This window comes from Vulpes lagopus, chromosome 18 (assembly GCF_018345385.1).
Source record: "Vulpes lagopus strain Blue_001 chromosome 18, ASM1834538v1, whole genome shotgun sequence".
NCBI classification, from domain to species: Eukaryota; Metazoa; Chordata; class Mammalia; order Carnivora; family Canidae; genus Vulpes; species Vulpes lagopus.
In genome coordinates, this window is record NC_054841.1 from 32,523,727 (window position 1) to 32,595,815 (window position 72,089).

Consider the following 72,089-nt stretch of genomic DNA (forward strand, 5'->3'; position numbering starts at 1 on the left):
ACTACCTCAAAGCTTTGTTATAAGCATGGTATAGATAATACATTTAAATTGCATAGCACAGTGCTTGACATACAGTAAATACAACTGGAAGCTCTTGTCATTATCTTCTAATAAGTAAATATCTTTTTTTCCTCTTAGCTAAGTGCCTAATAACCACATCTTCAATAGGACATTAATGACTAATAGTAATTTATCATATTACCTTTCCACAAATATTTGCATTTTAATGAAATTATATTAAAGATGCGTTGAGAGAATTCAGTGACAAATTGTATTCTCTAAAGCTGACACCAACAATGTCTCTCATCCCAAAAGCATTTCTAGAACCATGCCACCCTGTATCAAGAGGTAGAGTCTATGTACCCTTGTATCAGGGCAGCTTTTGTGAGTGCCATGACCCATAGAGTATGGTGGAAATGATGCTATGTGATCTCCAAACAGGTCTGAAAAATGTTGTGCATTGAAAAATGCCAGTTCTCTTAGGATGCTCACTCTCAGAACCTAGGTTACATGCTGTGTTGAAATCCAAGTAGCTCATGGAAAGGTTCATGTAGAAAGGAACAAAGGTCCATGGCCCATATCTCCAGCTGATCTCCCTGCTGACAGCCAGTGCCAACATGCGAACTATATGAGTGTATCACCTTGAAAGTACATCTTCCAGCCTTAGTCAAGCCACTCAGATGAAACCACATGGAGAAGAGATGGCCTGACCCCATCACGCCTTATCTAATTACAAATTTGTAAGCAAAACAAAACAAAACAACAAAACAAAACAAAACATTACTGTTGGTTTAAGCCATTAAGCTTTGGGGTGATTTATTATATAGCCATAGATACTGTATTTTGATGGCAGAAAACTTCTGCTAGAGTAGGGACAGGAACAGAAACAAGACTCAAAAATGTGAGCATAGTTGAGAACTGTGGCTGGGAGAGAGCTTGTAGAGACATAAGGAACATTCAGTGAACTTGTTATGTGTTCATCTTTCCACAATGCAAAGAAACCAAAAAAGTACTATTTGTTCAATAGACTAGAAAATGGAACAAAGAGAAAATTGAAGACTGGACCTCAAATGTGGAGAGAGCCTTGCATAGGTTCTCAGAAAGATGGTGCCCACCATCAGAGTAAATATCCAAGTCAGTCCCTAGAGCTGGTCTGCTGTAGTAGATGAAGTTTGAGGTGTAGGGAGCCAATTAGTCATGCCTCTCTTTTTCTCTTGCCTCAAATCAACTGAGAACAGAGTCCACTGATGAGAATTCAATTCATTTTCAGAAGTTTTGACCTCCAAATAGAGGATTTCTGGTATTTTGAGTCTGAGAAAGACATGTCTTGGGCCTAACGTCAGAGAGGAGCTGTCCAGTCACTATCACACCTCCTCATCTAGAACTTTCCTACAGGAAGGCCTGGGTTCACGGAGCACATGCCATCTGGGCTCATTCATGGTGGTTGCTGCCTGTCTGGCTCATATCCCAGGGAGGAACCCCAAAATTTTTAGACCTGTCTCTAAAAGGCCATCCTCACCTGACCTGCACCAGATGTGCTTGCTATAAAGAAGCAAAACAAATTCAGGGGTAGCTGTGAGTAGGAAACTCAAAGAAACAGAGCCAAGAGCCCAGTCCACATGGAATACTGATTGCCCTGTCTCATCATCAGCTAAGTTGTTCCCAGCCCCCAATAGAGGAATTGGGGAGGATCCAGGAGAGAAAGACAGAAGCTTTCTTTCCAAACTTTCTCAAAAGGCAAAATAGTCTAGTTAGGGTCTGAGACAAGACCTTGAGAGAGGAGAGTAATTTTCTAATTAAAAGCAGGCATGTAGGGCACCTGGGTGGCTCAGGCAGTTAAGTGTCTGCCTTCAACTGAGGTCATGATCCCAGAGTCCTGGGATCAAGTCCTGCATTGGGCTCCGCACTGAGCAGGAGCGTCTGCTTCTCCCTCTTCCACTGCCCCTCTCCCTGCTCCTGTGCTTGCTTTCTCTCTCAAATAAATAAATAAAACCTTTTTATTTTCTTTAAAGAAAAGCAGGCCTGTGTCTAACAAATATAGTGGCTCTCAAATTTGATAGAATATCAGAATCACTTGGAGGACTTGTTAAAACAGATTCTTGGGCCCTACCACCTGAATTTCCAATTCAGTAGGTCTGGGATGAGGCCGAGAAATTGTATTTCTAACAAATGGCAGGTAATGGTGATATTGCTGGTCCAGAGGCCACATTTCACGAGCCCTGATGCAGTACATTTTTTAGCTCAGAAAACAACTGCACACAGCTAATCTCATTTCCATCATTCATCAGTGACACATGAGGGCACTAAGGCTGGCAGGGACTAAGGATCTTCTCAAAGCTTACACCACACTTAAGACCAAGCTTTCAAATCCAAGTCTTTTGATGCTAACTCAAGGAATCTTTTCACTGATCTATAGTTGTTTACAGGAGTAGAAGCAAAACAAAGAGAGAAATCAAGAAAATCAAGATGTCCTACAGGTATTTAAGAATTGGAGACTAGTATTTTTTATACTCATTGTTAAATATTTTTGTAATTTCTTTTATTTTATAGTTCCTTATGAAATATGTTGATGTGTCTTGCATATATTGAGGGGAAAAATACAGGAAAAAGTCATGTGTCTGTTTTATGTGCACCTAGGCCAGCAGAGGTATGAGAGTTGAATGCATCTAGAAACATGGTTGTGGTAACAACTGCCATCTGGCCTGGAGACCAGGTGAAATGGGGTGTCTTTAGAATAAGGAAGGAGATTGTGGGCAAGTTTTGCCTAGTAATTATTTTCAAAAGTGAACCATCTTTTTATAGATGAAAAGCCTTAACCAAAATGAATTAATTGACAATAATGCTATTTTAGACAATATTTGGAGAGGTACTTTAAGGAATGAGTACTTTACATCATCCTTCATATTGTTCCATTTGGCTTACAGACATGACTGCAAACTCTGTTAGTTCTCCCTCTCCCTCTCCCAACCCCCTTAATTAACTTTTTGAAAAGCCAAGGCCAAAGACCAAATGGCATGAGGAATTAATGAAGATCATGAGCTGATGGGTTCAGTTGGCCATGTCTCCTTTTTCATGTTGCTAAAAGGAAACTTTGAGGACATTTCCAAAGCTTCACACCAAGTTTTATGATACATGATTATTTAGTTATCATAGGTATCTTCACTTGTAAGTAGGTCTTGATGTCTTATCTAGCACACCTCACTCTAGTGTCACAATTATTTTGGCCTCCTTGACAGTGACTTAGACTGCTAGTCACCTGTTCTTGCCCCATGACCCCATTTTATGAACTGCAGTTGGCAGCATGCCTGGCCAACAATTTCTCAGTTCCTGTGATATGTGTGTGCATATTTGTGTGTATTATGTGTGTGTGTTTGTGAGGGTGGAGGATTGAGAATATAAAAGCTTTCCTACTTTTTGATACTCTTTTTAAAAAAGATTTTATTTATTTATTCATGAGAGAATGGGGGGGGGGGGGGAAGAGGCAGAGAGAGAGAAGCAGGCTCCATGCAGGGAGCCTGATGTGGGACTTGATCCTGGGACTCCAGGATGGAGTCAAAAGGCAGATGGCAGGGGCCATCTGGCCCAAAGGCAGATGCTTAACCACTGAGCCATCCAGGGATCCCTGATACTCTTTATTATTGAATAACATAGAGAAAAAATGCACAAATTATTAAGTGCAGATTTTGGTTTGTTTTTACAAGCTAATACACCTGAGTAACCAGATCAATAAACAGAACATTACCAGCCTTATGAAAGCTCCTATTCTATGTCCTCTCTTCCTGTTACTATGCTTACCAAGGGCAACTGCAATCCTAACTTCTAACACTATACATGAGTTTTAGGAATGTACATATAAATGGATCATGTGGAATATACTCTTTTGATCTAGATTCTTTGGCCTAATATGTTTATGAAATATCCATATTATATGTATAATGTTCACTCCCATTGCTGTACAGTAGTCTATGATGTAAATTTACCACATTGCATTTATCCACTCTACTATCGATGGATACTTAGATAGTTTTCTGTTTGGGGTTATTATGAATAGTGCTGCTGTGAAAATTTTAGTACATGTCCCTTGGTGTGCATACATACATGTTTCCATTGTGCATAAACCTGTAAATAGAATTGCTAGGTCACAGATTTGGGTTATTTATCTTTCAGTTCATACTCCCAGTTTAAAAATGATGGTTTCAATTATACTACTCTAAGCACAGCATTAGAGTTTGGCTTTCTCTCCATCCTTGCCAACACTAGGTATTATGAGTATTTTTCATTTCAGCCATTCTCGCAAGGGTCTGATGATAACCCATTTTGGCTTTAATTTGCAGATGTTGGATATTTGGATATCCTTCTTTATGAAGTGCCAATTTAAAGTCTGTTGCTCATATTTCTATAACTGGTTAACCTTACCTTTCCTGTCTTCTCTGTCTCCTTCACTGTGTCGTATTACTGCCATTAAAAAAAATGCAAGTGTCTGACAGCAGGTAAATGGGTAAATACACCATGGCATACTCATATACTGAAATATTACCTAGCAACAAAAATAAATCGTATCCTAATACCCATAATATCACTGAAACTCAAAAATATTATCGAAAGCAAAAGAAGTCAAATACAAAAGAATACATAGTATATGATTCTACTCATATGGCATTCTAGAAGTGACAAAACTAATTTATAGTGACAGAAAACAGATCAGTGGTTTCCTGGGGCTGGAAGACAGCATTGGCTAGAAAGGGGCATGAAGGAATGCTTTAGGGTGATGGAAATGCCCTGTCTTGATTTCAGTAGTGATTACATGGATGTATACGTTTATCGAGACTCTTTGAACTGTACACTAAAGATAGGTAATTTAATAGGTTAAATTATACTTCCATAAAATTGATTAAAATGAAAACTTTTACTGAGCTCTACCATGTATAACCCATAGTATATGGTCAAATTAGGGCTTTTCTTTGGCCACAATCATTAGTCAAAAAGGCCAAAGACCCACATGTACTCCACTGGAGAGTCATATCTCTCTAGAAGGAAATGTAGAGTCGCCAACATCTTTTGAAATAACTGTTTTGATGGAAGACATCACAAAAGCCTGGTTCTGGCTACTTGGCCACCTCGTACCCCACAAATGGTTTAGTTTCCGCTCACTTAGGGCTGTCTGCCAGTCACCCAGCAATCCAGCCAGCACACTTAACAAGCTGGCCCATCACCACGTTTAAAATATACAAGGAGAATGCAGGCATGTCCAGCCCTGGGCTGGAGAGTGAAACTTCCCCAGCTAGTTTTCCCAACACTTTACCTTGCAGGAGCCAAACTGCAGTAATTTTTTCCTTTGACTCTCAAGGGAAACCTGACAGGGCCCACGTTTCAGAAAGCTCCTCTTCCATAGAGCACCAGAGCTGTGGTATTTTAATAGCCTCTCTCAGCCCCTCCCCTGGGAACATATTATTATGTGATCACTAGTGATGGGCAAACCTCACTGGGTTTCCAGGTTTGAACCTATGCCAGAAGTTGAGAGTTCCTCCTTTCTGACAACTCCACATCTCCATTTCCCCCCTATTTATGTATATTTATTTTTGTCTTTACTCGATTTGTTCTTATTGACCTAAGCATGCTTTCCAACCCTTACCTACTTTTCACCACAGAAAGAGGAAAGGGAAGGAGATAGGGCAGAGGGCATGAGTTCTCTGCTGGTTTCTCACCTTGCAACATGCCACCTCTCTCTGTTGAAATGCCCTATACCAAATAGAATTGTAATCAGGCCCCAATTATTGGTGTAGCCAGAAAAGAATGAATGGAAAATCATTGTGTGCCCATGACCACACTGCTGGGGGTACCCAGTGAATTTGTGGGCAAAGAATGAGGTCTATCCTTAGAAGCCCAATAGATGTAGTTGACAGAGGCATGCCAATACATTCTAAAATAATACTCTTGGAACTAAGTGGTCAAGGCTATTAGAAGGCTGAAAAGGGAGCTATAAGAAGTTGTGAGACATATGTGCACATCCTTCATTTGAGGTAACAATTTCTGTTCCTGGAATATGAGAATAAATGCCTTAAATATATTATATCTAAACTCAAGCACTCCTCTCAAAGATTCCTGTCAACATTTTTCTCCTTCTTTAGAAAATAGGAGTGTTAACATTTATTTCATGAACTATTTTGTTGGTTAAGGAGCTGAATGGAGTACTGATTTATAATTAGGGATTATATTAATTCAGATCCATACAGCTTCTATCACAGAACTGGCGGTCAAAGCACCTGTGTTTGTAAACTGGGCCCACCAGCCAGGGAATCTTAGGGTCACAGGGGCAGTGGGGACATGAAATTTCAAGCCCTTCCCATCCTCCATTAGAAGAATCCCAGAATACAGCGTGTCCCGTGACCTTGTAGAAGGCTGGGAATGTCCAGGTCAGAGGCAGCAGCTGGCCTAGGAGGGCTGCCAGAATTTCCAGGACACTGATGCATTCAGAATAGGAGAAAAGGGAACATGGGAGGGGGTGCCTGATGGTGGGGGGAGAGGGGACAGAAAGCATAGAGAGCCCTGAACTGATGAATTCTGATTTGCGTATTTCAACTGAAAACAGAGATGAGTCATTTATGCTAATATGTATTTTCTTTTTAACACATTTTCCCAAATTCATCTGAAACTATAGAGTCTACTATGAGTAATTTCACACAGTCACAACATAAAATTTATTTTTCTGCCCAAAGTGCAGCCACTTGTTTTTGGACCAGAGTCCCCTCAGTGTGTAACTAAATCAGGGAAACCATTTCTGCCACAGTTGAGGCCCTTCCACTGCTTTCTGTGAAGCTGCAGTGAATGGACCTGTCTGTTCCTTAGGGAATTTTTCTAACACACCAAGGAGATCTGTGCCCTCTTAGTTTTCTTGGTCCACTTTAATCAGTAATTTTGATTCTCCCTGAGCCTTTGTTTATCGTGTTATATTACCATCTCTAGATAGTCTCGTGTCTAAAACAAATGGAATGTATACTCATATCATTATCTGTTTTCCAATTTTTCCTTTTATGATTGCATTGATTTTTAAACTGGTTTTACAAGCCAGAAATTGACAGAAAGAATATTCATGGAATAAATAATCAGAAAAGTAAGGTCAAACAAGCTAACTACTTATTATGTCAGGTGGCAACTTCGTCTATTAGCAGTGACTGCTGGCAATGCTGTACGAAGAAGGAACCTGAGGCCACTTCTAGGCTTGGCAAGAAAGAGGGCCAGGAGTTGATTAGTAATGTCTGCTATGGCCTTGCATCCTTTGGTTAGTGGGGGAGGGAATGGTCAGTGGAGCTTCAACACAGACATTATGAATTTGCCACTTCTGGTCTTGGCAATATGTTCATTCAAGCAACTAATACAAGTGGAGTTCTACAGAAATTGATTAAATTGAATAGAGACCTGGGCACTGTATTTTGAGTCTGTAGCTGGATCAAAATATATCTAGGGGCACTTCTAACTCAAAGATTCCTTGTCTGTGTAATCATATTTTTACTCAGACACAGAAATAAAGGACTCTTGAAGACTCTTCTAGCTTAAGGCATAAACAGTGGAAACATTTAAATTTGCTTCAGGAATTGCAAGCCACTTTAATGTACATATATTCAACATAGCCCCTACTCTCCTTTAGTCTTGTTTCTGGCTCCATGTCTCTTGTGTATCTCAAACAGAAGTTGTGTGGCTGATGTCAAGAGAAAGATAGACATTTAAATGGGAAATAATGGTGTCTTTCTTTTTAAACTTTGATTTGTTTCTCTTGTTTACCTAAAAACCAGATAGAGAATTGGGCAGAGATTTTTTTATCTTAGCCAGGACTGAGAAACCACATCTGACAAGTGAGTCAAAAGAGAAATAGTGGCTATCTTTTGCAGTGTATAATCCATGAGTATGTGACCTGTGGAAAAAGTCCTTGGACAAGTCTTAAATCTTTGAATTTGGGGGCTCCTGGGTGGCTCAGTCCATTAAGCATCTGACTCTTGATTTCAGTTCAGATCATGATCTCAGGGTTGTGAGATTGAGCCCTATATTGGGCTCTGCATTGGGCATGGAGCCTGCTTGGATTCTCTCTCTCCCTCTCCCCTCTGCCCCTTCCCACTGGTACTCTACCTCTCTCTCTCTCTCTCTTCCTAAAAAAAAAAAATCTTTAAACTTTATTGAATGTGGCTATTGATCGGAAGAAAATGAATTACAGTTTTTTAGTGTTAAATGGTAACTTTTTTTTCCTCACCAATGATATGATTTCCTGAGTTTTGTTAGCTAAAGATGATGTAGCTTACCATTTAGGCTAAATCAGGGATTATTTACTCATGGGCTCAAAAATAATAATAACGCTGTATTAAATGTTCGTAGTATGTGCTCAAAAGTGCAGATATATGCAATTGTGCTAAATAGCAAAATATTTGCTTTTCAGTACTGTATTATTAGTCAGCTCTTGACACAATAAAGCTATATAACAAACCACTATAAATCTCAGGGGCTTACAACACCATTTATGTTTCTTACTCATGGGTCTATAGGTCAATTGAAACTATTCTGCTTCAGGCTGGGGGTTGACTAAGCTTGGCTTGGGCCTTGGGTTGGGTGCAAATCTACTCCATGTGTCACCTTTTGGGGCTCAGGCTGATGAGGCAGTTGCTACCTGGGTAGTACTTTTTTTACTGTGATCATAGGAGTAGAAGGGGGTAAATGAGACAGCCTTTTCTGGGAACTGGCACACAGTCATTTCCACTCACATTTCATTGATTAAAGTTAGTCATACGGCCAACTTTACCAACAATGGATACAGAAATTGATTCCACCTCCAGGGAGATGAAATGCAAAGTTACATGGCAAAGTATATGAATATATAATTCTAAAACAGGAAGGGCATGGGAATTGAGAACAATGAACCAATTTACCAAAAATACTATTATGTCTAAAACATTGAATGGGGAAGTAGTATAATGAGGTTAAAAAAAATGTGTGTAGAGATATCAGGCTTTAGAGCCAGGGAGATCTGAGTTTGAATCTTGGCTCCATTCTTTTCTGACTATGTGACTTCAACAAAAGGCAGGTCTTACAAATGCTAGAACTGGAAAAGTGCTCTTCAGCAGAAGTTTGTGGGTATCTCTCCCTTGCCCTGCCATGAATGGGACCTCACTTGCCTATCTGTTTTCTGTATTGAGCAGTTCAAATTCCTGACATCTACTCGACTCAACTAAAAGTTATTGTGCCAGTTGGAGTATATCGTTTTGCAATGGGCCACATCTGGTCCAGTGCCAGTCTGCGATCAGGGCAAATACATAGCCTTGGTTCAATCAACCATGGCTGATGGAAAGTCATACATAACATAACTTCCTTTGGGAGGCATGGCTAGTTGTCCTCCAATGAGTCATGCTTTTAGAGCAGAGATGCTGTTAGGCTGGAAATTCTTTTCCTAGAGAGGTGCCACATTTCCAAGTCCTCCTTGAGAATAGGTAGAGCCATGTCACTAATTTTTCCCAGTGGAATATGAGCAGATCATGAGTATCACTTCCAAACAAAGAGGTTAAGATGCTGGTGGTTTTTCTACTGTCTCTTTTCCCATTTAGTTCCTAAGAGTGAAGACTGTCAGACCCCCCAAAAGGACAGAACTACAAAATGGAAAGAGCCTGGGTCACTGACTCATCTTGTAGATGGTTCCCTGTGAGTGAGAAACATTTAGGGGTTAACATTTTAGGGTTGTGTTTATATCGGTTAACAAAGACGGTCCATTCTGCCTGATTGGAAGAGAACAAGTGTTCCTTAAAGGGGCTGATGGCATGGTCCTCACTGGGATTAGGGTGTGGAATGAAGCAAAGCATAAAAGGCTAATCAACTGAGCAAAGGTTTCAGCTGGAGAGGCCCAGTGTGCCCCTGTGACATGGCTTTGCTGCTACTACATTCAGCTGAGAAGGTTGAGTTCAGTAAGAAGTCAAGTGTAACTGTCAGGGAACGTGGCCTTTGTGAAGGATGAGCTCCAAATCCAAACAGTTGTCCACATTTCAACTCACACTCATGAAAGAGAGCTTTCATTCAACACAGGAAAGTCAGGATTTCCTTTGTGGGCCCTTGCTCCCCTGGACATGGTTTCTGAAATATCTTTCTTAAGGGCTAAGCTTCCCTCTTTCCTTTAGGGGCTCTGCTCACTCAAATCAACCAGTTTTAACTAAACTTGAAAATCCATTGTCTCTCTGAGGAAGCCACACTGCCCTCTTGGCCTCCATTAGTAACCAGCACTGGCACCAATTATGCTTACTGAGGAAGAGGAGGAGGAGGAGGAGGAGGAGGAAGAGCAGGGAGCTATTCACTCATTACCAACCATACTTTCACCTTGATCATAGTCTCAAGCTTGGAATCTTGGTGGGGAAAGTTGCTGATGGGAGCCTGAGCCAGAAGATTCCACTAGAGGAAGTCTGCCTCTGACTGCGGGGTATTCTAAGGCCAGACAGGAGTGAGGAAGAAGCAAGTCCAATCTCTCGCAGTTCTCTTTCTCTCTCTCTCCTTCCGTCTCTCTTTGTCTTTCTCTCCCTCTTCTCTCTCTCTTTTTCCTGACTCACATCCAGTTATTCAATTGCTGCCCGCATCCAGCTGGCACACCACGCACCACAGTTGAATTCAGTCCATGCTCCAACACTTTGTCTGTGAGCTGCACTACAATTGCTTCTGCTTCTCTGGTTAAAGAAGGTTCCTGTCTCCCCTTGCCGGATCTTGCCTGCCTTTCATTGACAGAGTCTGACTTCAGCCTATGTGTTGCCTCCACTCCACTCAGCCAGTTCCCTTCTTTCCTTTGTCAGACACACATTAGTGCTGTGGGACTGATTTCCTTTGGGGCCCAAGAGTCTGCTAACTTGGTAGGTCCCAGAGACTCCCTTTTGGATTTCCATGGCACAGTCATAAGCAAGAACCCTGCAGTGTCAGTAGAGGAGTGGTATCCATTCAGCTGTTCAAAACAAAGGTTTTAATTCTGAATCTTCCTTCCCCAACTGATAACCAGTCTGTCACTGCAAGTGGGAAGGGTGGGGGTGGAAAGGCATGGAAGGAGGGAGGGGAGTGCAGAGCAGCAAGCTTATTAACCTTTCCAAGAGGCTTGTGATTCAAGCTTGTGGAGCTTAACATTTTTTTTCTCTCCCAATTATTTTAATGATGCTGCAGAAAGTTCTAACTTCTGTGCTCAGACTGTGTTGCTGCCACGGTCTGGGCTGATCACATGGTAACATTCCGACCCAGGCTGGGTCACCCTGTAAGGAAAATCAGCTTGGGAAAACCACTCCTCTCGCTGCGTGCAACTCGCTCTCTCGCTGTCTCGCTCTCTGGCTCTCTCTTGCTCTCTCTCTCTCTCAATCTTTCTCTTGGGGTGGGGTAGGGGGAGCCTCCTTTATAAGACCTTTGAAGCTTAAATCTCAGATGTGAGCTTTGCCTCAGAGTTTATTAGTTATTTTTTATCCCCATTCACCACTCCCCCCCCCCCCCCAGAAAAAGTTTATGTTCTTTCAGAATGGCAATTATTTGACTCTAATTCAAACCACTTTTGTGTCATTTAGATCCAGGCATATTGCTTGATCTCAATAATAAGGGAATGTACCAAATATTTTCGTTTCTAGAAGAACTGTAGTCATATAAGCCAGTTCATCAATCATGTTTTTTTCCCCTTTCACAGTCTTAATGTATTCCTCATTTCATTTTGAGCAAGAAAATTAAGCCTATAACATAAACTTAAAAGCCAACTACTGTAGTCTGTACTTTGAACCCAGATACAAAAGCAAACATTCCTTCCTATTAGGTTCAGATCAAGATGTATTGATTTAGGAGGTTAACTAATACATAGCAGGAGGCTGATTAGGGGAAATGTGGGAGAAAGAAGGCAGGAGGAGTTGAAGAGGAAGTGACTTTTCTTCTTGTATATGCATATTCACTTTATCTGGAGGCATTGCTAATTTTCAATAATCCGCTATGAACATCATCATGGTTGTGAGGATTGAAAAGACAGAGAACATCTTTCTGCAAGGCCACCCTCCCTTCCCATTTAACAAGAGCAACTAGATACTGCTGGGGATTAAAGAGATATCCATCCTAATCTGGATTGTCACATGCACATAAATAATTTTTAAACTTTTACTGACAGATCGTCTACATAGGAAGAAGTGCACTTACCGTAAGTGTACAGTTTGCTGAATTTTCACAAACTTAACACACCTGTGTAATAAGCATCCAGATTACAATATGAAACAATAGCACCTTAGAAGCCCCCCTACACACCCACCTATTCACTACCTCCCAAAGCATAACCTAAATTCTAATGTCAGAGACAGTTTAATCTTTTTTTGAAATTTCTATAAATGGAATCGTATGGAATGTGTTCTTTTACATCTGGCTTATTTCATTCAATATTATATTTGAGAGATTCATCCTTGTTTTTGTTTGTAGTTGTAGATTGTTTAATTTTTTGCTATTTTCTATTGTATGAGTACAGTAAAAATTATAAATCCATTCTATTGTTGAGGGGCACAGCCCAAATTCCTGTTGGGCTATTATGAATAGTACTATTATGAGGATTCTGGTACATATCTTTTGATGAACATATGTCCACATCTTTTCTGGGTTTATTCCTAGGAGAGAAATTGCTGTGTATAGACTGTGCACTTGATTAGTTTTAGTAGAACTGCCAAACAGTTTTCCAAAGTGTCTGTAACCAACTGATACTTCCCCTGGCAGTATGTGAAGGTTCTAGTTGCTCCTTGCCCTTGTCAGTATTTGGTATTTCCAGTGTTTATTTTAGTTCTTCTGGAGGGTATGTGGTGATAATCACATTGTCACCTTACTGAGTGTGTCCTACACTCATTAACTTTCATTTCTGTGCTTTAGTTAACTTCCTATCATCTCTTAAGCTCACAAGAACCAACTGGACCATCATCTTCCCCCTGCAAAGACTATTTTGTCAATACTCATATCTCCACATCACTTCCTCCACTCACCCATGTGGACTTTTACCTTTGTTGAGCTTTCGTGGAACTTATGTATGGAGCCACCCCATTTACACTCAGCCCCTGAGTAATATTATGCTCCAGGTATTTCTCCTGTGTTATGCTGTCTTCCCAACTGAAGGCTGGGTCCATGAAGGATAGAATCCAGCTCAGTAGGTCATGTGTACCCACACAAACCCACCAGGCTGAGTTCAGAGGGATGTGGGCTATGCCCCAATTGGACTGGACTTTTCACTTTTTTGCTCAATCATTACAATGCCCAGGAGCTTTAGCCTAGATGACTGATATTGATTTAAACCATTCAAGACTCAAGAAGTTAATTAGGGCAGGAAGATGAGTAATGTAGTAAAATAACTTAAATTTGAAGCCTCAGTTCCCACGTGTACAGGGGGAGAAGAATGGAGTTGCAGTGATATTTCAACAACAAAATTTAGCAAAGTATCCAGCATGTTGTAGGTGCTGGATATATCCATTTCTTTGGAGAGATCTCAATCTCTCAGTCTTTTTAAAAAATTTTTTTAAAAAGATTTACTTATTTATTTGAGAGAGAGAGGGAGCATGAGCAAGAGGGGCAGAGGGAGAGAGAATCTCAAGCAAACTCCAAGTTGAGGTGGAGCCAACGTGGGGCTCAATCTCACAACCCTGAGATCACGACCCGAGCTAAAATCAAGAGTCAGACACTTAACTGACTGCTGCCCTCTCCCCAATCTCACAGTCTTACAAGAGGAGGGAACTCAAACAGTTTTGTAGACCTTTGGTTTGGTCTACAATTGGCCAATCTCCCCCCCATCCCCCAGCCTCTCTGAAATAAAGCATTATTATGAATTAGATGGTGACTTTTAAAATACATTTAACAACTTTTTCAAAGAAATAACTTTTAAAAAAAAAATTAAGGACAATGTCTTTTCTAAAGTATAACTTGGTCCCTTGGCAGCAAAATCTTCTTTGAGCCAAGGCAACTTAACAACTCCCTATATAATGTCCATCTCTCTAACTGCTCAGCCCACTATATCTAAAGGGAGATGCTTTAAGTGCAGATGATGCAGGCAGCATCCATTTCTGCTTGTAAGTGTGTGGTTTAAAGTTCAGACATCTCTGCTTCTAGAAGGGCTCTTAGAAAATTGAATAAGGGAAAAGATTTGTCCTAGAGTTTTTTGCTGAAAAACCTGGAGATTTTCAGCAGCACTTTTCCAGGGGCAGGCAATTTCTGGAGTCACATACTGACTTTGCCCTGTATAGTGACTCAGGGCTTGGAATGGTGGCCTCTGTTTTTCTTCTTGAACACTACTGCTCTGTGCCAGGGTGGGTTGGTGTGGCCAAAACTAATTTGGCAGGTCATTCATTTGTTTCCTCTGATAGTGCTACACTGGAGGCAGGGTTACAAAACACTTTCCAGCTGGCTAGACTTCTGATAGGAGTATCTCAGAAAGGTTCCATGGCCTTTAGTTAGATTTAGTGGTCAAGGTTCTCATAGACCTCCCTTTCTCTTTCCTTTTTAATTTCCAGCCCACTTCAGTAGAACCATATTATAAGAGAGCTCAATATATTATATAGGATTTTTAATATCACAGGTCAAACTATGAAGTAGGGATCTTGGATGCTAATCCTATAACTAAATTTGTGTATAAAGTGATTCTCATATACATGCTTGCTCTTTATCTCTGCCTCTAGGAAAGAATGGGAATCTTAAAAGGAAAAATAGGGAAAAATGCATTTCATGACTTGTTCCAGAGCCCTGTCATTTAATCATGTACCAGGAGGAAGTAATATTATTTTCTCCATTTTACAGAGATGAGAAAACACGCACTCCAAGTAGTTTAATATCTTGTTCAAGGTCACATAGCCCTTTGAAGTTGGGATCAGAATCTGGGGTTTGTCCAGCTCCAAAGCCTGAACTCTTTTTTTTTTCTCTTTCTTCTCTCTTCTCTCACTTGTAATACATGTAACTTTGACACAAATCTTTCAATATTCAAGTTAAGCATGACCTATGAGGTCAACCCAGGTCCTATCAAGTGTAGGAATTCCCTCTACAAGGTCCACAACAGCTCATTGAGAATAGCAATTACCTCATTACTTCCCAGAGCAACTGGTGGCCATGTTAGATGGCTCTTCCCCTATTTAGAGGAAAGTTACTTCTTTGAGACTTCCACCCAGTGGTACACTGGAGCAGGTCCATACTTACTCATGCCAGCTCAAGAGCTGACTGTGTACATCTGTTCCCAACTCCACACTTAGTGACCTCAAGTTGGCACCTTGAAATCAGCCATGGTAGGTGTTCTTACACCATAGAGATTGCCAGACGGTACAAATCAAGCATTATCCTCCTATCTCCCACACTAAAAGTCCATTCTTAAACATTTATCAGCACACCAATCTTTCTGCCCTTTGTCCTTACATAGTAAAAGTCCAAATCCTCTTCCACAACAGCCCCTCAGAGACTTAGGGACAGCTCTTTTGTCCACTCTGTCTTTCTCTGACAGCTTTAGAGAGACCTGAATTTGAGTCTCAGATCAGTCCTTAGTTGCTATGAAACCATGAACAAATTAGTTAATCATTCTAAGTTTTTAAATTTTCTTATATGCAAAATAGGGATGATAAAAACAATGTCTTACTTCTAGGGTGAACATGAAGCTTAAATGAGACAATGAATATAAAATACACTGCCTGACCTACAGAAAGCTCTCAACTAACTTTATTATCAGAATGATCATTATTATTGATCATAATGCCACAAGCATTTAGAGAGTTATGTAGGGCTTCCAGCAAATGAAATTATACCTGTCAGGATCCTGACAGGAGCAGGTGGCCCATTCAAAGAGTTGGATTACAGAGAGTTTAATGTCCACCACGTACAGAAGAGTGAAGATAGATAGTTAAGGTAACTAATAAGGGATAATGAGTGGCCCAGGATTCACCAACAAGAAGAGATTGTTCCCACCCCAATTCTGAAGGCACAAGGGAAGGGAGCAATGCCAAGAGGGGCAGTTACATAGGAGCTGTAGCACCAGTACAGGAACATACTCCCAAACATGAGGCCCATCAGGAAGAGAGCAGGGTAATAAATACTGTGACTTCATCATTCTCCTGCCCTCCAATCTCCTGCCAGTACCCCCCAGAGAAGCCAAAAGCCAGAGGACACAAGGGGTGGGATGATTCTATCCATAGATATCCCCTCGTGCGGCATAAAGCAAAGAAGAATGTAGACTGGAGGGTAGGGTAAGGTGGATGTGGAAACAGATGGCGATTGACTAACCAGCGTTTGAATTTTCACTCTTATATTCAATTTGTTGGATCCACCTCTAACTTCTTTTTGCTGGAAAAGATCCAGACTAAAAAATTGTACAGAAATATAGCTGTCAAGACTGGGGGAAAGTGCTCAGTGTGAAGAAGTATGTTTGATTTAGGGGCTTAATTATGCTTTAAATTTCATGCGATGCATTGAAAAACTAGCTAAACCTGGGATTAGCAGAATGCCTATTATCTTGTGATTGTAGAGTCCCCCAAACCCTCCAGGGAGAAAAGTCCCATGTTACCCCATTAACTAATAGTGTCCCAATCATCGGTCTTATCCAGTGCTTGCCTTCATCTTCTTTCCCTTTGAAAATGTGTCTCTTGGTGGATGTCACTGCTGTAGTCTGTGCGTGTGTGTGTTTCATATTTTAGGGGTCTTTAATTGTTCCATCCTAATAGCATTTCCCTCCCCTTTGAACTACCTCTGTAGTCTATTAAAAAAAAATCTGCAGGACCTGAAATGTATTAAAGTCCTCATAGTTCCCCAGTACAATGTTTCCATCTGTTTTTAAAAAGAGACACTTTATAGCCCTGGGAGAGCCACTTAAAAACTTCGTTAACTGAGGCAACACATACCCTCACATGCTGAGAAGTCTTGACCGACAGGAATAGCTTCCCTTCTCATCTAGATCTCTCTAAACCTGTCAGATTTGAGGAAGTAGTTGACTCTTCCTTCAGCTCACTATTTACACAAAATCCTGCAGTCATTCACACAGTTCCTTAAGGGTAGTAACATTTAGCTTTAAAAGCTATTTCCAGAAATCATTTCTTAATGAAAATTCAAGGGGAAGTTTGATTGTTCAAATGAGTCCCAATGGTCTGAGCAGATAGGTTTTTGAACCACCTTCTAAGCTCATTTTTGTTTATTTCCACATGGGTCTCTGCACAAGAATGACAGTAGTAATGATGCTCTCCTAACTGATCCTGTTTGTACCACAGATTGACTACTGTCACACTCACTGTCAACTTGTAGCCTTCTATTATAAATGAGACTAATTCAGGCTCTCTAACTCAAGTGCCTACAGCAGCCACACAGGTAACACACATGAGCAAAGTAAAACGGGTGTAAAAAAACCCCGCTTCTTGGCATGCATAGATGCTTATGCCTATCTCTGCTTCCTATATTTGATAGAGATGTTTGCACAAGATGTATTTTACTTCTATCTTATTCTCTGTTAAGGAAAACAGTATTGTCAGTGTGATGATAAATGGCAAGAGAGACCAAGGAGACAAAAGGGAGTGATGGAATCTGTGGCAAACTGGGGAACATGTATCCCATCTAGAGGGATGCCTCACTGCTTTGGCCCAGCACACTAATGTTATGTGGGAATGAAAACTTGGTGTTGTTAAATCTTTGTCATTCAAAAAGCAAGAATTCCAAGCAAGTTTTTATGGGAAAATTTTCAAACTTCAGATATTAGTAACAAATATGAAAAAGTTAAAAAGTATTTCACAATCCAAATCTAATGTTTTTTAAGTTAGAAATCACCTACCAGCCACCAGAGAGCAGCTGCTGGACTTGATGAGTCCATGAATGGAAGGCTACCGGGCAGAGTTTTACATGGAGTAAGAAGGGGCAGAGTTGCTCCAATTCCCTTCTTTCCTTCTGTATTTAATAAAAGTATAGAAATTAGCATGTTCTAGAAGGCAGTAAGACGGTGCTCAACTGCCTTCAAGGCAATCCTGGCTCTTGATTACCTTCTCCCTGCCCACAGAGTCACCTCTTCCCCATCACCCCCATGTAGACACTCCACTCTTATTATACACACACATTTGCACATTCAGCATGGTTATCTAAGAATGACTTTTTTTGACATCTAGTCTGTGTTTGGATGATTCCCTTCTTATGCATTGTACTATTAGAGTGTGAAAATATCTCCATAACTATATTTTCAAGCTCTAATTTATCCTGGATTCAAAATCATCTAGACACTGCCATGGAAAACTTCTGACTCATATGATCTATAAACATTTCCAATGTGCCTCTTTACTCGCAGTGTAAGTTGATTTGTCAGCGTTCACCTAAATCTCAATGAGAACAACACAATGTGTACTAAACACTAAGGAAAATGTTAGGATTGTACAATTCAATGATCTAGCAAGAAAGCCCATCTAAAGTATAATTTATCATTGTGTGGATAAAGGCTTCTCAAACAAGGGATCAACATAGAGAATTGGCGATGCCAGAAGACATCCTTCAGGACTTTAAGACATTTTGGAGGAGTCCTGTGGCTCCTGCTCCTAAGTGGGGCATTTCACAACTTATGGTATCTGAGTGTCTCACAGAAATGGGGTAACTCTGAAGTTAGGCCAGGGTCAAGAGAAGAAGGAAATCTCTCCAGAGGCAGTCCTCCTCTGAGCTTAGCTCTCTCCTGGCCCAGCCCACTGCCAGCCCGTGAGCCAATCTGATGCCTCTGTCTCCTCCTCTATTTCTACACTGTCTGCTTAGGGTTTTTATGGTTCTGACATTGGCTTTCTGGCTGGCTTCACATCCTCTGACTTTCTGAGATGGTCTGTGTTCTGTTTGCTGCATCTGCTTTCCTTGGGTTCTGCTGTCAGTGTTTCCAAACAAAGTGCATCAACTTTGAACCCTTGACTCCTTTGCTAAGAGGATGCTGTCCTTGGCAGCATGGGGCCAATTTCCTACCCCCTACAAGAGCATCTACCTCATGGAAGGATACACAAGTTCCTTCCCTTGACAACAACCCCCCTTGCCAGATGCCATACCTTGGAAACTCTGCCTTATTTAAACCTGAACATTGCCCATTGTTTGCACTGAGTTTTGTTGGCTAACTACTTGTGCACAGGACATACCAGAGTCACAGCATTGGAATTATTATTTTACGTCTTTCCCCCTAGTTTAGAAAAGAGATTTAAAAAACTGGTTCCATAATGAACAGAAAGCATGACGTTATTGACTGAAAATAAAGAGGCAAATGCTTATTAAGGCGTGTTGGTCACTATGTGTTAGAGGACAGGAATTCCTGGTGATGCAATCTGCCTCATCCAGAAACTGAGCACAGAAAACCTTTTCATATGTGCTAAGTCTGCAGCTGCAATAAAGCCTTCGTGCAAACAGTCAGCTGTGACTGCAAATCCTAGCTTCTCTACTAAGGTTCACATCCCTGGGGGTGCAGTGGCATTTCCTGATGGAGCCCAGCACCCAAATCCTATATCCAGATCCCCAACCTGATGCCATGCAAGCAAATAAATAAAATGCTTTATGGGAAAGGATTCCTACTAGCTGTGGTGGTCCTGAGATCAATAAAAATATTACCTGAGGAAGAGAATCATCAATATTTAAAGATTATTTGTTAAATCATTGTCATGGGAGTAGCTTTCCTAATGGGTGATGAGTTTTTATGCACCACATGCTGTGCATGAGTTTGACATACTGCATATGTGGTATGACAAAACAAAATATGTAGTGAAGAGCCCACAGGGAGGTGAATTGAAGAGAATATGATTGCATCTGAGTAGATACTTCATTTTGAGTAACTCAACTTTCATGTCCTCTAAATGAGCAATTAGGGTTATTCCCACATATATCACAAGCACAGCTCAGTTAGCTCAGGAAAAGAAAAATTAGCATGAGTGCCACAACATCCTTACCAGAGATAACTAGTGCAGCTTGTCTACAAAACTGTAGGTCAGTAAAACACCCCTACTCCTGTATAGTTTAGATCACAAACAAAAACATTGCATATGGGTATCTATGAGGGTCCAGTCAGGAAAACTGGGGTCACTCCAGGTGTTTCAAACAGAAGGGATTTAATAGAGGGCCTTGATGACAGAGATGAAGAGTGGGTAAGGAGCTCTACAGGGGATGGTGAGACAATCCAGAGATTAGTATCAGTAATAAAGAGGTACCACCCCTAAGGTTAGCAGAAGGAATGTGGTTACCAAGTCCAGAATATGGGTGCATCTGCTGGAAACTACAACCAGGTTGAGGCCTTCCCAGTGAATGCTGAAATCATAGAGAAGATGATATAGTCTGAAGTAGAGAGAGTAGAGGAGAAATATCCTGGTTTTTCCCATCTTCCATTCCCTACTCTCCCATCAAAGCCTCCCTTTGGCTGAATCCGCCAGGAAATCAGGGTGCATGAGAGCCTGGGAAATGTAGTTTCCATAGTGAGACATGGGAAGTATCTCAGAATGGCAAATGACTAGCACATTTGGCATCTCTGAAGGCAAGTATATTTGTATATTTGCATTAGCTAATTGACCTATATCTTAACTGGACTTTAACAAGCAACATTTAGCTCCTTTTCTCATTTGTTTTCATCTGAAAAAGTGAGTGAAGGGAAATCAGGCTATGATGCATTTGCCAGTAATTTACCCTGTGAGATATGTAGTTAAGTCTCTCTGTACCAATATATCTTCATTTTTCCTTAAATGTTCTTTGCCGTCTCCCCTGCTTCTTTTTTTATTTTAGCTTTGGGATTATCCAGTAAACAGGAATGATGATTTCATTCATTTTTATAACCTAATCCCTCACAGGGTGAGGCAAGCTGTGGAGTGGGGGAGTACAAGGCTGGTAACTATTTTAGACTTGTAAATTTTATAAGTTTAAATATCTTACTCAGTGCTAGAACATGAGTAGGAAAATGCCTGGTTCAATGATGTAAACATAGCAAACATCAGCCTCGAGTGAAAGAAGGGAAATAGAAGCAAAAGAGGTTTTTCAGGAGCATCTCTGCTTTTTAGACATTAGCAATTTTTTGATCTGAATTGCTCAAGTACATCAGAGCTTTAACAAACCTCTTTAGTTGCCCGAGGGGGATCTGTTTTCTGAAATATAAATTGCAGGGTGATTTTGAACTGTATTAAGTGAAATCTGCTTGTAGACTTGTGAGGCACATCTAAAAGGACATGCATGTTTCTTTTAACAAATACTTTCATAGTGTGTCTTATTTGCCAGCCCTTTTCTAAGATACTAACACATCTGACCATTTAAACAATTGCATAAAGTACAGGTAAGATTTCAGGTGGTGTGCAGCAGACTACTTTTTCTCCGTATTTTGTAAATGAGGAAACTGAGGTGCAGAAAGATTAAGTAACTGTCCCAAAGTTACTATACAACTACTAGTAACTAGTAATAGGGTCAGGATTTGAACCCATGCATTTTGGCTCTAGAGTCTGTGTTTTTTAACCAGTAATCTATGCCATCTTCTTCAGTGTGGCAGCCTCAGGGTAGAGTTATTGCTTGACAACTCAGGACTCCGTGAGTGAGTGTTTCAGTGAATAAAGTGGGAGCCACCTGGCCTTTCTTGATGGCCTCAGACCTTGTGTGACTTCCTCTGTAATCTCTTGGTCAAAGCAGTGGCAGTCCCATTCAGATCCAGGAGTGTGAGAGCAATGTCAAAGTGTCAAACAATTTGCAGCCATGCTTTGAAGCCAACAAGTGAACAAAATACCAGCAGCAATAACCACAATATATGATACCCACAATGGTGGGTTGGTTTTTATTTGCTGAAATGACCTTATGGTTTCCTATATTTGGTCCTCATTTATCTACAGCAGGAAATGGAAGGAAATAGAGTCTTTCCTTAAGGCAGTTCTCTGTTCCAACTGGTATTCTTCTAACGCCTCCCTTAGCTCTGACAGCCTTCTAAATGGCATCGGACAAGACTTCCACCGACTCAAGTTTCATTGATGTAGTTGTACCCAAATAGAAAATGTTCTGTTGCCTATATTCAAAACACATTGCTAAGCCAATTTTCTTTAAATTCTCCTGAATTTCCTCCCCTGGGAGGATTATACAACTGCCAAGTTTGAATTTTAAACTTTCAGATACTTTTGAGTAATACTCAATGGACAGGGGAAAAAAGTATTTTGGTAAGGTGATGTGTGTGTGTGTGTGTGTGTGTGTGTGTGTGTGTGTGTTTTCCTCAGAGAAAATTGCAGGTTTTCTACTTTAACTTAACAGTAAAATGCTGAACTAATTTAGCTCAAATCTTTTGAATACAGGTTCAATTTATGGGGCCAGTGACTATCAAAAAATTTAAGCTGAAAAATATTGGAAAACCACTCAACTCACCAGAATTCTGGTTTTGATTAAAATCTGAGTTTGTGACCAATGTTGCTTTTTAAAAAATAGTTCTGGTGAATGCCACAATTAGAGTATTCAATGACATTTCTTTATGATATGTCCCGAGGGAACAATTTGATTGGTATACAGAAAAAAATTTCAAAAGAAGAACATTTCCTTCTGTGCCATGGTCTAAGACAGGCATTCCACATGCAGACAGCAAATATTGGAGTGATCGGGTTGGCTCATCTGTCATGCCTTCATGGCCAAGGTTAATTCAAATTATGTGGCTGGCTGCCAAATTTGCCCTTTTCTCTCTCACCAAGGCATAAGTAGACAAAAGATGGCGTGCTGCAACATAGCAGTCCACTGCTATATTTTCTGTGACAACCTCTAAATGTGCAAACAAAAACATTAAAAGGACTACTAATGAAATTGTGTTTTTATTGATTAAGGATGGGCCAGTATGAAATCAGATCATTTGATCAATTTAGCAAGAACTTGAATAAACCCAGTTGTGAGGAGTATTGAACATGAAATATCTGCATGAATGGTTGGAGTTGACAGGGTTGACTTAATTAAAAAGATATCTCAGCTTTCCTCGGGGAACCAAACTTCTTTGAAAGCCTACATATACAATATGGAAACCTTAATGTGTCTTGACCTGTGGTTTAAGCAGCAAAAGGTCAGAGTTAAGACCACCACTTCAGGGATTGGACCTCCAAGATTTGAATCCTGTTTCTACTACTTGGAGCTTGGTGGCTTTGGACAAATTACTACTCTGTGTTTTATGTTTATCCTATATAAAATGGGGATAATGGAAGCTCATAGTTTATAGTGTTGTAAAGATCAAATAAATTAATTTATGCTCAGTGTTTATTTATTTTTTAAAGATTTTGTTTATTTAGGAGAGAGTGAGCATGAGCAGCAGGAGGGACAGCAGAATAAGTAGACTCCCCACTGAGTGGGGAGATAGATATTGGGCTCCATCCCAGGACCTGAGATCATGACCTGAGCTGAAGTCAGATGACTAACCAACTGAGCCACCCAGGTACCCTTATGCTCAGGTTTTAGAAGGGTAATTGTTGCATTGTGAGTGTTCAATGAATATGGCTATCATTTATGCTATTGTTTGATTCTGATATTCTTACCATTTTATCAGTATTCTTCTCTCACCACCACAGCTGAGAAAGTAGGATAAGTCCTACCTTCAACATAATCATCTAGTGTCCTTGGAGAAGCCATTTATTGTCAATGAAACTTGTGGGATTATAAAGCTATTCTTGTGTGGTGGCATCTGCTTTTAAATCAAGCTAGCTAAAACATGTGAGATAGAGCCCAGCAAATAAATACTTCATATCCATAATCCAAAGTAAAATGGCAGGGTGAAACAGAAAAACAAGTTTGTTTGTTTGTTTATGGGAAAGAAAGAAATATGCTTCTAGGAACCAAAGAAAGGAAAGGCCACATTATTCAGATCTACATCTTTGAATTGTGTCTGAGTCATAGACACACTGGAGACTTTAGTGTCCCTCATTTCCCAGACGCACCCCTGATTTCTACTCTACTGCAAACAGAAACTTTGTGAGGGGTCATCTAGCTCCAACCTGAAGAGATGGCCATTGCAGAGGTTATGAAAGCAACCCAAGATAAATGTGAAGAAAAGCTTTCAGAAAGAGCCTGACAAGTAATCTCAACAAATGGAGGAGAGAAGGCGATTAAAATATATAATACAAGAAAGTAGTAGAAGAATGACAATTATTTAAATTAAGAAGTCTATTAAGTGTGTTATATAATGTGTTCTAGGATAAACTAATAAATAATTACAAACACAGATACAGCCTACTAAAATTTCAACTTCAAGGATCAAGATGATTTTCTTCAGAAATACAAGTAGAAAAAGCAAGTTGATCATTAGGATAAAAATCAAGCTGGCTTCAGACTTTTCTATAACAGAATCTGTTGCCAGAAGCAGTGGAGCAATGTCTTCAAGTTCTTTGGGATAGAAGTAGGATAAAGGAGGTTGTCAGAAAAAATGCTAAACCAAGCCAAGAGGGCATATAGATTTAATACCAATTAAATTATATGCAAAAATTCCAGAACTATCATTTTTATAATTAAATTACTTAATATTTATAAAGCACTTGCTGTGCCTGGTATATAAAATGCACTATATAAGTGTTAGTTAATTCATTAAATGGGAATGAGCTGAATCTCATGAAATCCATGAGTTCTTCTTAATAAAACCTGCCTTAACAGAAGCCCTAATAAGACTACAGGTGGATACACTGAATCTCTTTACACCTAGAACTAAAATTAAATCAATGTGGGAAACAGGTTTTCAGAAAGTCCTTTCTCATTATTGAACATTTTAAAATAATAAAGCAACAGGAAATCAAGAGATAAAGAACAGAGCTAAGAATATGTGTTACTGTATTAATTTTTCCATTTATATATTGAGAGTCAATAGATCATATCTCAATTTGATGAATGAGGAAGATCTTTTTATTAATCATGTATACAACTAATTTTTAAGGACCTACTATGTGTTGGGCACTGTTGTAAATGGTGTGGATTTAACTACAAACAAGGCATATAAAATCCCTGCTCCTTTGTATTTAATATTCCAATAGGAAGAGACTAGCCCATGCAATTAGTTAAGAAAAAAATAAATAGGTGAATAGGTCAATGAAAGGGTCCCAAACATAAGTGGGATAAAGATGATACATGACACATGATAAAGATGTCATTTCAAGCTAATAAGAATAGAGGGATATTTAATAAATGTAATGGGACACTGGCAAGCTGCAATAAATTCCAGATATGTCTAAGATTTAAAGAAAAATAATGACTCCATTAAGATATAATAAGAAAACATTGATGTATTTACATGGAAATATGCATCATAAAGTCATAAGTCAATCAACAGATGTAGGAATATTCATAGCAAATGAATGTTGTAAACCTATAAAATGTTGTAAACCTATAAAATTAAGAACAAAACTTAGGTATGATAGTAGTAGTATGATATTTTTGTTTTTCTGCCTTAAGTCAAAGAAAAAAGCAAGCAACCTAGAAAAATGGGTAAAGGATCTGATTAAAAATTGAAATATAATGGCTAGTAATTATATGATAAGATTTCAACCTCAATCATAATGAAGCAAAATAAAAATTAAAACGAGATACCATTTTTACTTCACCATTTTATCAATGTTTGATGACATGGAAGGTTGATGATGATTCTGCTGATGTTAAATCAGTAACGCTTTTTTGAAGTACAATTCAGCTACAGTCTTTCAAAAAAAGGTTTTAAATGCATATATTCTGACCCAGAAAATCTATTATTAGATTTACCCTCTGGATATACTTGAATTTTTGTATAAATTTATTGTCAAAAATAAAAATAAAATAAAATAAATAAACTTATTCTCAAAATATCTTTATAAAAGAAAAAAAGATTGGAAATACCTAAATGTCTATCAGGAGGGGAAAATTAAACAAATCATGCTACCTTTAAAAACAATAATATTTATGTGTGTGTGTGTGTGTGTGTGTATATATATATATATATATATATATATACATTTAAAAAGCAGAAAACTAAGATATGGCTATTAGTTCTTTGCACAAAATATCTGCACACGAATATATACACATGCATATGTGCATATGCTAGTATGCATGTAATGTCTTGATTTCCATAAGGTTATATATGTATCTGTTAACCCTAGTTACCTTTAGAAAAATTCATTTAGGGTAGAAAAGAAGGAAGGAGACCTTTATTTTCATTTTATGTGTTTTTATACAGTTTAAATTTTTTAATATGTGTGTGGATTATTATTTTTGAAGTTAACAGAGGTTATCTGGGTAACAGAATTATGAATCATTATAATTTTCTTTTCTTTATTAAAAATACTTTAAAACATGATTTTTAAAAACAGATCTTATTTATTTATTCATGAGAGACACACAGAGAGGCAGAGATATAGGCAGAGGAAGAAGCAGGCTCCCTGCAAGGAGCCAGATGTGGGATTAGATCTAGGGACTCTGAGATCAGGCCCTGAGTCAAAGGCAGATGCTGAACCATTGAGCCACCCAGCCGTCCCTAAAACATGATTTAAAATAAGATGTTATATCATTATTCAATTTTAAATACTTTATAAACTTACATTGAATGAAAATCAATTCCTGAAAATATTCAGATATTTTATTAATGGGGAACAGCGCCTTCAGTTTACTGTGAGCAGGGTTTCTGGGGGGCTAAGCAAAGCTAGCATTTGCTGTTTGTGTGCTCCTTCTCTCCTGACTGGCAGCCTGATCCGCATAGCAAGACAATGGCCTCTTTCCCTACTTCTCCTTTCCTGAACCTGCCTTCTCCAAAGTGAGATCTTTAAACTCAAAAAACACATATGCCCGGAGGTTTTCAAGTTGGGTAGACTCGGAGGAAAGACCATAGAGATCAGAAAACATCATGAAGCACAAGAAATGTTCCTTGTAACTTAGTATAGAGTTGAGTGTTCATTAGGGTGGGATTTCACAGAAGAAATCGTCATTTATTTTTAAAGTTAGTCCACCTAATGCATGTTATTTCCAAAAGAGGTAGAGAGACAATTGGAGAAGAGCCTTTCGATTCTTTTTGTGGCTTAATTAAAGCCAAATTAGCAAAATGGGAGAAACCTCCAGTTTCAATTTTTATTTACTGATGTAATACATGAAACAAGAGTGATTAATCCAAAAGTTACTTCCTATCTAAGAGTGCTCCATTTGTTTATTGCTTTAAATGAAGGAAGATATGTGGGAATGCAATTCAGATATCTCCCAGTAACTCCATAATGAAAATCACTTAAATCTGCAAAGGAGGTAAATTATAGCAGAGGCACTTATACTGAACATAGCCAAATAATTATCATTCTGTCAGATTCTGATTTGGTACTTTGGAATACCATATTAACTCGATAGCTCAAGGGAAGCTAGAATTCACTGAGTTCAAACTTACTCTGAATTCAAATTACAAATAGCTCTCAAATAACCAAAGAACTTTACTCCTTATACTACTTTTATGACAAATGAACAAATAACAAGTAGAGCTAATATCTTTTACCCTCCCTCTCTCCATTCCTCCCTCCCCGCCTCCCTCCATTCTTTGATACTAACACTCTATAGTGTCTCAAATGGTCAGGACAAATAGGATATAACTTCTATATATTTTCAAATAGTTGGTTCAAGAATAACACCTGGTCATAAACATGGTTCTGAGGTTTCCATTATAGGAACCTAACCAAATGTAAAATATTCAAAAATAGATTAAATTGTGTTCAGTGACATTTTCTTATAATTATGTGTTATATACAAGTAAAACATAAAATTGTATTTTGATTTCACTTTTGAATTGCTACATATGCTAGTTCCATTCATCAGCATATTAAAATAACTAAATCTCCTAAATGCCCATCTTTTCTATATACATAATAGTTTACTTGTCTAATAAGATGCTAGAATTATAATTTGCTGAATCAATACCAAGTTAGCAAAAATTAATTGTTATAAAAGCAGAAAGTCTATTGTTAACATTAATTTTCCAGGCATTTAGTAGAATCAATGATAGCTTAATTGTCTTATAGCTTTTTCTTCTCTGTATTAAACCAGATATAGCCCATCTGTTAGCTACTTTATGTATGCAAATTGGTCTTTTATTAATTAATTGTTCAAACACAAAACTGCACCCTCATAGCTTAAAGTGAATCCTCCCCATTGAAAGCAGACTTAGCTTATTCCTCAATATACACTGACTGGCATGAATGAACTTGGGAAAATAATCTTAAAGACATAATCATTGATAGCTGGGTATTGAAATTTTGGATTCTAGAAGCCACAGAAGTTTTCTCAAGAATTTTCTCTATCTCTATATACTTGTAAATTGACCATGTTCTTCCACTGCACTTTCTATAGTGGTTTATGTCATGTAATCTTTTTTCATTCCCTTTGGACAGTTAAGTGCCATCAGATCTTATCTTTTCAATCTCTTATAGCCTTCTTCTTTGCCCCGTGCTTCTGCTGAGTTCAAGGACTTCTCATCTCTTGCTTGAATAATTACAAGAACCTTTTAATTTGTCCTTCTGCCTCCAGTCTGGCACTACTCCAAACAATGATCATGCTCATTTCTACCAAAGACATTTTTCTCAAAGTAGATCCTATAGGGAAAAGTCCAAATTCCTTTGCCCAGCAAAATGCTGGCACCCTCTCTCCTCTTCTTTCCAGTCACGCTAAATTGTTGACCACTTCTTTAATGCATCTTGATGTTTCATGCTTTCCTGCTTTTACCCCTGCTGTTCTTCCTGCTTAGAATTCCCTTCCCCCTCGCCTATCTGCCCAACACCTGCTCAGTTTTCATGATTTTATTCAAGTATTATGTCCTCCCAGGAAACCTTCTCTGATCTCCAGGGGAGGGTAGTAACTGTTGGTTCAATTTTTGTATCTTGTATAAATTTCTATTTGATGGTTTTGTGTAAATCGCTGTGTTCATCTTTGTAGCCCCCGAAACTTAGCAGTGCCTGGAGAAGTAAAAATCATTGAATGAATAAATGAACAAAGAAAATGCAGGAAACAGGTCTCCAAAGCCAACAATGTTATTTCATTCTTGGCAGAGTACCATTAAATTTGAGTCACTACAGATAGGTGCTATCTCAGGTCAGTAGATATTCTACTGAATATCATCCTGTATTTATGATGAGTTCCACCAGAAGCTGATTCTAAGACAAAGATTTGAGTATAGATAGGTTACAGGGAGGTGAGAAACACAATTAGAGGAATAGAAAAGTGAGACAGGGAAGAGAAGGCAGCCAGTAAAGGACGCATTATCAAGCCCTTATCACTGCAGGTGACTGGAATTTGAGGAGTCCGTTTAGATCATGCACCTGAGTTATCCCTCCCAGAGGAAGGCAAGGTACTGATATACTCCCAATGGTCATTGATTTGAGGGTTGCTTCTGGGAGGTATGAAATTCCTTAGCACATCTGGCCAGCAGCACATGCTGGCAGAACAAACTCTACCAAATGGGGAAAGCCCTTCATTGGCAATCAGGTGTGTACTGGAGTGGACAGGGCTGGGGGGCTGCATCTTCTATTGGCTGCAATTGAGTGGTCACTGTGCAGTAAATATGAAAGTATGAAACATGATATTTCTCTAAATCTCGCAAGTCACATATACTCATAATATTTGCTCAACAAGTAAGTTCCACACTAATTAGGGCAGAAAGCAAATCCTTTTGTATCCCAGTAAGACAATTTGTGAAATATGCCTGGAGTGAGAATATCCATTAAGAATCACTGGTTAAAGTGATTCTCTTGGATTGCTATTGTTCAATCAGAGTACTTTTTAAATCATAATTCTAAAGTTGTTACCTCCAAACCCCTTTTGCCTTTGAAAAATTCTTACTGAATCAATAGGTAAGTGAGATGAAAAGAATTTGCAGCTGGTCCCATGAGGGCACTGTGAGGAGATGAACATGACTGATAGTTTGAAGGTTAACTCTGCCACCTTACTGAGCTTCCTGTGGTCCTACAAATTGTGAAAGGTGCAGAAATATGCAAATGAAGTTTTAAGTAGATGACAAATCCCTGGGTATTAATTAGAACTATTTCCCTGGGAGATTTCTTCTTGTAAAAAATAAATAACCACCCAGATATTCTCCAGCAAAACCAATAAGTAAACCCCTAAGAATTGAATTTTGATTTTTTTTTTCAAAAGATTTTATTTATTTATTTGAGAGAGAGAGAGCACAGAGGGAGAGTGACAGGGAGAAGCAGAGAGCCTGACTCAGGGCCCGATCTCAGGACCCTGAGATCAGGACCCAAACAGAAAGCAGATGCTCAACGAACTGAGCCACCCAAGCACCCCTTTGTTGATTTTGTTAAAGGCCTCCAGGTAACTTCAACCATTTCATGAACTATTTGGAGATATATTTCAAATATTGGTAATTCCTTTGCTTTATGTTCTTTCACTTACAGACTCAACTTCCATACCTCACTCCTACTTAATGCCATACTGTCTCCTGCCACTCCATCCTCTTCTATACCTGTGATCCAGTAACACCATCAAAGAGCTGTTCTTAATGCACCAGCACTGAAGATGTAGACCTACCTTCTTCTGGAAACTCCCCTCCTATGAATTCTAAGACAAATTACCATGGTCTGCTTTTGACTTCTTCTCTAAGACTTTTTCTGCAACATCTTCTGCACCTTCCTTGGCAATCTTTTCTTCTCTAAATGGTTAAGATTTAGTTCAGAAATCTGCAAGCCAACCCCCTGATCCTTTCCCTGAACTACAGGCTAGTATCTAATTATCTGCTCTATACATCCATGAGGATATTTAACGACACCCAAAAAGAATCACCCCCACATCTCCCATCCAGCTCCTGTTCACACTCCTTACTGTGAACTGCACTGTGCTTTTTTGGCCACCCAAGCTCTAAAAACTGCAGATTTCGATTCTTCCTGTCCCCAGTGCTACTTCCCATCTCCAGGCCACACTACCCATCTGATCTCACAGTTTTCACACTGGTTTCTTTTTCACCTGGACTTTAGGCCTCCAATACCACTCCTTCACCCTTATATATATAGTTACAAAAGCTATTAGTCTCTCTTTTCTGCCTCCTTTTCACCACTATACTCTACCAAACATGAGATTTGTTTTCTTAACATGTATCTCTAGCCATGCCATTCCTCTGGTAAAATTATTTCACAGTGATCCTGTTATACAGGATAGAGTCCAAATACCTTAGACTAGCAGTCAAGAGTCTTGAGGTCCTTAAGTCCGCTTACCTTTGTACCCCAGATCTACTCTGTTCCTTGCTTTGTGTCTGAGAGGTTGATTTCTATGGGCTGCATAGACAGAGATTCCCAGATTCCCAGCCCCTGCACAGCCCTTCCCCTTGAGGGATAGGGTGGGATAATACTCACCTTATTAGGTTACATTGTATGGCAACAGGTGATGGGATTTTTGTAGATGTAATTAAGGTCCCTAATCAACTGAAATTGAGTTACTGTATAAAGGGGATGGGCCTATCCTGGATGGGCATATAATCAGGTGAGTCTTTTAGAAGAGGGTCTAGTAATCAGAAAGATGTTCTCCTGTTGGCATTGATGCAAGAAATGATCATGAGTAAGTTTTATAGCTGCAACGAAATGAATTCTGCCCATAGCCCCATAGACTTGAAAGAACACCCTGAGCCTTAAATGAGATTGCAGCCTTGTGAGACCCTGAGTAGAGAACCACCTAAGCCATGCCTGGCTTTGTGACCCACAGAAACTGTGAGATAATACAGGAGCATCAAGACATTAAGTTTATGGTAGTTTGCTACACAGCAATGGATACTTGTCCTGGTTAAATTAGGTCACTGGGAGATTTCAACAGATGTTCAGAGAGGAGGAGCAAAGAAACTTTGAGTTATTTGTTTTCCCTGCCAGCTCCTTCCCAGCTGACCTTGAACCAGAGGTGCCCTACTTCTGCCAGGGGCTCCCTCCTGCGGTTGCAGCTTTCTCGGGGCCTTGGAATGTTTGCTCCTGAGCCCCTGTAGGCCTAAGCATTGTAAAGCCTCCATTTGGCTTCCTAATGTAGGGCCAGGGTGCTTCACAATCCCTTGTCATTTCCCCTCAACTCTGCCCAAACCTTTGTACAGTGCCTTTTGTTAAACTTCCTAAAATTCTGTGTTAAAGAATGTGCCCTCACTTTCCTGCTGGGATCCTGCCTGAAGAATAGACTTACCTGTGGTCTTGCCGTATCCCTATCCGAACACATGTCCCACCCATACTCCTCAAAACACTTCCCTACATTTTTCCATCTCATGTTTTGGGTTTGGGTTGTTTGTACTGTGTAGAATTGAGACCATTCGCATGGTGGGCATGTGGAACGTGGCATGAGGGTAGCGGGGATAAATACTCAAATGAGCAAACACAAGAGCTATAGAAAAGAGTGTGCCACTTACTCACTGTGTGACCTTGGGAGAATGGCTTAACCTCTCCAAGCATATTTTCTACAGCTGCAAAGTAGAAATAATAATGCCCATGGCACAAGGTTCTTGTGAGAATTAGGTAGAAAGCAGCTAATACATGAAATGCGGTAACTACCAGCATTGGTGGACCTCTACTGCTGTTAATGCTGACATTCATAAAGACACCTACCAATCCTACACAATTCTTGCCCTAAATGTTCCTCTCAAATGCCCTCCCTTCTATAAATGTAATGAATCTACATTTCAGAAGTGAAACTGTTCTTTCTCTACTAAACCTACAGCAATTGTTTTTCATTTAAGGTTCTTATTCATATACTTTACATTTATTATGTTCCATCTCTTCTAATGAATTCTAAATGTATTATGGGCTGAGACTGTATTTTTGTATTACCTGGGACTTAAGTAAATAGTGCCATGGGTATAATAGCTACTCGATAAATGTTTGGAGACTGGATATGTAAAGAGAAATTTTAGCCATTGACTCTTCACAATCTAACACAAGACCAAAATATTTTACTATTATTGACAAGATAAGCAAATATATTGATATATGCTAATGAAATAATATTTAATTGATATCTAAAACAGCCTATTGGAAGGCCATCTTTATTTTTCAGATGCATGTGTTCATTTAACATTCATTTTTGGTATCTACCAAGTGCAATAGAAAATAAGGTAAAACTAATTTTAGAAGACCTTAATTTGCATGTGTAGAGTAAATCAAATTTTGCAACGTATCTTTTTTCTTGACACATTATCTTCTCATTTATTTTTTACAAAACTTTGTGAAGAGATCAGCTGTAAGTCTCTACACGTTATTCACGAGAGAGCTGAGACTATGAAAATTTGTTGTTGTCTCAGATCAACCCAAATTTCTGGTGAAATATCCACTGTGATAAAAGCTGTTAGAGAAAAAAAAAGAAAAAATGCATGCAAAATCCTAACTCTCTAAAACAGGCCATAGTATTTCAGGCAGAAAGCTGAAAAACACATTTCAAGATACATAAAGTAGCAATCAGGATCTTGTGTTTGTATGGCATTTTTAAATTCTCCAATTCCACACATGTTTTATGCATTTGACCTTCGTCATGCAGGCTGAGGCAGGCTAAGAATATATATTCTTTTATTCAGATCAACAGATGAGCCCAAGAGATGACCATTTTGTTTTTTTAAATTAATTTATTTTTAAGAGGAGGAGGTGAGAGAGAGAGAGAAAGATTGAGAGAGAGAATACACACACCGAGGGAGAGAATCTTAAGCAGGCTCCACGCCCAGCAGAGTCCGATACAGGGCTCTATCTCACAACCCCAAGATCACGACCTGAGCTGAAATCAAGAGTTGGGTGTGCTTAGTGGACTGAGCCACCCAGACACCTCAAGAGATGACCGTTTTAAACTCAGCCATGCACAGCTGAAACAAATTAGAATCTAAGTTAAGCAATAAGGTCTTGGGTTTTAATCAACTTGTTTATAGAATACCTACTGTGTGCATCCTAAAATACTACCTAGTCAATTCACAAAGCTCATTCTCCCTTAATGTTTAAGATGTAGTCAGTATTTGCCTGAAAGCAGTAACCCGATTTGGCCTAGTAGGCCTAGTTTTACAAATAAATCACTCCACCTTACATCCTTTCTACATCTAATCACACACCCAACAGGTAAAAGTGATTGACTAGATGCTACTCTTTTGCTGTGGCTCCTGGTTCCCATGAAAGAACTTCATCCAGATGAAGTAAGTACAATTGGTGTTGGGTGTCACACTAGTAACAAAGTGACATGTATGCTAAAAAGCCAAGAGGTTTCTCAGGGGAGTTGCTACGGGTTTCATGGAATGACAATTACAAGGTAGATGGATCATTTAATGCCTGCTGTGACCTTTACAATAGTAAGGATCATTATTTTAATGTTAATTTGCATAATGGTTGACCTAGCAAGAACAATGGTGAATGCTAATAGCTGCAGGATGCAATAAAATTAAACATTATCTGGGCTGAACTGCTAAAGGAAAAGTTGCCAAAGTATGACTCTTTAAGCACTTAATTTCATCCTAGGTCATGTCCACACATAATCAAATGTGGATTTTCAGTATCTTTTTTCAAAACTGGCAAGAAATTACTGGAAGGGAGTAGCAGCACCCTCTTTTATACAGAGTCCTTACATGGTAGGCTTTGCTTTTTTTTTTTTTTTTTCTTGTTTACACAATTTGCCTGTGCCCTCTTGCAACTACCATCAACCCTTCCCCCAGATAACTCCACACCCCCACTCTGGCCACTCCCCACATCTGGCAGATACATCAAATTTGATATGGCCACGAAGAATGAATCTCACTTTATGGGCTGGAAAACTTTTAATGAACCTTTGAAAAAGGTAGGGTCGGCCACAGTTAGCAGTGGGTGATATGTTCTAGGCACACAGACACTGGCATCTAAAGTAATAACCCAGCATTCTGAGCTACAGGTGGAAGGTGGCTATTAGCAGATAAAGAGAGAGGTCATCTCCATTTATACTTATTGTTTTTAATTATTTCTTTTGCTTGGAATGTGAACAGGTATGATTGCCCTATAGTTCATACCCCAATTCAGCCTGTGGAGATTATTTATTTATTTACTTAATTATTTACTTATTTATTTACGGACTTTTTCTACCAAGAGTTGGAACTCATTTCCACCACAAGAGGGCAGCCATCTCTAAAAAACAACCAGAGAGTCTGGCTCTTCGACAAATAGGGCCAAAATTTAGGAAGTTGTGCTCAGGAAAAGGCATTCTGCAGTCTCTCAGAAATCCTATATCACACATGAAAGAGATCCTGTGATGGGCAACACTGAAATGGAATGGAAGGTAGTGAAGTGCCCATTTTCTCTTAGATTCTTGACTTGAAGATTATTTCATACACCGAAAAGGTTCCCTTTTCGCAAGTCATGAGGGCCTAAAGGTGCAAGGCATCTTTGATATCATCACCAGAGATTAATTTTTCATCTTTACTCGAGAAGCATCCACCATCTTTCTCCTCCTCTTTAAAAGCTACATACTGATTTAGGTCTCAGGTTGTTTTGTCTTCTAAATCTCTCTGATGACAGAAACAATTGCTAACTTCTCAGTTAAACTTGATAAGAAAGGAAATCATTTTGGAAGCACAAGCAACACTTTTTAACTTAACTGTCTATGGGTAGAATATGTTCTATTGCCAACTTGTTTGGTGGCCAGTGATTCAGAGGGACATTCTGCTTCTATGGCACTTTATTTTGGGGGGGGGAGGGGGGGCAGAAGCATGTTCCTGAATATTTTACCCTCCCGCACTCCATTTACTTTCCTAGTAGGTAGGCTTCCTCTGAAATACCTTATTTGACCTTTATACTTTCAGAAACAGCAAGTGCCTAATTCCCCTCTGTGGGTTGCTAATCCGATTTACGTGAGCAGAACCTAGAATTATTTTAGCTTCTCAACTGAAAAAATAATACACATGGATAATACGCTGTTATGAGCTCTGGCTGCAGACTTTTCCTGCTTTGCAGGCTGGAGGTTCAGTGCAGGCAAACTTGATTTTGCTGATCTGGTCTTTTCCAAAAATTGTTGGCTCTTGGCTTCTAGGATCATTTGGGCAACCTGGTTGTGTTATGCATGGAGGGCCCTGGAGAAAGGTGAAAAAGCCTTAACCTCCAAACGCCATGGTACCGCAGATTTGGGGAATATTCAGCTGAGGAAGACAAGTGACTTGACCGTAGGTCATATACCTGCTGCTGGGCCTGGTGGGTCAGAAGGTTCTAAGGTCTTGTATGCTTGGTTCACACTGTGCATTACTTTACCTTCCTCTGAGCTGCTCAACGCCTGCCTCTGAGGTGGGCAAGATAAATATCACAAAGCATTACCTGATGGCTACCAGAAAACATAATATCATCCTCTCTCTACACTGCCACACGCGAGTCAACATCGGGGAATATCATGCACAGCAGGATGACATCCATTTCACATATGCAGATTTACAGACATGAGCTTTCGTTAGCATATATTTACATATATGGATATATTGATAGAGACATACACGATGTCTATGCAAAAATATTACATGTACATTTATCTGAAAAAAGGGCATTTGCATAAACAAATGTATACACATATGTAAATGTAAATGCGTACTCATGCATCACATGTATATATATATGTGGATACACTAAATTTCAAGTGACCTACTCTGCAATCTCTAGTGTTCTTTTAATTGTCCTACCCTGGAGAAACACAAGTGTCTACGCAACCCTATGCCAGGACGCCCTTGCAACTTGGTTGAGTCTTTTTTTTTTTTTCCTTAATCATCTGTTACCGAAAAACTTCAAACTGAAAGTCGAATAACGGGCCGGGCAGGAAGTAAAGGCTCGGCCCCGCGTGCGTCCCGCCCGCCGCCCCGCCGCCCCGCCGCCCCGCCGCCCCGCCGCGGGCCCCGCGCTCCCGGGCTTCTCCCCCGGCGCAGCGGCTGGATGCGCGAGCGCCCCCCTCGGCGGCCGCGCGGCCCCGCCCTCGGCCCCACCCCGCCGCGGCTGCCCCGGCGCGCCGTCCACACCCCTGCGCGCCGCTCCCGCCCGCTCGGGGATCCCCGGCGCGCCGCGCCACCGAGGGGGAGGTGTCCGGCCTCCGCGGAGACGGAGGCTGCAGGCAGGCCGCGTCCCCTTTAAAAGCCGCGAGCGCCGCGCCACGGCGCCGCCGCCGGAGTCCTCGCCCCGCCGCGCCCGCCGCGCCGCTTCCCGCACCGCCGGGGACTGGCCGCCGCCGCCGGACTCCCGCCGCCGCAGGCTGCGCCGCGACCCGACCCGCCGACCTCGCGGCCGGCGCGCCGCGGGTTACGGGGCTCCGAGGCCGCCGCGCGCCGCAGACCTCGCGCGGGCTGGAGCGCTCGGCCGCCCGGGCCGCGCCGGAGCCGGGGAGCAGCGCGCGCGGCGCCGCGGAGCCGCGAGCCGCGAGCCGAGCCCGAGCGCCGCGATGCCGAGCCCCCGCCGCCCGAGCGTGGGGGCCCGCGCCGCGCCGGTCGACGTGTGAGCGGCCCCGGGCTGGCCCCGGCGCGCAGCGCAGTCTGGCCCGGGCGCTGCCGCGAGGGGAGAGCGCGGCCGCGCGCCTCGGCCGCCCGGGACTCGCCTCGCCTCGCCTCGCCCCGCCGGGAATGCGCCCGAGGACGCCGGGGCGCCGGAGCCGCGGGGCGTTCAGCCGGCGAGCGCCGGCGGGGCCGCGCTGCAGTGAGGCCGCGTGATGCGGGGCGGCAGCCCGCCCGGCCCCGACTCCGCCGCTGCGCCCTCCGCCGGACCCGGCGTCGCCCAGGATGGCCGCCCCGAGCCATGGGCCGCGGCGGCGCTAGCGCGGAGCGCCCGCCCCCCGCCCCCCGCGCCGCGCCGCCGGCCCCGCGCCGGGCCCCGCGTCCCGCGCGCGCCGGTGCCTGAGGACGACGGCAGCAGCAGCTTCCCCCTGCCCCTCGCCTCGCCTGCCCCGGCCTCCTCCCCCTGCGCGCTGTTGTCGCGTGTCAGCACTTGGCTGGAGACTTGTTGAACTTGCAGGGAGAACAGCCTGCGCTCCCGCTTCGCGCCGGCGCCTCGGCCGCAGCCGCAGCCGCAGCCGCAGCCGCAGCCCGAGCCGCAGCCGCAGCCCCAGCGGAGCCGGCCCCGCGCCCGGACCCCGCGCCCGGACCCCGCCCGGACCGCGCGCCCCGCCGCTCCGCGCGCCCCGCCGCTCCGCGCGCCCCGCCGCTGGGGGCCAGAGCCCGGGACGCGGCGCCCGCGACAGCAGGAGGACTGCCCGGCCGGCCGCGGGCGGGGGCGGCGGACCGAGGGAACCGGGTCCCTGCGCCAGGGCCTTCCACCAGAGCTTTTTCCATGTGGAGGCTCTTTCAATGGACGTGTCCCCGCGTGCTTCTTAGACGGGCGGCGGTCTCCTAAAGGTAGGGGGCGAGGGCCCGGGGCTGGGGTAGGGGCGGGGCGGGGCGAGCGCTCCTGGGGCCGGGCCCGACGTCCACAGACCCCGTCCGGGTGCACGTGCTGCCGAGCCCCGCGGGGATGCCCCGGCCGACCGCCCCCGCGAGCCTGGCCCTCCCGGCTCGCGCTCTTCCGCCCTCCTCCCTTCCCTCTCTTCAGTATTTTATTAGGGCTGTTAACACTTAGATGATTAGAAAAAAAAAAAAAAAGGTCGAAGAGGTCCGATGCGGGGTGGCCTCGGGATTTCACCCGTTAGTCGCCAGCCGTTGCGCCCGCCATGGCCATCTTTTCTCCCTTCCTGCTTTCTCAGACCTGCTCTCTACCCAGAGCCGAGTCCCGTTTAGGAGAATACTAGAGGTCGGGGTTCTCCCCGTCTGTTTCCAGGAATGCGAGGGGCAGTACTTAAATGCACCTTCCAGTGACACGTGACTGAATAGATACTATTTATGCAATTCGAGGAACACCCGCGTGTCTGGGCTGCATGGGGCGCGGGGTTCGGGGTTGGAGTGGCCTGTCCCGACGCCTCTGAGGTCGAAGGCGTGGGCCGCACGTTGCAAGTGGCTTCGGAAGTTGTGGCCTTGAGTTTACTGGGTCTGGAAGTCCGGGGGGGGGGGGGGGGAGTGTGTATGTGTATCAGGAAGTCTATACGGTGCCTGTAAGGAAGTCACATGCGCCGTCCGTGCGTGTTCATATGCGAGCCAGCGCCGGGCGATGCGTTTGGGTCTGTTTAGCGAACCGAGAGGTGTCAGACCGCGCGGTGGTCTCCCCAGGTCCCCTGCACCGGCTGTCAGCGCGAGTGTCACAGAAGAAAGGTGACAGTCTTGACGCTGCTGGGGTGTGTGTGTGTGTGTGTGTGCAAATCGTGTCAGATGGATGAGAGTGAGTCGGAGGGGGGAGCCTTCAGGCTCAGGAACTGGGGGTTTGCGTTCTCCCGAACGTTCGCGCTTAAGACCTTTGGAGTATCCCCGCGAGTATTGCAAGCCAGGTGGGCACCCTGGAGGGGGAGGCAGCGGCCGGAGCGGGAGCCCGGGGACGCGAGGGCGGGGAGAGGATTGGGCGGGGAACTCGGTGACTCACGTCGGCCCTGTCCGCAGGTCGACCATGGTGGCCGGGACCCGCTGTCTTCTAGCGTTGCTGCTTCCCCAGGTCCTCCTGGGCGGCGCGGCCGGTCTCATTACGGAGCTGGGCCGGAGGAAGTTCGCGGCATCTCCTGGCCGCTCCTCGTCCCAGCCCTCGGACGAAGTCCTGAGCGAGTTCGAGTTGCGGCTGCTCAGCATGTTCGGCCTGAAGCGGAGACCCACCCCCAGCAGGGACGCCGTGGTGCCCCCCTACATGCTGGACCTGTACCGCCGGCACTCGGGCCAGCCGGGCGCACCGGCCCCGGACCAGCGGCTGGAGAGGGCAGCCAGCCTCGCCAACACCGTGCGCAGCTTCCACCACGAAGGTGAGGCGTGGAGCAGAGCTGGGGGCCGAGATGCGCGCGGAGGGTCCCCTCCAGAAGCTCCCCACTGTGGGCTGACTGTTGGCATCCCTGGGAAGGCAGTTCTCGCCTTTGTAAGAACCTCCCCGAACCTGGCTTTACCGCGCTGCCTGTGTGGCGAGGGAGCCAGGGATTCCCCTTTGGTCAATCTGCACCCTTTTCCTGGCCTGCAGCCAGCAGAGCGACTCCTCCTCCAGGAACTGGAGAGAAATCAAGTGATGGGGAAGATGAGGGCAAAAGGCATGCCCCTAGTCAGCTAAATGTGCAAGAATTTCATAGGGGAAGAATGAAAAGGAGGGGGGCAGATTGGGATCTCTTTATGTCTGTTTGGAAGCCCTTTTGCCCTGTAAATCTGTTTCTCCCGCTTCAGCTGGGGTTTCAGGCTAGACACAGCCAAGGACAGACTTTTCAGAGATACTCTTGAAGAATCAAAGCCAGGGGCCCCAAAGTCTTTCTAATTTACAGTTGATCTGGGCCTGGTTTGGAAGATTTCGAATCCCTATCTAATCCCCGTGAGAGATCAATCCCACAATCAATCTTATTGTTTCCACAATGACTTTCTTGTTTTGTGCTTAAATCTGAGATGAACTCCCTCTTAGAGACAAGGCAAGCCTTCAGATAAAAGCTTTTGCAGCAGCTGCCTGGTGGTTCTTTTTTTTTCCTCCATGTGCATTGAAATGTGGATTTTTTTTTTTCTTTTATGATACTGGATGTGGTTTTCCTAAGGTACGCTATTTCTGCTTGTTTCATTAGAACAGTATTTAGTGGATTTGAAATGTCCAAGAGAGGCTGTTGACATCTGTTGTACCCAAGTTCTTGGATCAATTAGTCAAAAATTTTATGTTCCACTTTAGTTCTTTTTCTACACTTTTAAATACCCTTTTGGCTTAATGCATTCCAAATAGAGCATGGGTTTCATCAAGTTCTAGAGAAATCTCCAAAGCTGTGTATCACAGAGCAGTCACTTGTAGGTTACTGGGGAATCGGGAGTAAAGTTCCCATTTTCTTGCCTTGCTTTGAGGTGGTACATTTCAGGCAGAAATCTATTCTCTAACATAAACAAATAAGAACTGTTACAGCTACGTATTTCCTCTCAGTGTGAAGGGTGACTACACTTGTGAGAACAGCACTTAGTGTTGGGAAGAAGTCCTAAAGGCAGGTGGCGTAACAAAAGGTACTTCTTCATCAAAGCAGTTGTACACTGTGAAGGGACACGGGATTGATAACCCATTGATCGTAATCCATCATTTTCCAGCACATTTCCAAGTGAGGTGCTTCTTTGCAGTAGAGCTCCCATGAGAAAGCATAGAAGGTATCATTCTACTCCTTCAGGATTCGTTCGCTGAAAAGCAGAAGTTGTCTGTTGTCATATGTAGAAATGTTTTCACTCCTATATACTCTGTCAACATAATCTTGGAACGATTGTAGTAGATGCAGCTCATCATTCCCAGCTGATGCTGATTAGAATTATTTTTCTGGATAGAAAAGTAGCAAGAGCAGCTATTTCAGCCACCTCTCCTGGAAATTTAGCCTGGAACCACTCTTAATTATTTTAAAGGCTAGGAAGGTACTGTGTGTCTCTCATAACTTAAAGGAGGAACACTTAAGTCATCTGACACCTAAAACATTCAGCTGCATGAGGATCCCATCAGTGGAGTCTGTGTATTTCTCTTTCCTCTAGGAGTGGCTTGATCAAAACGAAACAGGCTACAAATTATTTGAGTGTGTTATTTTAACCTAAATAGCGTGCTTGAGTTTATAAGTCAGAATTTATAACTTTAAAAGTATGAGTGTTATGTGCAGAGCACTAGAGGAATTATCAACCTGCTTAAAGTCAACTTACAGTAACGTCAGATCTCAATGCAGTTAGATGATAGAAAAAGCCATGTAATTTTTGCCTCAAATTTCATCACATCCATTTCTGTTCTTGTTATGACTAGCATATCATTCTTAGGCCACATCATGCATATTTTGAAGACCGTTTCATTTTTGTGTAACCCAGGATTTGCTTTTTATAAAGATCCTTGTGCCATGCATGGCACTAAAAAATCTTTTAATAAATCATGTGATTAAGGCAGCTAGCTTAAGACCAGAGCTTGGCTCCTGCAACCTTAATGGGCATGTGTTTGGTAGAGAACTAAGGGCCTGATTCCAAGAATTACCTGTTGTTGGTTTCATTTGTGGGTGGAATCTGGGTGATTTGGTGAAATTACAAGACCAGAGATACCATGGTTATCAGATAATCAACCACTGTGTGAAGATAATGGGACCACATGGTAGGTGATCTGAAACAGAATGATTGGTTGTCATTTCTCCTATTAAACTTTGTCTAGTCTTCTGGACAGTACTTGTCACTTAGGAGAACCCAAGTACTCCAGCAGTTTTCTTCAGTCATTAAAAAGTTCTTTGGCCGCACATAGACCTCTCGCAGCTGCCACTGAGGAAAGAAAAATCACTCCTCCTCCTGGAAAGAGTGTTCTGTGCTTTGCTGTACTGAAAAACACCTTGAAATTGGTTGACTTCACTGGCCCTGCAAAAAGCCTTTATGTTCTCCTGTCAGAGTAGAATATAGAAGGACCATCTGTTTGCTCTCCAGACTCTGAAGGACACAGTCTTCGTTTTAATGAACAATGGAATTATTTGCCTCCCTGACTAAAGCCTTTGAATAGAAAATACCCATTTTCCCACAAATGTAATTATCATGAAAATATCCGTATAATGGGAGAGTTCAAGAAGCAACTGATGCCCTGGGAGAGAAAACTTGTATCACAAATGCCCAGTGTAAGCAAAGGATTTGGACACAGACACACCCCCCCCCCCCAAAGCAGTATTTACTTGATGTGTGTCCCTAGTATCCCCGGGTCGTTCAGTGTCACTGAGAAGGGTCCCAGCAAGTAAAACAGGCATTCTCTTTGGAAGTCTTTGGGGGTCGAGGCTCTGATGCTCAACGATTGTTCTTGGACTAATATTATCTGTTCTCTACTCTTTTGGCCATTCCTCTGTCTCCTTCCTTAATCCCTTCTCATTGAGCTATCTTGTCTTCTTTGAGACTTGCCCTTTGTGTATTTCACTAAGTAGTAAAAGGACAGTAAACGGGCACATGATCGTTCCAAAGATGTTGGAGTTAAGGGTGGGCAGAAGCCAGATCAGGGTTCTTGAGGATGACAGTACTGTTCCTTCAGTTGCCTTTTGTTGTTTTTTATTTAAAAAAATAAAAAAAAAAAAGTTTCCTTTTAACCTTTTAATTTTATATTTTTTCTCCTTGGTAATATTAATTCTCTAGCCATTATTTTATATTCTAGAAAATATTGTTTCTTATTCTGAGGCACTTACCATTCATTTCTGGGCAGTGACATCCAGTTTTACTGGTTGGCTACGGCATCTGCTCGGTGGTGGTAGTTGTCTTATGTATGTATTTATTTATTTTTTAAAAGACTTTATTTATTCATGAGAGAGAGAGAGAGAGGCAGAGACACAGGCAGAGGGAGAAGCAGGCTCCCTGCAATGGAGTTGGGAGGTCCAGTGGGACTCAATCCCAGGACCCAGGAATCATGACCTAAGCCGAAGGCAGGCACTCAACCACTGAGCCACCCATGTGCTCTGTGGTTATTGTCTTAGTGGACACTTTTGGTTCAAAGAGGGTTGCAGAATTATAAAAACATAACCATTCACATTTTTTTTGCTAAAATTCATCCTTGAGGACAAAAAGGTAACTGCAGACTAACAGTAGTTCTAGACAAGATCTGCATGTCCCAGTGGGCCCTACCGCTGTATTCTCCTAATGTTTAGTTACATCTCTCCACCATACTTGGGTGATACAGTCTTTCTATGTCTTTGGTTGGAAAAGAACTCACCCTGTGGTTATTATTACAGTAAACATAAACGTGCCCCTAGTGGTTTTGACATTTGCTTGAGTTTTTGACTCCTCCCCTTGGATAGGTAGTGGTGCCTAATGGTCAGAAACTTGGGAACTTCAGTAAAGTTCACAGCTCTGCTCTTCATTTACTAGCCCGGTGACCTTGGGAAAGCCACATAACCTCTCTGAGCCCTAACTATTTCATTTCCAAAGTGGAGATAAGAGTCCCACTCTAATCGATTTGTTGTGAGATGATTCATATAGAGATCTTCATGCCAGACGTGGCACCAAGAATCCTTCAGCACACCAGAGGCATTACCATGGTGCCTTGTTTCTCTTCTTCTGTCCCATTCACCCGCTTGTCTGGGGAAGAAGAGGCCAGAGTGAACACAGGAGGGCTGAGGGAATTCAGCCTCATATTCTGTATTATTTTCATGTAGATGAATAATTGACAGGGGGTAGATGATTAAGTCAGAACTTCTCTTTGGACAAGAGGTCAGATGTCACTAATGTCTTATCTTTCTTTACTTCCCCACATTTCTACAGCCATAGCTCCCTCTCTATTTGGATAAGAACTTAGAGGTTCAGGAACCCAGGTCTAAAATAGGCTGGAATACCCAAATCCCTTGACAAGTTCAGCTTATTCAACACAGTTATTTACAGAGAACTAATAACTATGTAAACCTCTGAAAAAGCATACATTGCCAACTTAGGCGAATGCTGTATATTTTCAGAATCCCCAGGTGTTGTGATTTGCAGCTTTCCCCCCCCCCTTTATTTTACTTCAAATAGGTTTTGATTTTTCCACTCTTAAGAAGAAAGTCATTCCTTGCAGATCAAAGGAAGTGGTGGTAGGTGCCCCAAACTTGAGCCATTTTTTCCTGGGTTTGGAGTGTTCTGACTTATTCTCTGACGTAAGTCCACAGGGGCATCACCAGAATCATTTGTATTAAGGACAAAGAGGAGTTCTTAGTGCACCTGGGAAGTCAGAGAAAGGCCTTCAAGTTACTTATTGTTCAATAGCGAGTGTCTTCCCTTTGCTGAAGTTACTAAGTGATTCTCCTTCCTGCCACTTAACTTCCAGTGAGATTTTGAAGTGCATGAAATTGTTGTTTTTTTAACATGTCAAATCTAGTCAAACGGCAATTTTATATGACTCACTTCAGTCTTACATTTATCTTCTGGAGGGTTATTCTATTCCATGCCTCTTTTATACCCATCTTTATCCATTTTACCTGTCTTTCAAGCTGGTCTTGCTGAGTGTTCATTATCATCCTCTTGCTGTGTGTGCGTGTGTGTGTGTCCTTGTGTCTGGGTGTGCTCATGTCTGTATGTGTTCATAACTTCTTTCTTTTTCATTTATGGATTTAGGATCTGAAGTTTTTGTTGCAATTGTGATTTCTCTGGGCACCTTATTACTACAGCCATTCAACAAATGCCCTGGATCATTTGCCTGTCCTCCACACTCTTTAAAAGAAAAGAGCATGTTCTTAGGTATACTAAGAAATCAGTAGTTCAAGCCAGATCTAGCTTTATGTCATTACATCTAGGGGATGCTACTGATTTTTAGGACACTCCTTCTTTCTTTGGTATATGTTGGCTTCTCTGTGAAAAGAATGCCTTCAGTGGAAACAGAGGGCCCTTGAATTAGGGGGAGGAAAAAAGAGAAGTAGCTAAATACAATCCTTGTTACTTGTTGGAGCTACTGAGGAAAGCCCTGCTCCGATTAGTTGGAGGGTTATTTTTAAAATAAAATAAGACCAAATCAGAGAGGGAGAGAAACCATAAGAGACTCTTAAACATAGGAAACAAACTGAAGGTTGCTGGAAGGTGGAGCGGGGTGTGGGGATGGCTAACTAGGTGATGGGCATTAAGGAGGGCACAAGATAGAATGAGCACTGGGTGTTGTATGCAACTGATGAATCACTGACCTCTACCTCTAAAACTGATAATATAGTATATGTTATTAATTGAATTTAAGTGAAATTAAATTAAACAAAAAATAAAATATAAAAATAGCGCCTGAAGTACTATTAGCTTAGAATGAGGTTTAGAGTGTGAGTAGTTGCCCAAAGATATTCCCAACAGGTGTAGATTAGCAGGCATAAAGGGACCATGGAGGGTTTACTTCCTGGCCTGATAGTCTCCACTTCCCAAGTAGATAGATGAGCTTTGTTAGATCTTTCTGTTCTGAGTCCCTGGCTGCACCCTGCCCCTGCCCCCATGAACTCAGCTCTTATTCCTTGGCCAACACTAATGTTCTTCTGTGTGCTAACAAAATCTGTTTGATGCTATCATTATCATAAATGGATACTGTATTGATTACTTTTATGGTTGTATTTCCCCTAAATCAAGCAGCTATAGGTTGTTCAGAGAATGTAGATCTCTTAGCAAAGGCGAATCACTTCAGATCATTCACTCAAAGGTCCTACTTGTGGAAAACTTCATCTTCAAAGCACCACTCATCAGGGCAAGCTAAGTGGAAGTGCCAAGTTCCGGAGTGACAGTTTACCAAAATTTCCTATTTGGTTTACACCAAATTATGGAGTAATGCTTCCGTGTGATGCTTCTTAAATTTCAATCTTCACACAAAACATCTAAGACACCTTAAATCTTCAAATGCAGATTCTGATTCAGTGGGCATGGGGTGGGACCGGAGATTCAGCACTTCTAGCAGGCTCCCAGGTTGAGGCAATGCTAGGACCTCATGACCTTTGAGAGTCAAGGTTTCAAAGTATGCTTTTCACATTCAAATGTAAATTCCATGAGCATATTTTTTTTTTGTCAGATAATATAAAGCACATAGGTTGGATCCAGAATGAAGCAGGTTAAGTTTTTTGACAATGAAAGGACAGGATGTTGGTAAAGCTCAATGAAAATAAACCCAGTGTCTCAAATTCTATTGCTATTTATAGCCAATTTAATGATAATGTGTACCTTTGATGATTTGCAGACTAAAGCATTCAAGGTGCTGTTATATTTTATTGTTTTCTTGGAAAACAGTACTCCTTAAAAATTTAAATTCAGGAGTCTTAAATCAGAAAGAGCTTTTATGCATAGTCCACTTGAATGGCTATTCTGAAATGATGATACTAGACTAGAATGTTTATTCTGTAATAGGATGGGATTATCCCTTAGGTCATGAATCTCATAATGGTATTTTTATAAATTTTCATAATTTTTTTTGGTTTTATGTCTTGGTAGGTGTATGTGTTTAATATGGTTTATCTTTTTTAAGGACAAAGGAATTAAAAACAGAAGAGAGTCTTTTTTTTTTTTTTTTCCTTTCAATAGTACCTAAAACGGGATTTGGTTTTTGAGGTCATAAAGAGGTGAGAGAACAGACAACAGTTGAGAAGTTCCTTCTCTTAAAATTGTCTGGCCTTAATTACTACGATGCTTTAGTACCACCCTTACGCTTCCAAAGAAGTCGATCCCTGTAAATGCCTTTGTCTCTGGACTTGGAGTAAAATAGTAGGGTGTGCATTGCAAAATGTCATCGTTGATGTTGAGTTTCAGACTCTTTAATTAGGAAACTGAAATCTGTATATCGAGATTTGTAAATCATCTAAATTGCAGAGTAATGTTATAGAATACTGTTTAAGGGATTGACATTAAAGCCTTTTTCTTTTTAAGAAATGCAATAATTTCCTCAAATCCTCACTCATTAGACCTTTACTAACTATAGTGCCTTTTTTTTTTTTTGCCCTAAAGTCTATGAATTCCAAAGAAATGCTTCACTGTTTCCTCCATTATTATAGCCACCTGGAAGCAGTATTCATGTATTGGATTAAGAATGTAACGATGATAAAAAGAAAAGCCCTAACAAGGAATTGTGAAGTTTTGCTTCATGGTGTGCATGTTGACATAAATGTACAGAAAAGGGAGGCTTCCTTTGTATCCAAAGCAGAAGTTTTTGTTTTCTGGTTGCAAACTTTTACATAGGTTAAATCAGATACTGAAATGAGGTTTACAAATTCTCCTATGTCTTCAGATTGTCATTATTACTTTACTGAATGATTTTTTTTTAAATTTTCTTTCTTTCTTTTTTTTTTTTGTCAAATTAGAATCTTTGGAAGAACTGCCAGAAATGAGTGGGAAAACAACCCGGAGATTCTTCTTTAATTTAACTTCTATCCCCACTGACGAGTTTATCACCTCAGCAGAACTTCAGGTTTTTCGGGAACAGATGCAGGAACCTTTGGAAAACAATAGCAATTTCCATCACCGAATTAATATTTATGAAATTATAAAACCTGCAGCAGCCAACTTGAAGTTCCCCGTGACCAGACTTTTGGACACCAGGTTGGTGAATCAGAACACAAGCAGGTGGGAGAGCTTTGATGTCACCCCTGCTGTGATGAGGTGGACGGCACAGGGGCTTGCCAACCACGGATTTGTGGTGGAAGTGACCCACTTGGAGGAGAATCAAGGTGTCTCCAAGAGACACGTCAGGATTAGCAGGTCTTTGCACCAAGACGAGCACAGCTGGTCACAAATCAGGCCACTGCTAGTAACGTTTGGCCACGATGGGAAAGGACACCCCCTCCACAAAAGAGAAAAGCGTCAAGCAAAACACAAACAGCGCAAACGCCTTAAGTCCAGCTGTAAGAGACACCCTTTGTACGTGGACTTCAGTGACGTGGGGTGGAATGACTGGATCGTAGCTCCCCCGGGGTACCACGCCTTTTATTGCCATGGGGAATGCCCCTTTCCCCTGGCAGATCACCTGAACTCCACTAACCACGCCATTGTTCAGACGTTGGTCAACTCGGTTAATTCTAAGATCCCCAAGGCGTGCTGTGTACCAACAGAACTCAGTGCTATCTCCATGCTGTACCTTGATGAAAACGAAAAGGTTGTATTAAAGAACTATCAGGACATGGTTGTGGAGGGTTGTGGGTGTCGTTAGCACAGCAAAATGAAATATATATATATATGTGTGTGTGTATATATATATATTTCTAATATATAAATATATATATTAGAAAAAAGCAAAAAAAAAAAACCAAGTTGACACTTTAATATTTCCCAATGAAGACTTTATTTATGGAATGGAATGGAGAAAAAAAAGAAAAACACAGTTATTTTGAAAATATATTTATATCTACAAAAAAAGTTGGGAAAACAAATATTTTAATCAGAGAATTATTCCTTAAAGATTTTAAAATGTATTTAGTTGTACATTTTATATGGGTTCAACCCCAGCACATGAAGTATAATGGTCAGATTTATTTTGTATTTATTTACTTATTATAACCACTTTTTAGGAAAGATAGCTAATTTGTATTTATATGTAATCAAAAGAACTATTGGGTTTGTACATAATTTTCCAAAAATTGTAGTTGTTTTCAGTTGTGTGTATTTAAGATGAAAAGTCTACATGGAAGGTTACTCTGGCAAAGTGCTTAGCACATTTGCTTTTTTGCAGTGCTACTGTTAAGGTCACAAGTTCAAGTCCAGAAAAAAAAGTGGATAATCCACTCTGCTGACTTTCAAGATTATTATATTATTCAATTCTCAGGAATGTTGCAGAGTGGTTGTCCAATCCATGAGAACTTACGTCCTTATTAGGTGGAATATTTGGATAAGAACCAGACATTGCTGATCTAATATAGAAACACTCCCCTACCCCTTAATTTTCAGAAAAAAAATAAAGCAGGACCAATAGAAATAATGAGGAAAACGATAAACCTGCAGGAAAGTGAATGATGGTTTGTTCCTCTTTCCTAAACTAGTGATCCCTTCAAAGGGGTTGGTCTGGCCAAAGTATTAAAATAAAACATAAGATTTCTTTATTATTAATATTGTGGTCATGTATATTTAAAATTGATGTCTAGTGGCTCTCATGAAGAGTTGGAAATTGATTTGTATTTAACTGTTACCTCATCTGGGAGCTCTTTATGCAGAAGGACCCAGTTTTCTAACTTTGCCCAACACACAGCAAAATTGTGCCCATCATGTTTTCTGCCCACCACCTATTCTCTGTTGGATCAGCTTGCTTTTCTTTCCAAAGGTATGTGTTGGAACACATTTCTCCAAATGTTAAACCTCTTTCAGACAATAAATATCAGAGCTCTGGCATTTCATTCTATAGTCCAACCTGTAAGAGAGGATGGTGCATTTGTACAGCATGCATGATGATTGCCTCGTGTTTGCATTCTTTCGTCTGAAGCTACTCATTTCGGAGGGAGGTGGGGAAAAGGCAAAGAATGTTGGACATTTGCAAGCAGGTCACTTGATAATTGATACTTGTCCCAAAGGAATTAGCAACGATTTAGTATTTCATGTGACCCTCTTTGGGGTTCGTGATTTAGGAGAAAGAGAAAAACCAAAGCTCTGAAACCAGCAAAACCTGGGAAACCCAAGATAAAGTTTCAGAGATGATATCCCATGCAACAGAGGCAGCGGTGCCAAAAAATTAGAAAGGGAAAGTGTCTAAGATCAGCTTCTACAAGGACATCTGCCAATTGGACAGAAGCCCAAGCAGAATGAAGTCAAATTAGGCCACTCAGAGTGAACTCTCGCAGCGGCAGGGCTTCCGTGCTCTGTGTCGAAATCAGGCCCAAGGAAGGGTTCGGTGGGTATGTCTGTACAGCCAGGGAACCCACCACTTCTCACTATTTTACTAGAAGTCTTTTAGGTCAATTTGTAGGACCCTGTGTCCCCTCTGATCGCTCTGATTGGCAAGGCCTAGTTCTAATCTTCTCTAGCCTTGCCTTGGAATTGGCTGAAAAAACAGTGTGCTCCTCAAGGAACAGACTGTTATAATCAGATTCTCCCCAAGAATTAACTTGTGATGACCATGAATGTAGTTACATTTTGATTATGCAGATCATGTTTTTAAATTAATACCAGTTATCTATCACTCCTTCCACTTTAAAAATCTTTCCATTCCTTTTCATGCCTATCCCTGTTGCTCTTGCATAGGTAAGAGTCATTAGTATTAGAACCAACCTAGGAGGGCAGGGTGATCTCTGTCCTCCAGCCACCCTTCACCCTCACTTGGCATGGAGGTGGGGGTGGGAGGGGGGTGGAGGTGGGGGTTAAGACAGCACTGTCTTAACATCTTCATGATAATAACCCGTGTTTTCTCATCTCCAAATACTCTAGAGGAGAGTGTATGGTTATTGCATAAGAATTTCCACCCATATTGACAATTCAATCCATTATTGATTTTTCTGCTTCATTGGTTCTGATTTTCTTTGTTAAAATGGTTTTCAGTGGTATCAACTCAAATGTGTTCTCTTGCATGTTTTATATGTATATAAACTACATATACACAAACGTAAATAAATACACATATAATATGTATAAAAACATACAAAGATATGTGATATAACATATGTATACATGATGGTATTTTCAGCTTCAGTTTAGTTTCAAAGTTTTTGTAATAGTTGAGGACTCTGACCTTGGCAGCTCATTTGAGAGACAGAATATTATTACATACATTCTACATTCTTACATTTTGGCTCACATTCTTCATTCTGAGAGAAAGTGTCATAACTAACTCCATGACACTGAATCCTTTGAATCTTCAGTGACTATTCTGTAGGAATCTTTGAATCCTTTTAGAGTTGGCTTTTAAAAAATGTATTAGTTTCTGAATTTTGGAGGATCACCTTTCAAAATTGATTAAATCATGTCCTCTGTTTTTGTGCTTATCTGGGCTATGTGCTCTCCCTGGCATGGTTTTAACCTGCATGGCAGGTCCAGATTGTTCTGTTCATTTTTTGCTTTTACAATTGAGGAGGGAGAGGGTGAAAGTTTACAAATTTATCTGCTTCCATCTTTTCATAATTTCTACTCCAATCACTACTTTAAATTGTACCTCAAAGGCCAAGATTATCGCTAGATAATCTTAATGATCCATGTCTTTTCTCTCAACTTTTTTATCGGAGGTGGAGAAATCATTTGTGCAACTCAAAGCACTTTTTAAAACAGTGTGTTTCTGTTCTGCAGTCATATTAATATTAAGAAAATTGAGTCACTGAATGTTAGTTAGATGCCACAGCCCCCAATCTGTTACAAGGCAAAAGGAACATAGCCTTGCAATAAATAATTTAAGTGTAGAGTGAGTATGATACAGATGAGCAACTACAAAGAACTAAGATTGCCCTATTCCTTTCCTGGTTTAATTTTTTAGGGGGCAAGTAGGATGAGATGGATAAAATACAAGTCTACTTTACTCAGGTAAAATGCTTTTCCCTTTTTCTCTACTTTGTTGACATAAATTACAGCCTTATGGTATTCCAGGGCAGAGGTTTTGGTTTGGGGGGTTTTGTTTGTTTGTTTGGACTGTCTCCCTGCCCTGCAAATTTCAAAGTGAGCTTCTACCTAACTTGGGGGACCAGTGCTCTAAATAAAACATCTCAGATTTTAATGTGCATACAAACCATCAGTACTGCCTCAAGGAGAATGCAAATTGATGTGTATACAGACCACTTGAGAAAATGTTATAACCTAGATTCTGTTTCAGTGCATCTGGGGTGGGGCTTGAGAGTCTGCATTTCCGAGTCGCCCCCAAGTGAAGCTGTTACTGCTGGCCCATGGACGACACTTTGAGAAGCAAGGTTCTGGTAATTATCTTCTCAATCACAGCAGCAGAAAGTTGGGTTGAGTTTAGACCCCTCTCTAAGAAGCAGTACTTAAGGGAAAAAAACAAAACCTGTATACAGGATGGCATTTGAATTTGTTTCACCATATCTGAAATGATGTTCTACATCTTTTTTTTCAAAGGCATTCTTTTCCCCCACAAGATGACTGGCAATTTTGTGTTCTAGCCACCCTCAGACATGAAAACACTTGGTTGCTTATCTTGTAAAATCTGCTCTGCTTGCTTGCTTGGGCATGTACGCAGTCAGTTTAGTCAAATGCGTGTCAGTACATCTATGTGGATGGGGGAGCAGGTGCAAGCCCTTAACGTACTTTAAAAAAGTTTAACACTTAAGTCAGTCCACTGAGTTGATCTCGTGTGATCTTAGTGCCAAGCGTCTGAGTTAAAAGTTTTCCCTTTGAAGGCAGCAAATAGATGTCATACATTTGAAGTATTTGTTTATACTAAAAATGATACTTGAATTTTTTTTTTTAAGTTCTAAGACAGTTCACTGTATAACACCACTGAGCCTAGAGGGTGATATAAAGCTTCCCAAGCTGGTATTTGAGCTTTGATTTAATGGATATTGGAATTTGTGATGGCGTGGTTGGCTTTGAATAATCAGGTGCTGAGGTGAATGGGCTCAGGCTAGAAAAAGGAAAGGGACTTGATTTCCCTCTGCAGGGGGGAGGGGTCAGGGAAGAAATCGCTTTGTGTTGGTGCCTCCTTTTTCAGCAAAATGTCCAATGAGGGTCGTGTGTTCAGCAGCCTCATTTTTACTTTTTAGGGGACCGCGATGAAGATTTCTTATAAGCAACACAGATTTGAATATTTGTTGAAATGTTGGAATGAAGGAGTTCCTAATGTCCAAACACCCTTTATATTTATATTTATTTATATATAATTAATATTATACATACTAATATATCAACATACACTATACATGTGCATAACATACACACATATATAATCTGTTTTTTTCCCATATATATATATATATATATCCAAAGAAAAAATTTTTGTTTGCTCCTGTCTGGAGCCCATAGGCCGAGTGGAGGGCATCTAGTATTATTTTGGTCGTCGGGTTTATAATTTCATTTAGGTCTCTACATTTTGAGTTGAGTCGCTCGGAGGTGCTTAAGTAGTATGCCAGATGCTGACTTGAGCGCCCATTTCAAGGCTGTGTTCGCCCCGCGCCCTGGGCCCCACTCAGACAGGGCCAGGAGTCCGTTATTGTTGCAGTCGTTCTGATGGAGAGATCTCTCTGCAAAGCACCGATTTGCTCAAAGCTTCCCTCATAAGGAGCAGGATCTCATCTGGACTGCATTTACACTGGAACCACTTGGCCACAACACTATGAGAGAATAATTATTGAACTATTTTACTGTACAACTATTTCCAAATTGTTGATTTTTTATTGATTTCAGGAGGCAAGCTAATTGCCCCATGGCAACTTGATGTGAACGTTTAATGAAGATCAGGAAACAGAGTTTATGAAAAGCTTTTGTATAGTAACTGCAAAGTTTCAAGAACTGTTTTATACTTCCTGACAGTGCTGGGCCTAGCTTAATGGTTTGTTTTTACTACTTAAGAGTGTAAACCTTGCTTTAGCCTGGTGTGTGGAAACTAGACCCTCATCCCGCATTACGCATTTTCAAGTTGCTTTTTTACTCACTCCCGACTTCCTTTCCTGCCATCTACAATCAGCACTTTTTCTGTTTTAATTGCCTGAGAGCGAGTTTCTATCTTTGCACATTGAGAATCTTAACACACGTGCGCGTGCACACTCGCGAAATTAAGTGTCTGTATTGTTTCACTTTGTTTTGGGTGGAGTTTCTTGTCGGCACTTGGTTGCTAGACAACCAAGCAGACAAAAGTTAAAGATTGAAAAGGCATTTTTAAAGATGTCAAATCCTGGCGGCCGAACTATTTTATCTTTGTCTTAACATGGAAGGCTTAGTTTTCTTACCAGGTTACCCTTCCTTCTGTTGGGTAGTTGGCTGGCCGAAGATTTTTTTGAAGTCGACCTCTTAAGGCATTATCTGTTTGAGAACTTTATTAAGAGTTGTTCCCCTTTGCTGGAACACACTTCCCACCTGAACGGACAAGAAAAAGCCAAAGCCAGCTTAGTTTCCAAGGGTGTGTTTTAAATCACTAACCAAGTTGAGCTCCAGCTTCCAGCCACTTCGATAGTTATGAGTCAAAGAGGTAGAGGAGAGATCACTTTGAGGCAATGTGCAGAAATGCCGGGACTTCAGGTTGTCTCCAAGAAGCTGCATTTGCTTTTTTTTTTTTTTTTTTTGGTGGATCAGATTAGAAATGTTTTTAAAGATTCTTAAAAGCCTAATTTTAAATCAAAGTCATTTAAATTGCTCATTTCAGTGAGATGTTTCAGGAGCGTGTTATAAATACATGATCTTTATACATCTGCCAAGTTGGACGTGTGTTCACAGGTTTGTCTTGCATGTGTACACAATTTGTAGCTGACGTGCTATCCTCACCCCGGGTCTGCCCTTTCCCCCTGTTCGTCCTCTGAGATGCTGCCTCTTTGTGCCTCCTCTTCACAGGGTTCCCCGTGCTGGAATTTAGTCAACTCCATGGAAAACTTTACCAACTTTACTGATTCATTTACAGGCAGGATTTCCTGGCATGGGGATCAAACAGGGAGCCCTGAAGTTTGTTCATCATAGCCTGTCTTGGAAATTAGGATCTTCTGAAGCCCGTCTGGCCTGTACATATAAATTTGACAAAATGTTCTCCTATAAAGAAGCCTTACTACTGACTTAAATATTGCTCAATCACTCGGTTTAAGCAGTAAGCCTACAAGTCCTCACGGGCACATTAGTATTGTCAATATTATAAGGCACAATATTTAAACACCAGGGCCCTGAAATGAATCAAATTGCAAACCTCATGACAATCAATAGATGAGCTAAATAGAAATAGGAAGATAGGCCCAGGAGAGGATTCTAATATATTCTAATCTCATAGGATTAAGTGCGTGTTTGCTGCCTGAAGATAGCTTGGCTGAATAAAAGAAAATGGAGAAGCTAGGGGTTATTTTGTGGTTTGAAAACACACACACACACACACACACACACACACACACGATCAATGCAGCTTTGATGAGCAGAGGAGTGATTTTTAAAGATTCTCATAGCATAATAACCCTTTCCTTGGTGATGTTACAGAACTTTTTACCTGGGTAGAAAAGGGCTTAGAAGTTACTGAACTATTTGTTTTATATAAAAGAACAGTTTTTGAACTGTATAATTCTAGAATCCATTTACCAACAAGAGCAACCCTAAAGAAAATATATAACCCTGCTTTGTTGGGAAATATATCTCTGGAAGGTTGTCACTATATAATATGGAAATCAGCTCCAGATTCTCTCTCTCTTTCGTGAGTACTTTTGAATATCAGTTTCACTGATGAGGCCAGGTTGAGGTCAGTGTGTCAGAAGGATACTTCCTGAGTGCCTTTGTTTAACCTCACCCTTTGATATACTCTTGGGCTCACTAAGCAAATTTTAAGGGCATAGTGTGAAGGAGTAGAGGGGGTATTGACCTTCCTAAAGGACAATTAGGTACATTCTCATAGCATGGTGGGCAGTGTCTCATTTCTAGAACTTTTAAAGCTAGGACAATGAGACTGTACCACTGCTGTTCCTCTCAGGGATAGTAATTAAGGGACTTCTTGGGATGGGGACAAGTCCATCTATGATGTGCCATTTCTGGAAAGTTCAGAGGGATAGCAGTTTTTCACCCTCAGTGGTGTAAAAATAAGAGCCTCCCTCTATAGAAGCTGTTGCCCAAACACAGTCTCTGAAGGCTCCTTGCCTAGTAGATCTGTGGGGCTTTGACCTCTGGGTCCCAAAGGAGTTGGGACTCACAAGGCTGTCCAGTGAAGAGGTAAGTTAAGAGGTGGTCCTTCTCTGGGTGGAGTACAAACTGGTAACTTTAATTTTGTACTTATCACTTACCTGGTCCTCAGAAAACCAATTAGAACCTTCTGATAACTCTATTTCACGTTCAGCCCTCTTTCTCTTTTCCTTCCTCTGGGTATCAGGACCTTCCATGGAGATAAGGAAATATGTTAGGGAAAGAGGAGCTGGAAAAGCCAACTTGATTGGATAAAAAGGGAGAGGGATTTGGTCCTACAGCATCACCAACCTGAGAGTTGGCTCAACACAACTGAAACTGCTGAAGAAGGTCTGAAGGCACCAAATCCTACTGTTATTTTTCATTTCCATGGTGATGGGACTGAGTTTTGGGACACCAGTAACTCCATAGACTTAACTTATGGAAAATGCTTATTGTGGGAGGGAGAGAGCACTGTCCTCCTGTCCATAACCCAGCCTCTGAGATGATGCAGAGAAGGGCCACTCCGGTGGGAGGGGGTGCGAGGGAGGGAGCAGGCAGCCAGTTGGCCTTCTGCAAGCACTGAGCAAAGCGCTCTGCTTTGCAGCCAGAAAACAGTGATTCATTTGATTTTAATTTTGACGTTAGGATTTTTCTCATGACTCATTTGATAATTTCATATGGAATTTAAAACACTGAAACAGTTACTTACTTTTTAGGAACTTAAAACATTCACCAGGAAGAATGCACTTTTATCCTCCCAAATAGAAGATGTCCCTAAAACTTCACTGGGGGGAAAGAGAGGGGCGTTTCTCGCACCCCTCCCCTCCTGGCTGCGGTAGGGGCCTCTACCCTGGCTGATCTTTCCACTACTGTTGACGGATCCTCAAGCAGCCAGTTTCGTCTTAATGCCTTTCTTATCTTGAATTCCTTTCATCACCATATAGAAGGTTAGCTGCAGGTATTTTTAAAAAGATGTGTCCTTATCACATTGAAGAAATGCTGCTCTAATCCTGTGTTTTGAGAGCTTTGAACATGCATGAAAAATGCATTTTATGCTTCAATTGATGTGATCATACGATTTTTCTTTTTTAGTCTGTTAATGTGGTAGATTACACTGATTGATTTTCAAAAATTCAACCAGATTTGTATCAATTGAATAATCCCTACTTAGTCATGGCATAATAGCTTCTATACATTGCTGAATTCTATCTGCTAATATGTTACTAAAAATTTGTGCATCCATATTCATGAGGGATAGGGGTCTACAGTTTTTTTTTTTTTGTGGTACTATTTTTGTCTGGTTTTGTTTTAAGGGTAATACTGGCTTTGTGGAATGAATTAGAAAGTGTTCCCTCTTCTTGGATTTTCTGGAAGAGATTGTATAAATTTGGCATCAATTCTTTAAGCATTGGTAGAATTCTTCAGTGAACAGCTGGGTTGAAGATTTCTTTTTTTGGAGACATTTTTAATTATGAATTCAATTTCAGTTTTTAAAACAGAGGGCTATTCAGATTATCTATTACATATTAGATGATTTATAATAGTTTGTACTTTTGAGGACTTGGCTCTTTTTATTTAAGTTTTCAAATACATGTGTAGAGATGTTTGTAATATTATTCTTTTGGTGTCTGCAGGGTCTGTAGTGGCATCTTGTTTTATTCTAGATATTATTAGTGTGTCTCTTCTCTCTTTTTCTTTGTCAGTCTTGCTACAGATTTGTAGATTTTATTGATCTTTTCAAAGAATCAAACTTTCTGTTCATTCATTTTCTCTAATTTTTTGTTTTCAGTTTCATTAATTTTTGTTTTTTGTTATTTCCTGTCTTCTTATTTGGGTTTATTTTTTGCTCTTTGTTGTCTGTGCTCTTCAGATGAGAGCTTAGTTTATTGGTTTGAGAGATTTTTCCTCTTCATGTAAGCAATCTAGTAATACAAATTCCCTCTCAGCAGTACTTTATTTGTGTCTTGAAAATTTTGACGTTATAGTTTCACTTTTTTGTGTGTGTGTGAGAATTTCCCTTTGACCCAGGGATTATTTAGAAATGTTTAGTTTCCAAGTGTTTGAATATTTTCTTTTTGGTTTTATGCTGTTGATTTCTAGTTTGATTGCATTGTGGTCAAACATACTCTATACAATTGCATATCTTTTAAATTTGTTAGCATCCATTCTATGGCCACGATTTGGTCTAACTTGTTATATAGCATGTGAGTAATTGAAGACAATGTGAATTCTGCTGTTGTGTGCAGTGTTCTGTTAATGTCTTTAGATTTTGTTGGTTGATAGTGTTGAATTTTTCTACATCATTGCTGGCTTTATCTCTAGTTATTCTATAAATTGTTGAGAGAGGGGTGTTGAAGTATTTACAATAGTGGATGTTGTTTTTCCTATCGGGTTTTTGCCTTAAATATGCATACATATAAAATATACTGCATCATATTTTTTTTTATCCTTGTACTTTTAGTCTACCTAAATTTTTATATTTAAAGTTACTTTCTTAGAGGCAGCAGATAGTTGGGTCATACTTCTTAAGCCACTCAGCAAATCCTGTCTTTTAATTGCTACAATGTCTTTTTTTTTTTTTTTTGAAGATTTTGCTTATTTTCATGAGAGACACAGAGGTAGAAACACAGGCAGAGGGAGAAGCAGGCTCCCTGCAGGGAGACTGATGCAGACTCAGTCCTAGGACCCTGGGATCATGATCTGAGCTGAAGGCAGATGCTCAACCTCTGAGCCACCCAGGCATCCTTACAATGTCTTTTTAATGACATGTAACTCATTATGGATAATTGCTCAAGTCTACTTTTTTATTATTTCTTTGTTCTCCTTGCCTTTTCTTTTTCCTACCTTACTTGAACATTTTTTAGAATTCTATTTTAATCTATCTATAGTTTTTTTTAATGCATCTCTTTGCAAGGCATTTTTAGTATGTAACTATGTACCAGAGAAATTAAAGTGAAGAAATTTCACCTCCTTTTATGTCCCTTTACTCATCCCCTTTTAGAACATGGGTGTCTCAAATATTTCCTTGCATTCCTTGCCAACCACGTTAGACAAGGTTATGATTTTTGTTTCAATCATCAAACATAATTTAGAAAAGTCAGGAAGAGAAGGAAAGTCTATTGTGCTCAACCCATAAACCTGCTCTACCTGTGAACCTTCTTCATTAAGGACGTTCCACAAGGCCTTCCAGGATTGATTCCCACATTCCCAGCAGCAGCCTGGGAGGTGGCTGGATGTGCGCACACCCAGGAGGGCACACCTGCAAGAGCTGGAGGTGGTGAGAGTTTGGCCGCATCTGGTGGCTTGGCGGCAATTCCTGGATGGGGCTGAGCGCTTTGGGCCGAGGTCCCCTGTCTCCATGGTACCTACGCACTGTTCTTCAGCTACCCTTTTAAGGTCGGTCTGCTGGCCACAAATTCTCTTAGGTTTTCTTCACCTGAGAATGTCTTGGTTTCACTTTCATTCTTGAAGGAGACTGTCAACTGGGTATAGGATTCTGGGTTGACTTCTTTTTTCGGCCCATAAAAAACACTGCACTACTTCCTCTGTCTTCTGTGGCTTCTGATGAGAAATATTCTGCTGTTTGAATTTTTTTTTAACCTTGTAAGTAAGCAATGCATAATTTTTCTAGGCTGTTTTTGAGATTTTCTTGGTCTTTAGTCTTCAAAAGTTTGTGGTGTCTCAGAATGGGTTTTTTTTGGCTTTTTATTTGAAGTTCACTTTGCTTGAATCTGAAGTCCCCCCTCCCTTTTTCTAAGTTTAGGAATTTTTTGCCATATTTTTTGACTGTTCTTTTAATCTTCTCTTCTCTCCCATTTCTTTATAGGACTTTAGTGACAAGATCTTTTGTCCAAATACCCCGGAGACTGTTCATTTCTTTTGGTCTATACTCTGTTGTTTGGATTAAATAACTCCTGCTATGTTTAAGTTCACGGATTCTTTCCTCTGTCTTATTCATTCTGGTGTTGAGCCCATCTATGGAGTTTCTTATATCAGTTATTTTGTTTTTCAGTTCTAAAATTTCCATTTGGTTTTTCTGTGTATCTTCTGTTTCTTTGCCAGGACTTTCTGTGCACTCATTTATTTCAAATATGTTTGTAACTGTTCTTCTGAGCAGTTTTATGATTGCTGCTTTAATTCTAACATTTTCATCATTTTAGGGTAGCATCTGATGATTGTCTTTTCTCATTTAGTTTGAGTTCTTCCTGGTTCTTGGTATAACAAGGGATTTTTTTTTTAATTGAAATCTGGACAGTTTGGGTATTATGATATTCTAGATCTTATTTAAGTCTTGTGTAGCAAGCATCCTCCAACAGTGCTTTTGTGGGTGAAGTGGGGGTACTACCTCCTGCTGCCAGGTGGAGGTAGAAGTCCAGGTTCTCCACTCTGCTTCCATTAATACCCAGGGAGTAAGGGGGCTTCTTCATTCACTGGATGGAGTGAATTTCGGGGTCCCCTTTTGGCTTCCACTAATAGCTGTGAGTTGGGATATTCTTGTTACCACTGAATACTGATGAAAATTCTGACCCTCCATTAGGCTTCTTTTGACATGCACTCAAGGAAGAGAGAGTTGGAACACCTTGTTACAGCCTATAAAGAGGCATGTCTAGGCTGTCCATTTGGCTTTTGCTGGCAAGAGTTGGGAGTTAGGCTGCAGTTCTTTTCTGTGTTGTTTGGCTGGAGTAGACTTTGTATTATCTAAAAGTCTTTGTATTTCTAGACATTTTTCCTGGTCTTTGGCCAGAGAGGGCAAACTTTCCTTTGCACTTCTTCCTTTTCTCTTTCTCTTCTTTCTTTTTTTCTTTCCTTCTTTTATGTCTTTTCTTTTGTGTCTATGATCATGAGGTACCAGTTCTCCAGTATCTAGTCTGGAATATGTGAAGCAGAAAGAAGCCTCAGAGAACTCACCACCTATGTTCTTCTGGCGCAAGGTCCCTAGCTGGACTGCCTTCCTCTAATTAACCTTTAAGGCCTGTTGGCATTTGCTTTATATATAAAGTCCAAGGTTTTTAGTTTAACCTAGCAAGAGGAATAGGGAAAAGTATGCCTACTCTATCTTCCTGGAAACAAATACCAGTACGTATGTTTCTTTCGATCTTTAAATGCCCTCACAAATTTGCAGATCAAAGGTGATAAATTATTTCAATTTTCTGAGGGAAAAATTGAGACACTTAGAGGTAATTTGCCTGATCAAAGTTGCTTAGAAATGTGGCCTTGGAGTAAAATCTTGGAATTTTAACAGTTATTATTTTGCTTTTTCCTTTTCTTTCTATGTTTGTTAGAAAGAAAAATCTGGGAGTAGGGGTAATGAGAGTGGGGAAGGAAAGAATAGTTACTAAAGAGAACACTAAAGGATTATTTTTTTGTTTGGAAGCAGCAACTGTTTAGAATGGTGGAACTAGGACTTTTTAGGTGGATTTTAATTGACCTTTGAAATGTTGTTAATCTACACAGATTAACTATATGGTCTTCGTAGTTACTCACTTATGTCTCATCTTATAAATGAATAACTTCAATTATTTGTACTGTGTCCTGAAACTCAAGTGGCAGGGTACATATTTAGTAATCACTCCCACCTCCTTAATTAAAGATTTGCATAGAAATGGGGAGGATGGGGAAAATTTTCATCTTATATATAAAGCTTATATAAAACTTTCATCTGAACCCTTTTGGTCCTACAAATTCTTCAGATTGCTTAGTATTTCAAAGAAGACTTTATTTTAGAATGCTCTCTTAAAGCCCAATGTTTAGAGTTGCAGAAAGGTTTCCAATATTGCAAAGGCAGTGATGAGCTCAGAGAATTAGCTTCCCTAAGCAAATTTTCTAATTCTAATATACTTCCTAAAAGAGCATTCAGAGCCCCTCTTCTCCTGTTTTACTCTTGATTACTACCACTGCTCTTTAGAATTCCCATGTCTAAAATCAAGAATGGATGGTAAATGGGGAAGACTTTTTAGGAACAAGTGAACTGACCTATCTGCTTGATCTTTTCATGGCCATTTTGGTTCATCCAGTTCTTAGGAGTTCAGACTTGGCATATATTGTAGGAGGAGAGTGAGCAAAACTAAGTAATTCTAGAAAAGAATATGGGACACAGCAGAGGGCCATTGGGAAGGTAGAATGAAATAAGGGTATAGTCATTCCTATGGAAAATTCTCTGCTTCTGAGTCAAGAGTTATGACAGTTCTGGTTTTCCCAAGGAGTTTGGGGCTCCATTTAAGCTACTGTTCAGGAATCTCCTGGAGTGCCTCTGTCTTCCATCCAGACTCCCGGTTTTCCTACAGAACTCAATGAGAAAAATGTCTCTTTGAAGGCAGCGACGTCTAGGTTGTTGTAGAAATTTTAGCTGTAGGGATTTTTTTTTCTAAGTTGTTCATGATGTGTTCCAGCCTCTCAGCTGTAGAACTGGCTCCACTGAGGCATTCAAAGTTGTCTCAGCTTTGGTTCAAGAAGCTTTTTTGTTACTTTAATTGCCAGGGAAAGCCTTGCTCCCCTACAATGCCTTTGTTGGAGGGGATGGGCTGAGTTTTGCTTGGAGAAAGGAAAAGTGAATGATGACATCTATCTCCTTTCTCTTTTGTTTCTCCTAGCTGCACTTATCTCATGAGAAGAGACAGCCACACATAAATACTTGGTCAGAGAGGAACCTATGAACTTGGCAGGAGGCAAGCTTAGAGTTTAGGGACAACTGAGAAATCTCAGTTACAAGTTTGCAGTCATTTCCATGAGACTTTCACCTCCAGAAATCAGACCAGAAGGAATAAATACGCATTTTGCTGTGATAAGGGAAGGGGGATGAGGAAATGGGGACTGGAGATTAGTCCTTACATAGGAACTGACTGGGCCTCTGACGGTCTTTTAAGACCTGCTACCCAGAAGAGAAATAGGAAATCAATGCATAGTTTACTAGCCATTGACATTGCTTGCTTATTTTCTGTAACTCCAGAAAAGTTGCTTTGTTAGGGTATCAGAGTTGGTAAGTGCCGGGGGTCCCCAGATGTTTTTTTAATGTTTTATAGTTTTCTGTTTGAAGTTTTTTGTTTTGTTTTGTTTTGGTTTTTGTTTTTTGTTTTGGAGATAATGATTTCTCTCTAGAGCCATCATTCTGGGTGAGTGTATGGAACTCCAGAAGGATCTATCCAAGCGTCGGCTTCCTCTCTAAAACACAAAGCTACTGCTGCAAACAGTAAGAATGAATGTTTTCTGTGCATCAGAGAACACTGTGGGAATAAGAGTATCTTATTTTCAACATTCATTTCTGCATCTCAGTTTGCATTTAGATACTTTGTGTCACTTATTTTTTTTTCCAAATGCCACTTATCCTTGTTTCATATCAGAAACCATGCTAAAAACTTTGCAAAAAAATAATGCAGTTTACTTCTAAGTTCAAATATTTGGCAATCTTTGTATATAATATTTCTAATTGCAAAGTTTTGTGCACCTGGAAAGGAGATCCATGTGTCTAAATATTGATGTTTCAGTAGGGTTATTGAGCTTATCTCTCTTATACATGCTCTCAAGGAAAGGAATATTTCTGTGACTTTGGTTTCAAAGTACAAGTGTTCCATCACTTATTCATTTTTAGCTTTTAGAATCTATCGAGTGTTTTAAATAATATTGAAAGCTCAGAAGTTGACAGTTGTGTCTGGAAAGGGGTAATGGATTATAAAGACCTATTACCTGACTATGTATCAATTTCCCAATTTTGGGGAAGATATTCTTCAAAATTCAACAGGTATTTGTAGGATACTTTTTGTACACTGTGTTGTATGATAGGCCCTGTGAATTCAGTGGTGGATAAAAGCTTACAAGCCCTTCCCTACATAATCTACATACCCCCTATTCCTTTGTACTCAGAGTGCAGACTGTATATTACCTGGGATACGAAAAGTGCAGAATCTTAGTCCCCATTCCAAATTTCCTGAACCAGAATCTGCATTTTACCAAGATTCCCAGAGTATTCGTGTGGACTTGAAATTCCTGAGGATTTTGCCAATGATCAGTTTAAGAACTTAGGCTATAGCCTACTATTGTATGCCATTCCTTGTACCATAAGGATTGGCCCAGAAATGGGTGTGTTTTCAAGGAGATGCTGGTAAAGGAAGTTCTTTTCTGTATAGAGAGAGCCAGAGGAAGGAATAGTTCTTTCTCTGTCTACTATGCTGTCTAGGTTCAATTCCTGAAACTGCTGCAGCTTGATGAAGTAGGTGAAGATGGGCAGAGGCAAGAGCTTCAGAGAAACTTAGAGCAGAACCCTGATTGAACCATACCTGATCCCCATCCTACTCCTGGACCTTGTCACTTAGAGCAGCCAATATATCTCCTAAATTCCTAACTGATTCACTCAAAGAATCTATATCTTAGAGCCTTAATAGAAAAGGCCATATGTCAAAAAAACAACATACACCAGAATAAGTGAACTTGGTCAGCATCATGTCAACCCTTATTACCACCCGCCAAAAGGGATAAATGAGACATGGCTTTGGGAAATCTCTGGGCTTGGGACCAATTTGGGACACAAGATGGAGAAGTGAAACTGCATGTTTTGCTGATAGAGGAGAGAGAGTGGTGAGTCATAGAGATATACAGATGCTTAGGGTTGTTGTGAAAGAGAAGGGAGAAGCCCTTGGATTCCTGAAATGGGATCTATGAGGTGGCCTAAGGCAGAATCAGTCTTCTCTGCTTCCTGCTTGCCTCTTGCTACCCTCAACTATTTTCACCTATCTTCTTGTACCACAGAAGGCAAATCAGTGGTCCTCTGCATCTTCTATTTCGTGCCCTCTTCTTTCTCATCTTTCCTACTTCCCCTCCTATTTCATCCAGTTGCACTTTTCCCAATTCTATGCAATAGGGTTGTGAAGCTATAATGGTTCCTTGATGTTTGTTTTTAGGAGGGCTTTCTTAGCATGATTTACTCTAGCATCAGCCTAGTAAGGGAGAGAGAATTTGGGTGTAGATTCCCACCTTCATGCACACAGATACCTCCATTGTCAACCCAGAGGACCAACCCTGGAGATATGAAATAGTTATAAATATGACAATTTATGGAGCATTTATATTGCAGAATCTGTGCTGTGTATAGGAAATGCTGTATCTATTTTAATGAATTTACACTCATTTTCAGATGAGGATCTTGAGGCCTAAAATAGTAAAGATTCGTATCTGCAGTTACTAAGTGGGGAGCAGAGATTTGAAATTTTGTCTTTAGATGGACAAACATCATGTTATACCACAAATTTGTGGTGCTTTGGGCTTCATTGTCTAGTTATTATTTACTTCTCAAGCAAGCCATTGTTTGTACATTTTGATTATATGAGCATGTCAAAGGACTATGAGTGCTTGGGTCTAGTGACACATTCATGTTTCTGAGTGTGCACTGAGTCAAATATATGCTTACTAGTGAGTTTTACCAAGAAAGTAGCTCTAAGTGTCTTAGTGCAACAGACTTGTTTGTATTTTCACTGTTACTATGGTCCTTTAAGCATCTCCTTGCCATGTTTTGCTGTTTTCGTCTGAAACGCAAATATTAGGTGGAGAAAGACCTTTGTAGGAAATTTGATTCCACATGCCTTTTCTTTTTTAAGATTCGATGTATTTTAGAAAGGAGAAGGGAGAGGAGGAGAGGGAGGGAGAGAGAGAATCTCTAGCAGACTCTGCACTGAGAACAGATCCTGATGCAGGGCTCAATCCCAGGACCTGAGATTATGACCTGAGCCAAAACCAAGAGTCAGCTGGTTAACCAACAGAGCCACCCAGGTGCCCCAATTCCGCATGCTCTTTTTTGGTAGCTGAATAATATGAGGCTCAGCAAGATGAAGCAAGGCAGTAGAATTTGCAGTTCATGGGCAACAGTGTCAGAACTAGAACCTAGTTATCTTAATTGTCAGATAAAACATTTTTTTTCTTTTATTACTTCCTATTGATGCTGTTTCAATCAGATTTTCCAAACTCTAGGTTAATTGTTGATTTTTATTTTATTTCGTAATAAAGTGATCATTTTAAATTCCTTTCCCTCAGTAATCATTTCATTGGGGTTCTGATGACACACAATTTCATTCTAGAGGGCAAGGCTTTTAGATAGAAGAAGTGAGGGGCATGGTAAATCTTCTCTGCAGGCAGCCCGGGTGGCCCAGTGGTTTAGCACCACCTTCAGCCCAGGATGTGATCCTGGAGACCTGGAATCAAATCCCACGTCATGCTCCTGCATGGAACCTGCTTCTGCCTCTTTCTCTCTCTCTGTCTCTCTCTGTCTCTCTCTCTCTCTGTCTCTCTCTCATGAATAAATAAATAAATACATCTTCACAAAAGGCACTAATGAAACCGAACATAATTGTGAAAACTATTTTAGAACTCTTGAAATGTCCACCAAAGATATAAAAACAAATTTAAAACCATTTATCTTTTAAAATTCTGCTGAACCTTGGGTTAGAACTGTGAAGATCTGTGGCATTTTAGCCTGGGATGCTTCCATCCATCCCATCCTTGAGACCCATTTCAGAAGTTCTATTAGGATGTGGCAAATTGAGAAAACACCAACAGTGAAACTGCTGGTGGAGAATGACTTGATTGGGAATGGGGTGCAAAAAAAATCATATCCCTAAGTGTTATTGAAAATTAGCCTCAGTAGCAAACAAAGAAGGAAGGCCAATACTGCAGTTTGCTTGAAGCTATGATCCTGGTTAGAGAGAAAATTTTAGCAGGGAGAGTCAGGGAATGAGATAGTCATAGTAGTCCTTGATAAGCTACAAAATATCTCTTGTCATTTGGAAGGCTGTGTACATGATTAGGTAATACACATACTCAGTAAAGATCCCTGGCTATATATTCATCCTGGCTGATCATGAGTTTTTGCACACATAGGAAGTTAAAGTCAAGGCAGTCTTGTAAACCACCTGAATTTTATTTATTTTTTATTTTAAAATATTTTATTTATTCATTCATGAGACACACACACACACACACACACACACACACACAGAGGTACAGACACAGGCAGAGGGAGAAGCAGGCTCCATGGAGGGAGCCTGATGTGGGACTTGATCCCAGGACTCCAGGATAACACCCTGGGCTGAAGGCAGGTGCTAAACCACTGAGCCACTCAGGGATCCCCTAAACTACCTGAATTTTAAATGCATGTCCCAGCCTACCCATAACTTTTCTTAAAATGGTAGAGGGGTTCAAGGTGTTTGAGTATAACCTCTGACCAATCTTTGGTTGACCACTAAGCTATGGTAACACCAGGGCAACCCCAAGGAAGTCAGGCTTGACAAAGCAAGAATAAAGAAAATATCTTAGCAAAGACATTAATGGTCACAGACTGCGAGGGAGGCATACTTTATAGAATTAGTTCAGGCAAATGACTAAACACATAAAGAAAGCAGCAATAATACTAATGCCCAGGAAGAAAAAATAGAAGTCTAGAGTTGTTACCTTATCTGAAATGTCCAATTTTCAACAAAGTGTTCAGCTTTCACCAAAAATACATACAAGGAATGCCAGGTGTTATACAAAGAAATAGTGAAGTATCACTCATACTTAAGAAAAAAAGTCAACCCCTATTATCTCTGAGGAGTCCAGTTGTTGGACTCAGTAGACAAAGACTTCAAAACAGCTATTGTAAATATGTTCAAACAGCTAAAGGTAACTGTCAAGCAATGAAAGAACAATATGAGAATAATGATTAATTAAATAGAGATCTTAATAGAGGGATATACATTATAAAAATAAGTGGAAATTCTATAGATAAAAAGTAAAATAACTGAAGTAAAGAATCATAAGGGCTCTACAGCATATTTGAGATTGCAGAAGAAAGAATCAACAAATTTGAAGATAGATCAATAGAATTTGTTTTGTTCAAGCAGAAGAGAAAAGGAAAAAAATGAGAGCCTCAGAGACTTATTGGGGTACTATCAATCATACTAATGCACATAAATTGGGAGTCTCACAGGAGAAGGGAGAAAGAAAAGATCAGAAAAAAAATTGAAAGCATAATGGCCAAATACTTTCCAAATCTGATTAAAAACTAATCTATAGGGTGTTTGGGTGGCTCAGTCGGTTAAGTATCTGGCTCAGGTCATGATATCAGGATCGTGGGATGGAGCCCTACATTGGGGCTTCAGGCTCAGCAAGGAGCCTACTTCAAGATTTTCTCTCTCCCTCTGCCCTTCCCCCACCAAAATAAATAAATAAATATTTTTTAATATTATCAAAATAAAAAATAAAAACTAATCTACAGATCTAACAAACTCAGTGGCTCCCAAGTATGATAGATGCCAAGAGAGTCACACCTGGACACTTCATAGTCAAACTGCTGAAAATCAAAGACAAAGAAAAATGATTCATTATATATAAGACAACAACAATGTAATTAACAGCTGATTTCTCATTCAAAACAAAGGAAACCAGAATGTAATGGTATGACATACTCAAAATGCTGAAAGAATATGACTGTCAGTGAAGATATGTAAATCCAGTAAAATTATCCTTTAAGACTGACATTTCAAGAATTCTAAATCCATTAAATTTATCCTTTAAAATTGATATTTCAAAAAGAAAGACATTCTCAGATTTAAAAATGAGTTTATTGCTAGCAGACCTGTTTTATAACAAATACTAAAGGAATTCGTTCATGTTGAAATTTTACTATATGGTAAGTAGAATCCACATGAAGGAATTATATCACTAGAGATAAATATACAGGTAAATATATAAGACTTTATAAATATTTCTTCTTTTTTCTTTTAACTGGTTGAAAATATATGAGATTGCATAAAGCAATACTTATAAAACTGCATTACTGAACTTATAACATGTAAAGATATAATATTTATGAAAATAATAGCAAAAAGGAAGGAGAAAGAAATGGAGCTATATTGGAATAAGTTTTTATATTTTATAAGAAGTTAGTATTAATCTGAAGTAGGTTGTAATAATCTAAGAACTTGCAGTACAAGTCCTAAATCAACCACTAAAAACTCCACAAAATATTTAAGAAAAAACTAACAAAAAATTAAAATGGTGCACTTTAAATATCTGTTTACCCCCACACAAACTAGTAGCAGATGACCAGAGAAACAAGAGAGGTACAAAACAGAGAAAACAAAAAAACAAAGTGGCAGACGTGAATGAAACCATATCAATACATTAAATGTAAATGAATTGAAAACTCTAATCAAAGGCAGAGGTTGTTAGACTGGATAAAACTTCAAGTTCCAGCTGTATGCTATCTATAAGAGAGATACTTATCCAAATAGCTAAAAATGAAAAGCATAACAGTGATACATCATGTAAATGATAATATTAAGCAAATTGGAATGGCTCTACAATTATTGGGAAAAATAGACTTTAAGACAGCATATGTTACCAGAGACATTACATTTTGTAATGGAAAACGGCCCATTAATCAGGAGGATATAACACTTATGAAAGTATAAACACCGGGATGCCTGGGTGGCTCAGGATCAAGTCCTGAGCACCCTGCATGGAGTCTGCTTCTCCCTTTTCCTGTGTCTCTGCCTCTCTCTCTGTGTGTCTCTCATAAATAAATAAAAAATCTTAAAAAAAAGAAAGTATAAACACCTAATAATGGATCCCCAAAATATATGAAGCAAAAATGGAAAGAGTTGAAAGAAGAAATGAACCACTCAACAGTAGTAGTTGAAAACTTCAATATCTTTTTCTCAATAATTTATAAAACAGTATGTTAATTATAGAAAATCAACAAACATGCAGAAGACTTAAATAACACTATCAACCAATATGGACCAACACCCTGTAGGATAATTCACCCAACAATAGCATACATAGGACATTTTCCAAGGTAGACCATATGTTGGGCCATAAATAAGATTCAGTAAATTTAAAAGGGTTGAAATCATACAATTATGTCCTCAGACTACAACACAATTAAATTAGAAATTAACAACAGAAACAAACTTAGGAAATCCCCAATTTGGAAATTAACACATATCAAATAATCCATGGTCAAAAAAGAAATCACATGGAAATCAGAAAATATTTTAAATTGAATAAAAGCCAAAGCATGACATATCAAAATCTGTGGGATGCAGCCAAAGCAGCGATCAAAGAGAAACTTAAAGCTTTAAACACCTACTTCGGAAGTGAAGAAAGATCTCAAACCAATAACCTAGCTTTTTGCCTTAAGAAACTAGGAAAAGAAGAAACTAAAAACAAAGCAAGCAGAATTATGGAAACAATAAAGATTGAAGTGGAAATCAGTGAAATGGAAAACAGAAAAGCAGTTGAGAGTATTAATGAAGCCAAAAGTTGAAAAGTCAATAAAATTGACAATTACCTAGTGTGACTGCGCTCCTCCCCCAAAGACACTATCAAAATCAGGAATGAAAAGAGGGGAAAAAAAAAAAAGAAAAGAAAAGAGGGGAGTTTTGTGCTAAACCTGAAGAATTTCAAGGGCTTAGACAGGAGTATTATGGAGAATTTGATGTCAGCAAATTGGGTAATGGAGCAAACCAAATCCAGCAGCATATAATAAAGAATCATACATCATGACCAAGAACCATTTGTCCTAGGAAAGCAAAGTTGGTTTTATACCCGAAAATTAATTAATGTAACACACCATCTAAATGTAAAAAAAAAAACTATAAAACTTCTAGAAGAAAACATAAGAGGAAATGTTCTGATCTTGGGATAGGCAGGTGATTCTTAGATATGAAACCAAAATTAAGATCCATAAAATAAAAATTTCATAAAGTGGACTTCATCTAAATTACAATCTTTTGCACCTCAAAAGACACTGTTAAGAAAATAAAACAAGTCACTAATTGGATGAAAATATTTGCAAATCATACCTGATAAAGATTTGTATTCATAATATATAAAGAGCTCTTAGAGTTCAATGCAGTTGACCCTTGAATAACATGGGTTTGAACTACACAGGTAGTTCACAGTAGTACACAGGTCTGCTTATACATGGATTTTTTTTATACATGGATTTTTTACAGTACAGTAAATATATTTTCTTTTGTGATTTTTCTTAATATTTTCTTTTCTCTGGATTTTTCATAAGAATACTGTTATAACATACAAAATATGTGTTAATTGGCTGTTTATGTAATTAGTAAGGCTTCTGGCCAACCTGTAGACTAAATAAAGTAAGTCTCTAGGGATGGGAGTCAAAATTTATACATGGATTTTTGGCTTCAAGGGGTGTTGGTACCTCAACCCCTATGTTGTTCAAGGGTCAACTGTACTGAGAGTAACAACCTAATTTTAAAAGATGAACAAATCATTTGAATAGGTACTTTACTAAGAAGATGTATAAATAGTGTATAAGCACACTATTGTGATGATGAAAAGATGTTCAAATTAAAATCACAATGGGATACTACTGGAAATACTATAGTGAAAAAAGCAGGCTATAACACATATTGGCAAGGATATAGAAAAACTGGAATACTCATACATTGTTGATGAGAATTATTTTCAGTGTAGACACTCTGGAAATAATTTGACAGTTTCTTAAAAAGTTGAACATAAATTTACCATACAACCCAGTAATTCCACTCCTTAGTATCTACCCAAGAGAAATGGAAACATATGTTCTCCCAAAGACATTTATAATGAATGTTTGTAGCAGCTTTATGCATAATAGCCCCAAAGTGGAAATTCTCCAAGTGTCCATCAACTAATGAATGGGTAAACTGAATGTGGCATATTCATACAATGGAATACTATTCAGCAATAAAACAAACAACTGATACATTCTACAACATGGGTGAATTTATTAAACATTATGCAAAATGAAAGAAGCTGGAGGCAACAAACAATATATATTGGTGATTGCCAGTATGTGAATCCTATGTTTTATATGAAATGTCCAGTAAAGGGAAATCTATGGAGGCAAAGCAGTTAAGAGATTGTCTGCAGTAGAGTGATGGAAATGTTCGAACACTGGATTGTGGGGATGGTTGTACAACTCCATAAATTCACTATAGTTTGTTGAAATACTTCAAATATGAGTACATATACCAAGAACAAA

At 40.3% G+C, this 72,089-nt stretch overlaps 1 protein-coding gene across 2 annotated transcripts; it reads left to right on the top strand.

Annotated features, from left to right (window-relative positions):
- Positions 1-37,653: 37,653 nt before the first annotated feature.
- BMP2 (bone morphogenetic protein 2) lies at positions 37,654-49,698 on the top strand. Of its 2 annotated transcripts, XM_041733477.1 has the most exons (3): positions 37,654-38,239; positions 39,368-39,717; positions 47,677-49,698. In XM_041733477.1, exons 2-3 carry the CDS (start codon positions 39,375-39,377, stop codon positions 48,519-48,521), a joined length of 1,188 nt encoding a protein of 395 aa, XP_041589411.1. In that variant the 5' UTR covers positions 37,654-38,239; positions 39,368-39,374; the 3' UTR covers positions 48,522-49,698. The 2 variants fall into 2 exon arrangements, with proteins under 2 accessions (XP_041589411.1, XP_041589410.1); XM_041733476.1 differs by lacking the exon at positions 37,654-38,239 and having other exon boundaries at positions 38,250-39,717.
- Positions 49,699-72,089: the final 22,391 nt, after the last annotated feature.

What these genes read in the sequence shown, in the direction of transcription:
- BMP2 (XM_041733476.1), top strand. Translation starts at nt 39,147, where the DNA reads ATGAGAGTGAGTCGGAGGGGGGAGCCTTCAGGCTCAGGAACTGGGGGT. An exon ending in GCGCAGCTTCCACCACGAAG is followed by an intron (nt 39,718 to 47,676) that starts GTGAGGCGTGGA and finishes TTGTCAAATTAG; the next exon opens with AATCTTTGGAAGAACTGCCA.